Here is a 72,089-nt window from a genome sequence, read left to right as displayed (position 1 = left end):
ACAGGCTGACTTCTGCTAAATGGGTCAAACTGGGCAGAAAGTAAACAAACACATAACATCCTTATAGAATATGATGTAATACTATAGATCAACTTACCTCAGAATATATAAAGCAAATAAACAATTACAGCAATATGATGCAACAAACACAGCAGTACGACTAATCCAAAATACTCAAAGCTTCATAGAACTGAAACAAACATTTATTTTTAGGTCCATTCTGCTGCTGATACATACTTTAGGTTTCTGAATGTTAAACTTGTTGCTGCCTTTCATAGTGTGTAACTTGAAGGCCCTGAGTACTTTCTCCCACACTGAAAACACTGGAATGATAAAATTATTTGAACATTACCTAATAAGACTGATTCAGGACAGACAATTAGTTATGTTAAACTTTCCTAGCAGTCCTTCACAAACAGGGAACAGTCTGTCTATTCTCTCCATCTGTCAGCTGCTGCTGGCTCTTCCTCCTCCTCTTCCTCACACACTGCTGAGTTTGTCCTGGTGGTTCATCAGGGGTGCAAAGCCTCACAGATGATGTGCAGCAGTGGGTCCCTCAGTCTGTCCTCACTCTGGACACTTGCAGTTGTCAGGCATGGAAATCAAATGTGTGATAATCTGCAGGATTCAAACACAAGTGTAACTTATAAATACATGTTCATACTTTTATTCCACAATCAGAGAGAAAGAAACAGAGAGAGAGTGCAGGACAGACAGACAGGTGACAGTCTCAGGTGTACACACTGCTACACAACAGCACCAGAGAAGGAGGATTTAGTGTTTGTGTTATTACGAGTGCTAAACAAGAAGAGTTCCCAGATGGTGCAGTGGACACATATGTGACTGCTGTGATTAAAGCATCTTTCTTTCAGCTTAACGAGTGAACCGTCAGCTCGTTCAAACACACGTTAAAGTCAGTTTGGCTCGACACCACCGAACAGAGGCAGCAATATAACATAGCTAACATTAACAGTGCAGTGAATCCTGCTTGTGCCGTGATATTCAGGACTGCAAACCGAGCAGCACCACTGACTTTCAGCTTGTTGTGTTTGTGGATATATGACTGACTTTAATTATCCATAAATCATCACATTCTCTGTAAGATTAAGGTCGACTATATATATATGTAGAGGCTTTAAAACCAAGTTAACGCTGAAAGTACAAACATCACTAATGTCACACAACTTTGCCGACATGTGGCCAACAGCAATGTTTTAATGTTCTTTATTGGCGACTGTCAAGCCTTTGAGTCGCCGAGCAGCTGAATAGGGGAATAATGTTGACGCGCCCGCTGTTTAAAACGTAAGTCAAAGTTCCAGATTAAAAAACTTCTTTATTTGTTATCAAATCCTTAAAATACGTAGAAAAACAGTGATCAAAATAAACATTCTAAGTAGGGCTGCTCGATTATGGCAAAAATGATAATCACGATTATTTTCACTGAAATTGAGATCTCGATTATTTGACGATATTTATTTAACAATAACAATGTGTTGAATAATGACTTTAAAGATTGTCAAAAAATAATATAAAATAGTGTGCAAATACTGATAACAGTGCAAATGTTTGCAATATAAAAATAAATGAAAAATGTAAACATCTATGTTTAGTGAACTTTGCAGTGTTGCTCTGTGGTGCAGCTACGACACTGTAGCAAAGTGTACACACTATGTCTACTTGATCCACGTCTGATCCAACCCATAATGTTTCCACACCACTGAAGTTATTTTTTACCTCTCTTTTCAACCAACGGCAGTCACTCTCCTCTCCAAATAACTTCTGCTTAGCTTTCCGAGCTTCCCTCGGGTCCTGTTAATTGTTGTGACACGTGTTCGAAATGCAGAGAGGTGCGCTCGATTTGCCACGCGTATGGAATCAGAACGATGCCACCTTGAAACGAAACCGAAAAAAATATTAAAACCGAAAAAAATATTGTAACTGAAATAAATGTACTGAAAAATCTTGTATTGAAACCGAAAAAAAAATTGATAGTGAAAAACAATTAATTGAAACTGTAATTTTTTTGTTTTCGCTTACATTTTTTTTTTTTCAGTTTCATCCATTTTTTTTCGGTTTCAAACCATTTTTTGGTTTCAATCCATTTTTTTTCGGTTTCAATCCATTTTTCGGTTTCAAACCATTTTTCGGTTTCAAACCATTTTTCCGTTTCAATCCATTTTTCGGTTTCAAACCATTTTTCGGTTTCAATCCATTTTTCAGTTTCAATCCATTTTTTTTTGGTTTCAAACCATTTTTCAGTTTATATCCGTTTTTTTTTTCGGTTTCAAACCATTTTTCGGTTTCAATCCATTTTTCGGTTTCAAACCATTTTTCGGTTTCAAACCATTTTTCGGTTTCAATCCATTTTTCGGTTTCAAACCATTTTTCGGTTTCAAACCATTTTTCAGTTTCAATCCATTTTTTTCGGTTTCAAACCATTTTTCGGTTTCATCCATTTTTCGGTTTCAATCCATTTTTCAGTTTCAATCCATTTTTCGGTTTCAATCCATTTTTCAGTTTCAATCCATTTTTCGGTTTCAATCCATTTTTTTTGGGTTTCAAACCATTTTTCGGTTTCAATCCATTTTTCGGTTTCAATCCATTTTTCAGTTTCAATCTGCTGGCACTGTTTTGGCGTCCGGGGGCGCGCTGGGGGGGGCGGGGATTCCGGCCCGCATGTATTTGCATACATTATAGAGGCCACTAGTGCTGACCAAGCTGCCATCTTTCTCTCTTCCCGTCTTTCAATGGCTGCTTCAATTTCAGCTTGACCCTCCAAACCGCAAGTAAGCAATCATTTTTTGTCATCTTTCCTTGCTGTCCCACTGGACTGGACATTAGTTTAGTTTTTTTTTAGCTACATCTGGTGAAGTTGTGGTAAAATGCTGGTATTAGCCTATTCGTCGTAGCAAGCTAGCCTGAAGCTAATATTTGCTAAATTTAGGGACACCCGTGTCTCTTTAGGAGTTGGAGGCCGGTGTTTTAGGAACGGCACAAGATCTCATCAACAGGCAGTGTTGGGCAGTAATACATGCACCGGCGTTACGTATTTAAAATACAAAATATGAGTAAATGTATCCGCTACAGTTACCGTTCAATAGGTGATATTGAGAATACAGTTAGTTTGTTGAAATAAATGGATTACATGGCGGTATTTTCCTGTTTCATATGTTAGGCTATGGTCTCTCTATTTTTGGTAATTCCACGCCGGTGGAAACCCAAACAAAACACGCAATAAGAGCCTCTAAAAATTATTATACAAAAATGATTTAATATGAAGGCAATAGCAGAGTGTTACAGGCATCGCCCTAAACAATGTAGCCTGATGGGCAGTGTAGTCGGTGCTGCAGGGAGAATGGACTGCCATACCCGTTATGTGTCTGTGAGCGAGGGAGGGAGAAAAAGGAAAAGTACGAGCTGTCACGGAGCAGAAACGGGAGCTGGAAGCATGTAAATATAATAATAACCACTGCAGCCAAAAAGAGTGCCTGACAAGCCCAGCTGTAAGTAAGCTATTAAGACTCGACTGTACACTGTGTTCGTGTTTTCCTCCGAAACAATAAGTTCTGTTGGAGCAGCCTTTCAACGCCTCTCTCTGTCTCTGCTAGCAAAGTTGACCCAGACAACAAAGTAAAGCTAGTTTTCAGCTACTAGCCCGACACGAACCCGACGTATTAGCCAGAGGTCCCTTTACTACGGTTCGGAGCCGCTGACCTGTTTTATATATGCGCGGAATAGTTTTCTATACGAGATCGCTGCAAAAAGTGCAGCCTTACCTAATGTCCACCTGTTACTCATTTGTATTAAGATTTAAACATCTGGTTGGTGTTGGTATGGCGAGTAGCCTTCAGTAATAGTAATAAATCACACAGCAATAGTTCATTCATGTAGTTGTAAAGTATTCAGAATACATTACTTCTATAATCTTTGGTGAAATACATTTAAAAATTAACCTTCCCAACACTGTCAGCAGGTTAGCACCTCATACCACAGTGCAGCAAAGCAGTCTCATGAGCGCTGGGAAGGACAAGCCCAGAGCCCAAAACAGACAGTGCAGGAGATGACAAGGTTAGTAATTGTATGGTGAAAATTATACTTCTAGTTATCTTGATTGGCAAAAGAAAAGTAAATACAAAATCTGCTTCTCACATATAGGCCATTTCCAAGATTTTTTTTTTCAAAACTTCAATTTCTTTCATTACAGCTGTCCTGTGCCAGATGTTCTGTTGACCCACAGTGAGAGGCATCATTTCAGAAACACCAGGAAGACTGAAACTCATCGCCGGGCTCGTGATCTTCACCAGCAGCTCCCTCACAAGAAGGATAAACCCAGCATTTCATGAACACTGATGGAGACCTTTGCTTTGTGTAATGTTAGAAGTACTCAGATAATCCTCAGAGGGTCTGGACTTTTACATAATATAATAGCTTTAAGTCCTGTAGAAAGTTAAATATATGTTGTGCTCTCTGGTTACTCTGGTATGAATGACTCTGAATTACTTTATGATAAATAACACACTATTGACAAAAAACAGTGAAAGAATTCCAGATCACAAGTTTTTAGTTCAAATACAAGTAACAACCTTTGACTTTAATCAGGTTTTATTTAATTGTGTCAGAGAAAACATCATGTGCTCTTCATGTAGCCGAGTACATTCAGTGTTTAAAACAGAAGTTGTGCAGGTCTGAGATCAGCAGTTTTCTGAAACACCAAACTGAGCTACTGTTAATGCTGATGTATAGTGACACAGTTACAGGGGTGATTAATCCTTTTGACTTTTTGTCTTTAAATTTATCAATAAAACAGCTGCAGCTTTCACTGACAGCACATGTGGTACTTTAACCTTTGTACTGTTTTCTTCAGTTAATTTTGGAGTTACTACAAAGATTGAAGATATAGGATGATCTGTCTGCTGTCACTGGGTGGTGCTGAGGTCTGAATCTGAGGACGGCTCCTGTAATCACAAACAGAACAGAATCATCACAAACTGAAATATAAAGTTGATCTCAAATCTGAAATAGAGCTGATCCTTCTCTGTCCTCACACACTCAGGATCTGAAGTTGTTCAGTCCTACAGTTCTGCCAACAGCTGTTTAATTTTTATTTGTTTTAAAGGTCTTATATACTAACACATTTTCTAATATGTTTACCTTTGAGTTGTTGATGCTTTATAAATGGACATCTGCAAAGATGAGATGATGGAGTAGGTTTCAGTCGAGGTTCAGTCTGCTGCTGCATCCTGGTCACAACATACAGAGGTGTTATCAGCTCAGTATTGAACAAGAAATATTAATGTTTCAAATTATTTGTCCTAAAGGATGCAAGCTGTACAGAGTACTGCACATGTGACTTTGTGAACATAACTCATTAAAAATAATTCGGACAGTTTTTTAACCTGAATATTTTTTCAGGTTAAAAAACTGAAGGTTTTTAAAAGTTGGCGTTAATGTCCTTCCACATGTGGAAAGCGACAGAAAACATGCTGCTGTTTGCACAAATTTAATAATCAGCTCTGCACAGGAGCAGAAGCAGAGTCCAGCCTGTTGCTCTTACAGTATAATACTCATAATAAAAGTACAGTAACCGTGGTTAGTCACTGAGCAGCCCGGTGCGTTTCTCTTGATTTCTTTAGTCAGGGTAAATTCATTCACCTGCACGGGTTTGCTAAACGAACTTTACAAAACAAGTTTCCCCGACAGCCGAGTGCTCATCTTAGCTAGCTAGGTAGCTAGCTAAGGACCTAAATTACGGATTAATTTACAAACACATTTAACTTACCAAAAATAATGCGGTGGGGCCTCAGGTCCTCCTGTCCGGTAGTCCAATTTACTGAAGAAAACCTCAGGCTGTCACTTTGAAATAGTCGGTAATGTAAACGCTGGACCTCTCAGCATCTGCCATTCCCGAACAGACACGCGCAAGTTTGTCCGTGACGGCAGTCGCGTCATCAGTGTTTTCTCCAGTCATTGGTCAGCATTATAATATATGCAAATACATGCGGGTCGGAATCCCCGCCCCCCCAGCGCGCCCCCGGACGCCAAAACAGTGCCAGCGGAGTGAAACTGAAAAATGGATTGAAACCGACAAATGGATTGAAACCAAAAAATGGATTGAAACCAAAAAGTGGATTGAAACCAAAAAATGGATGAAACCAAAAAGTGGATTGAAACCGACAAATGGATTGAAACCAAAAAGTGGATTGAAACCAAAAAGTGGATTGAAACCAAAAAATGGATGAAACCAAAAAGTGGATTGAAACCAAAAAGTGGATTGAAACTGAAAAATGGATTGAAACTGAAAAAAATGGATTGAAACCAAAAAGTGGATTGAAACCGAAAAAAAATGGATTGAAATCGAAAAATGGATTGAAACCGAAAAAAATGGAAATTTTTTCGGTTTCAATCCATTTTTCGGTTTCGTTTCAAGGTGGCATCGTTCTGATTCCATACACACGGAGCTGCGCGAGAGTAAAGCACGAGGGAGGGGCTAATAATTGGCTCAGTCATTTTTAATGATCGTTGAAAGCCCAGATTGTAATCGAGATTAAAATTAGATTAATTGAGCAGCCCTAATTCTAAACTTGAGCGGTCAGCAAAAGTCGACTTCCCCCATCACCCACTCATTCACAAAAATTCCCTCGGGACGTGAACAGGTGATATAGCAATCACTATTACTATTACCGACACCACGTGACCCACAGCTACGCCTATCCACAACATTCCGGCCCCTAATTATTACATTTTTACAGTAATAATTACACATCCGACACCATAACTCACGACACACACTTCATCACATCACAGACACCCAGTGAGACAACATAATATACTCAAAAGTCCACCAAAGTGATTTTCTAATTTCTTCTCTTCTTTTCTTCTGTCTGCACATGGTCAGCCAGTCATAGGCCAGAGGTTACCAGCACTTAGCCTAAATATAGTCAGTCTGTGATGTACATCTCATAACATTAAAGTCAATTCAAAGTTAGTTATGTCACACTTTGTCAAAAATGTCATCGTCATGGGTCAGAGGCCTCCTGAAGAAGGCATATCTTTGTGACGGGTCTGCACACATGGCTGGTTGGGGTCTTAATCCAGACCTGACACACAAGCCCCTTTTCATCTGGTGCAGCTCCGGTGACTCTCCCAATGATCCAGGAACCACAAGGTGCAGAATCATCCACTATAAGGACCACATCTCCAGGAACAAAGTTGCGTTTAATCCTTCCCCATTTCTGGCGCTGCTGAAGTTGTGGCAAGTACTCTTTAGTCCATCTTTTCCAAAACAGATCAGATATATATTGAACTTGCCTCCATCGTTTACGTGCGTAGAGATCATCCCTCTGGAACAGGCCAGGTGGTAAAGACGGGTTGGACTTGAGAAGAAGGAGATGGTTTGGTGTTAATGCTTCCAAATCATTTGGATCGGTGGATTCCAGCGTAATGGGTCTACTGTTGAGGATTGACTCCACTTCACAAAGAGCAGTTTGGAGCCCTTCCTCGTCCAAATGCTGTGTCTGCAGAGTGGAATTAAGGACCTTTCTGACAGAACGAATCAACCGCTCCCATGCTCCGCCATGATGTGATCCAGTTGGAGAATTAAAGATCCATTTCACTCCCATCAAAGACAGAGCATTAGAGATCTTTTCCTGATTCCACTGTTCCATAGCTCGTCTCAACTCGCGCTCTGCGCCCACAAAGTTGGTCCCATTGTCCGAGCACAGTTCTTGTACCTGACCTCGTCTTGCGATGAAACGTCGTAAGGCGTTAATAAAAGAGTCAGTGTCAAGAGATGAGGCAACCTCAATATGTACTGCTCTAATTGCCAAACAAGTAAAAATAACACCATACCGCTTCACAAGACTTCTCCCACGCTTCACTTCAAATGGACCAAAATAGTCCACTCCAACAAAGCTAAATGGGGGTTTCTCAGGGGTCACTCTGCTTTCAGGCAACTCAGCCATCTGCTGCTGGCCTGCAGCTCCATGAAACCTTCTGCAGTTCACACACCTTGACATGATGCTTCGAATCAAAGTACCAGCACCAGGAATCCAGTATTTTTGATGCAGCTTTGAGAGTATGTGGTTTCTTCCACCATGACCCACCTCTTTATGAATATGCAAGTCAAAGTTCCAGATTTAAAAACTTCTTTATTTGTTATCAAATCCTTAAAATACGTAGAAAAACAATGATCAAAATAAACATTCTAAGCTTGAGCGGTCAGCAAAAGTCGACTTCCCCCATCCATTCACAAAAATTCCCTCGGGACGTGAACAGGTGATATAGCAATCACTATTACTATTACCGACACCACGTGACCCACAGCTACGCCTATCCACAACATTCTTCGTTATTAAACATTTGCACATAAATAAGTGACATCATATTCAGTACTTAATTTTGACAGTTCACTCTTTGGCCGCTCCCTTCTGCCGTATTTTGCGGCAAAATTATCCACACCCACTGTCGCGCTATGAATTGTGGGATATATGGGACCACAAAGCGTGCACCGGACCACACTTGATATTTGGGGAAATCGACGGTGCATTTGGAGTACGCATTTGAAGTACACTTCGAATTGGGACAGCCGTCGTCGCGTGGCGGTGACGTAATCGCACTTAAAATGCGTACTTCAAGCGTGCAGACCCTGAATTGGGACACAGCCAAGGGCTGCTCGAAATGCGGCCCTCAAATGCGTCCTTCATTTCCCTGAATTTTAAGGATGTGGCGGTGTAGACTTCGTGGCCCAACATATCCCAGAATAGCGCGGCGGTGGGTGTGGATAAGAAAAACGGCTGATGAGGGGCGCCCGAAGAGTAAACTTTAAGTACTGAATATTATGTCACTTATTTATGTGCAAATGTTTAATAACGAAGAACATTAAAACATTACTGTTGGCCACATGTCGGCAAAGTTATGTGACATTAGTGACGTTTGTACTAACTTGGTTTTAAAGCCTTTACTTTAAAATATACGCCGTTCAATAGCTGAGCTTAATCTTACCGAGAATGATCAAAGCTCATGTAGAAACAAACAAACAAATGAACAAAAGATTTTCTCCTTCATTTCTGTCAAACAAAGCTGTATGAAACGTTTCCAGCTGTTAGTATCATGGTTGCTAGGCAACCTGGGCAGCACGACGGAGGCTAGACCGTCCCATTTCACAAGCTTTGCACTTCCGGCCTTAGCGGTCTTTGAGTACGCGGCCCTTGTGGACCGTTAAGGCTGTGTACTTTAAGGCTGCAGACCCTGAATTGGGATACAGCCCTTGTCTGTGGAGTCAGCGCTTACAAGGTGAACCAGTTTCGCAATTATAAATCTCTGGAGGGACACATCCAATTCACCAAGGATGGGTACAAGATTTGTGAGTACGCCGTCATTCAAACAAAGGTAAGTGTTTGATTTTCCCCCAAACATTTAAAGTAGTGCAGCATAAATTCATTCATGAGGGGGAAATTACAGTGAGAACATGTGGAGGCTGTTAGAGGGATAACATAGTGAGTTCAGTGCATTGATGTGACATTGTCCTGAAGGATTTAGTTATTCTTTACGGTTAAAGAAATTGCAATTATTTATTCATATTTGTTATAAATAATTCTAATTATACATCTTGTTTCCGTGTTTGTGTCCTGTGTCACTAAAAATATATTTTATTTTAGTTTTATACATTGATTAATGACCTGCAGAATCTCCTTATCATATTAAGTGATTCATAATTGTCACTTTATGCTTTCTCCATCTTGACAGTGATGACATCCTTGCATTACATACTTTAGGTTCATTTTCTGCAGGCAGGTTTCTGAGAGAGAACAGGCAGATTTACACTATAACCTGAAGCGTTCTATAGATGGATACATAAAGAAATGAAAAATTACATGTATGTGCTAACTTTCTAAACACTTTGTTACATTTATGATAAAGTAGATTAAACACATTTATGTCGGCCTTGGCTCATAGTTCTTGTCTTTAAATGAACTTTGTCTGTGTGTGTTTCAGGTCCTGCACTCTCAAAGACTGAATGAACCAGCATTGCAGCCATGGGTCACTGTGAGCATCACAGGGAAGGTTGAAGCCGCCCACTGCACCTGTAAGGCCGGAGTCGTGGAGACCTGCAGCCATGTCGCAGCTCTTCTGTTTAATGTAGAAGCAACAGTTTTGATCTGTGGCACAAGGACTGTTACAGATGAACCTGCATACTGGGTTTTGCTGGGTAATGTGACCAAGATACAGCCAGAGGTTGGCCATAAGATAGACTTCTCCTCTCCTCCTTCTCCTCTGCCCAAAAAAGGCTCTTGATCAAAACATAAACAGACCATCCGTAGTGAGAGGTAAAAGGAGCCGTCCTCAAAAAAAAAAAATTCCACCTGCTACTCTGGAGGAGTTGTCACCGTTACTGGATACACTGCTGGAAAAGAGTAAAGCTGAGGGTTGTGGGAATGAATGTTTTATCTAGGGGTCTAGATTTATGCCTGTAGTGCACTGCCATGTAAATAATTTGCATTTACTGAATATGTATTGACTGAGTCCCACTGTTCAAAAGTTGAATAAAGAAAGAAACTAATTTTTGCCTCTTTTTTTAAAATTAAAACCACTTTATAGAACATCACATCAGTTACAATGTAGAATCCATGTCGTTTAAAGGTTACAAATGGCGAAATGTTTACACAAAATCATGACGGCGTTTCCATATCACCCACTACTAACACTACTTAATTTACTGTATCTTCTGAAAAATTACCGCTATTTATACAGCACATGACTTAAGAATATTTAACAGGAGCAAGTTTCATTTCCCCCTGGTTTTACTACCACACTGTTCACCAAACGCAGCAAACCTTCACCATCTTATCCAGAAGGGTCACCTCTTCACCCTCACATGGAAGAAGTAATCTGATTGGCATGGTGGTTTGTTTGAAGAAGGTCCCTTGTGTAGCGCTGGAACTCAGTCACGATGTTTCATCCATTTCATAGGCTGGTTTGCTGCAATAATGCCAACTCTATAAATAGAAGGTAGTTCTGCAAAATCACTCATTAGGATGTTTGTTCTAATTTGCTATGAGCTCAGAGCGCATCGAAAATAAAACTAATAGGCTATAAAGAGTGATATGAACATATTTAGAACTTACCGGAATGAAAATGGAGCACACCAACAGATATTTGGAGATGGAAGAGAACTGCATATCAGCTCGTCTCACAGCTGCTATCCAGGCTGGACGCCTTCTTTTGGTAACATCGATACACGAGCTGCCTCATGTTGCTTCCAGGTTGGGAAAGAATAAAAAGATAAAACATTCTCAAGCTTATTCTCTTGCCGGTCGTGCGATTGAACATTACAGCCGACCACACAGCAAGTACGAACCATGGCTGATGTGTGTGCTTTCGCTCCTCTTTCGCTTGAGCTTTGTTTGGCCCAGGAAGATGGCGCCTCAACCAAAAATCCTGGCCACGCCCTCTCTCGTGACATTACGCTCCAAAGCCCCATATTAGCCTATTATACATATAACTGTTAAGTGTGTTTACACACATACACACACACATCGTCCCCAGATCTGGCTCTGATTCATCTGCTCTTCGTTTACTGGCCAAATGTCAGAATGTGAACAGGTTTAAAGCAATGAAGACATCCTGGGCTGCAGTTGAATTTAATCTTTATTATTTTTACTGCTGTTTAAGCATAAAAAAACTGATTTATATGCCACAAATCACCACAGGCAGGGTTATTAAAACTCTCAAATGTTCAGCAGGGCGATTTACAGCATTTCTATCTCAAGTACATCAGGGTTATTTATTTATTCCCCTCCCACATTTAACCCCTTAAAAACCAAAACAACAGTACAGCAGGGCGAACACTGGTTCGGGCAGACTCATCGGATTACTGTGGTCAAAGCAAACTTGTGAAAGTCTTTATTTTTTCTTTTACATGTTTGGATTGTTGGTCCTGTTTGAAACCATACTAAAACAAAAGCTTCTATAGCCACTTGCTGAATAACAATATTCGGCGGAAGAGTAGTCGGTAGACTTTGTGGAACAGTTAAACTCACAATGATACTTATTTTCCGGTGTAAATAACTTCTTTGGGGCAGTTGGCGTGATTCCGTATCACTCTTTCTCCTACTGCAAGTTTTCATCAATCTTCCCTTTAAATCTCATTCAGCTCCAAAATGTTTGAGCCATTCTTTGCACGTTTGTTAAGAACTGTTATTCTGCTGAATCAGGTTCAACCAATGACTGCGAGCTGCAGAGTTCCCGAAGCAACAAGGAAGACCAAACCATATATATTTATTTTAAATTGCACAATACATTACTAGTACCTTAAAAATCCATTGCCCAGAAGTGTGATAATATTAAAATACAGAAAAAAAAATTAAAAGTAATGTAAAATGAAACATCATGGCTCTCGTCACTAAGTATTTAAGTCAATACCTTATATAATATCAAAATATGCAATTGAAATTTATTTTTAAATATTTTTTAAGTGATTAAAATCGTGTCCAGAGTTTTTGTCAACACCGTCAGATTTTTTTAAAAGTACAAAAAAATCAGGAATTATTGTAGGCAGCTTACACTCTGAGGACCCCTTTACCACTTCCTGTTTGATACACATGCCATGAGGTCACTGCTGTGATAATCTTTTTATTTTTATTTCATTTATTGCACACCTTTCTGATAAAACTCTGTGTCACAACCATAGTGCGTCAACACCAAAGTCGATGAAATGCAAGATTTAATATTTTTTTTGTAAAAACAGCCTCATTTAGGTAGATTGTAGAGGCCATTAGCAACTGATAAAAAACAAGATGGCTTCTGTCAGATAAACATGTGTTATGAGAGAAAGTCGGGTATTTTGTCAACGCCATCAGATATCAACACCATCAGGATTTTTGTCTGACGGTGTTGACCCTTTTTCTAATGGTGTTGACAAATGCCACAAAAGTGTGCTATTCATCAGTTATATTAAGTTATTTTTATTAATATTTCAGTTATATTACTTCCTGTGTATTTTACTGATATTTCTGCTTTACAAATGTGTTAAATATTATCGAATTTGCCTTATCTTGAATCTCACTGTTTATGTATACATTATTAATCCTGTAGGAAAATGCTTAGTCCTCTGCATTTGACCCATTCACTCAGTGATGCAGTGGGCAGCTACCAATCCAGGATAGCCGCTGTTCGTTGGATTTGAACGCCCAACCTTCCGATCATGTGGCATCTACTGAGCTAGCTGTGCCCGAGAGCTGTTCTTTAAGTGATGATGTATGAATCCTGCTTCCGGGCCCAAACTACTCTGTGTTTATTAAGCCTGTTGTGCTACTAAAATGTTTTAATGCTTTTTATCTTGTTCTATTACATCTGAACAAGCCCCTAAAAACAGTCAGTGATCACCGTCAGCCTAACCATCAGAAACCCTCACATTAACTTTTATCAAGTGGAAAAAAGTTAGCGTTCATTCTCCAGCTTCACTGTGTTTATGTTATGCTAACATAGCTGTGTCGCTAGCAATCACGCAGCACATCACTATATACCAGCTAGCCCAACTTCAGTAACCTGACAAATGTCACTGCTGTTTAGTTTTCTGTCTCCATTTATGTTGGAATGTAGGTGGAAACCAGCGAGCTAATTTCTAACTCACTGATCATTTTATTAAAGATGAAAGAATTTAGACAGTTTGTAACTCTCAGTGATGCTGCGGGGTTCCTTTGACTTTGGGATCTGCAGCGGAGTTTCAACCTGGAAACAGCTAATGACATCAAACTTAATGGCCGGATAGCATTTCTATTGCTTAATGCATAATTGTGTTGTGAATATTCATCCTTAATCTGTGAAAAAGCATCAGGTTCAGAAAAACTATAGTAATTACAAAATGGTACATTTCAGGCTAGAATAGCAAAGGGGAAGCTGTCAGAGGAACGAAAGAGAAGGAACTGGGAGTGTCAAAAAAGAAGGAGAGAAAAAATTAACAGCCAGCCTGAGTTGAAGAAAGAGTTTCTCATAAAGGGAAAGATGGAGAAATAGAGTGAAAGAGGGAAAAATAAAGAACACCAGTGATCTGAAAGGAAGAGAAAAAAGGCAGAAGAGAAGGTTTTGGAAACAAGCACAGAGACAAAAGGAGAGAAAGTCCAGAAGGGTCTAAACGCACAACCACAGAGAACTTTAGGAATCAAGGAGCAGGCGGCTACTTGCTGGTGAACTATTAAGATGTAGAACTTGACATGTGCAAAAACAGAATTGTTATGAAGTGTCTTGTGATATTACATAAGTTGTTAAACTTTAATGGTCATTTTGAAAGAAATAATATCTTGTTTTCTATTAGAGCGTCACCATCGTTAGATTTGTCTCACCAGCACCTTGTCAACTCCATAATATGGAGTTTTTGGGGTTTTTTTCTCTTTTGGAGAACCATATATTTTCCTCCCTCATGATCTTCCAATAAAAATACGTAATTTTCTCAATAAATGTGTAATTTGCATGCTGCTAAATATGACTGTTTCTTATACAGATTAAATACAAGCTTCTGAAAATATGTATGACTGTAATTCTAATAATAAAAAGCCAAAACAATCTTACTTTTAAACATGGTATAATTAGTTTGAAAACATATGTGCATAAACAGTAGAACAGAGAAGCTGCTAATAGTCAAAATAGCTGAAACAACTTAATTTAAAATATATATTTTTGCATTTCTTTGTGTCTGACGGTGTTGACAAAAACCTTGCACTTCTCCAGCAAAAACATAAATTATTAAAAAATATGTTATATCTGGGAGATTGTACCAAAACATGGTGAGACAGCCAAAACTTTGTGTAACAATTATATGTAAATATGTTTTTGAAAAATCAAAAAATATATTTTAGAAAATTAAAACCCGTTTTGTCCCTAATCTCAGGAATCACTGAAATACAAATTTATTTGTACAAGCTGTAAAGGTTTTTCCATTACTTTGAGTCTTTTAGGCCTTTTATTAGCAGGAAAAGTTGTAAAACGTAGAGAAAAAGTTGAAGGTCCAAAGTCTACGCCTTCCTTAATAAATTGCAAAGCAATCAAGTGGGTCAGCTTGGAGTCTTTGCCGGGCTGATTCCAGCCATGGGCTTTATGTTTGGTATAGATGCACCTGCTCTAAATCCAAGAACTGTACCATTGTTTAGGCATTCTTGGACTTCTCTTTGCATCACAAGGTCTGCTGAATCTGTTGCTGCGTTTTACAAAGCCACCAGTTTTCATTTTCACAGGACAGTAGGCTTCCTAAACAGCAGCAGAAACAAAGTTCACATGGAAGTCTCTTTTATGTTCTCGGCATTAGTCCCGTCGTGGCTCTCCGGCTGAACTTCAGGCCCCCCGGGCTCAGGCTTGTCCTCTTTGAGCTTTTTCACCTTACTGTCTTTGAGTATATCTGAGATGAGACGTTCATAAAACCACTCCATATCCTGAGGGTCCTCTGGCCAAGTGAGGTACTCTTTCCTCTGGACAAAAGCTCTGACTGCATTGCACTTCATCAGCTGGTAGTGAGCCACCTTTGGATGCAATGTAGGAGTTTTAAGTCAAAAACTGAAACATGTTTGGGATGAATTCAGTAAGAATCAACATCACCAGTTTTCTGCTTTGTGGAAAGCAAAAAAAAAAGTGGTAAATGGCCTGTATTTGTATAGCGCTTTACTTGGTCCCTGAGGACTCCAAAGCGCTTTACACGTTCAGTCATCCACCCATCCACACACTGGTGATGGCAGCTACACTGTAGCCACAGCCGCCCTGGGGCGCACTGACAGAGGCGAGGTTAATTGAAATCTGCATGCAGTCCGACACCTACCAGGTTTGTACAGGACTTTCAGTTATCTGCTAACCTGTTGTCACACACAGTTCTCAGACCTAAAGCATGACTTTGGTTACCATTTAAATCTGCTGTAATTTATATTTTTACATTGAAAACTGGTCACATAACTTTTATATGTGAGTGTGGCAGCTCGCACTGATTTACTCATGCACTCAGTGATATAAATCATCATTTAGTTGCAAAAAATATATTGTATTTCACTCAGGAGTTGGAAATTAGAGCTACAGCTTAGTGAACACTGAATAGATTTTACAGGTGACCAAAACTAACTCAGCTATTAGAATAACGCTTTTTTACACGATAAAAACATACAAACACTTAGTGGATAATATATTATTGCTGTTGTTATGTTAACAGCTCATACTCACCTTCCCTACCACCAACATAATTAAGACATTCGTCAGTTCCTCCAGCATCCGGCCTTGGGCTAAAGTAAACGCTTCCAAGCACCAGCCATCTGCAAAGAGAAACAACTGTGGTAATTTTGCTCATGTTTAAATGATCTAATGAACTTACATTTTTTTTAAAATAAGGAAGTATTTAACCCACATGCGATTATTTTACTGTAATGAAGAAAGTGAAAATAAAAGCCTTATTAGCTATGGCACTACTTAGCATGCTAGCAGTTTAAATTAAGAAATGCAACACGTCTGTTGTTTTATATACAGGAAGAAGAGACAGCAGTGCTGCTTCCATTTCTATTTGTTTACAACATGAGTTACAATGACTAGTGGTTAGCTTACCATCAGTACAACGTCAGCCATGTATACATTACAATAGATGGTTAGCTTAGCATTAATAATCATTCTTTCTGCTGCTCCTCTCAGGGCTCGCCGTAGCAGATTGCCTACCTCCATCTTTCCCGAGCATCCTTCATGTTAAACCAGTATGGCTGGGCATCGTCACTGATTTCTATAACTGATTCGATTCAATCCCAGATTCTGTTTCATTCATTATTTCACTCATTTTTTGACTCAGACAGTCAGAAATACTATAATTATGATCATTTATCAATACACTGGAAGCAAAACTGCAAAATAAGAGGGACTTCATGACAATGTTCTTCAAACGTAGCGTAGTTTTGATGTTCTTTTGCTGCTGGATCAGTGAATTTTGGACAGAGAGTGACGAAACCTGCAGCTTCAGAATCTGTCACACACCGCCTTTCGGCGGCGTGTCCACATATGGGTGGGTGGATGGCGGGTGAACGGGGGGAATCTGCGCTTTGTGCTTTACACCTTTTCCCGTTTACCTGCTCTTTAATCATTTGCATTTTTAACTGTTTGGCAGATGTTTAAATTGTTTTGAGAAGCTTTAACTTGAGATTCTGGCATATCTGGCAAAATGCGTTTATATTTAAAAATTGATTCAGGATTTAATGAATCGATATCGCTTTAGTCAAACTAAATTCGATTTGAATCGGGAAGTCCATTTAATTATTACACTTATGTTTTAGGTGACACATATTTTTATATAAGAGAAAGGTTAACCGAGCAAATACAGAAATGCAGTTTTTAAATAATTTCATTTGTTAAAGGTAAAATCTTTTAAAAACCTATCCAAACCTGCCTGGCTCTATGCAGAAAAAGTGTCTGCCCCTAAATCTAATAATTGGTTGTACCACCTTTGGCTGCAGTCAAGCATTTGTGATAATTAGCAATGAGACTTTTTTTACACGGCTGTGGAGGAATTTTGTCCCACTCTTTTTTATAGAACTGTTTTAATTCAGCTACATTGTTGGGGGGTAGGGGTAGGGAACTCCAGACCTCCTGCAGGTTTTAGATGTGTCCTTGATCCAACACAGCTGATTTAAATGTTAAACTACCTCCTCAACATGTCTTGAAGTTCTCCAGAGGTCTGGTAATGAACTAATAATTTGATTCAGGTGTGGAGACCCAGGGTGAGATCTAAATCCTGCAGGACACCGGCCCTCGAGGACCAACGTTCCCTACCCCGTTGCAGGGTTTTCCTGCTGTAACGGCCTATTTAAGGGCATAGCAAAGCATCTTAATCAGAGTCCAGTACCTTTAAGGAAATCCTTAGAGACAATGCACAAAGTCTTCCTGCTGCTCCAGATGGCATCTCTGATGTTTGAAAGGTGATCCTCACCTGGCAGGAAGTCTCGGGCCTCGAAACAACAGTGAAAAAGATTCTCTTCTGAAAACTGGTTATCCAGCTTCTTTAGTAAAGCAGCCTCCACCCACCGGTAGTCCCTGTTGCTAAAACAGATAAACGCATCATACCTCATCTCATCCACAAGAGGCATCAGTTTGGGGCCCTTGAGAACCCTGCTGATGATCTTTTTGTAGATGATGAATATTTGTCCTCGGAGACGAGCGTAAATGATTCCAGTAAGAAGGACAGTAATGATGAGTGAGGCAGAGAAAAGGAAGACAGCAAACTTTAGACCTCGGACTGCCTGTTCGGGATCCGTCTCACATGGTTCGATGATTGTGGAGTAATTCAGCAGAGGAAGGCCCTGGAAAGCAGCTGGAAACTCGCATCTTAAGTCTTCAATTGGGCTCAAAAACGTGACATTAGTCGTGTTCAGCCACTCCAGGAAGTTCCCCAGATTGCAGTCACAGTGAAAGCGAGTTGCTGACAGACTGAGAATGCTGAGAGACTGAAATGTCATAGGGTCGGGGGAGGCTAGGAAGTTGTTTGAAATATGGAGCCATTTCAGGCTGATGGGAAAAACATCTGGCTGCAAAAAGGTCAAGGCATTGTACGAAAGGTCCATCTCTATGATTGAGCTGAGACCCCTGAAAATCCCATTTGGGAGGGTCGTGAGTGAATTAAGGCTTATATTTAAACCGATCAGATTTTCAAGATGGTCAAACAAGTCGAGGCACTGCCCCTGTGCCCAAATTATCTGCAGGGAACTATCATGAAGATCTAGCACTTTCAAACTGTTATTAAGAGGTTCAAACACATAGTTTAGTTTGCACCACTTGATGATGTTGTCACCATAGAATAAAACCCGAAGTCTCGGGAAATAAGTTAAAATGAAAAATACATCCTCCATATTTGTTAATCTATTTTCTGAAATATCGACATGGATACTGTTCATGGCCAAGTCATAAATTCCACTGCGAGATTTCAACTTATTATCTCTCAAAAACAGATATTCTAAATATGGTAGTGGTGCAGGAAAACCCAGTTCTCGCAGTGAGTTTGATGCCAGATCTAAATACTGTAAGTTAGGGAGACCGCTGAATGCTTTGTATCCCAAAACACCAATGTGGTTTTGGGACAAGTCCAGTATCCTAAGTTCTCTCAGATTGGTGAATGTGTGAGAATGTATTTCTCCTAAAAGGTTGGATGACAAGTTGAGTATTAGTAAATGATCCTGAAGACCATCAAAAGCATTTCTGTTAATCTGATTGATTCTGTTTAGTGAAATATCGATCTTCTTTGCATCTCTTAGATGAATGAACACGGCACTCTGCAAAGCAAATATGCGGTTGTTAGCGACATCCAAAATTTTCACTGCACTGTTTTTCAGGCCTTCAAATGTGTTTTTATCTGGATCTGGGAAGTTCTCATGTGAAAACCCTTTGCCGAAGATTCCAGAGTATTTAAGATGAGAAATCGGAGTCCCTTCTATTGCTTTGAAAAACTGCCTTGTTTCGTTCACATGTAGTCCACTGGAGGTTAAATCGAGAACATTGAAGGCTAGCTCTTTGAAAGGGTTCCCACAGTTTCCCCATTCATCATTGTGGTATAACTTGTTGGAGTCCAAGCTCAGGAGCTCAAACCTTTTACCCCTGAAACTTACAAGATCTTCTTCACATATGTTTTCGATCTTATTTAGTTTGAGTTTCAGCTGCGTGAACTTTCTGAATCTTGAAAAGAACAGACCTGGCCGCAGTCTCGTTATGTTGTTGAACGAGAGATCAAGGACTTCCAAGGACAAAAGTGGTTCCAGATAGCTTTCTGATAGTATGGAGTCTGTCAGACTACAATAATACAAAGACAGGTTTTGTAAATTGAACAGTCCTGCAAATGCCCTCGGCTGCAGTTTGAGGCCCAGATTAGAGCCGAGCATCAATTCTGTTAACTTTCTCTGCCTGAGGAAAGCGTTGTTCCATATGACGAGTGTTTGATCCTGACTTTCAAGATTTAATACTTGCAACTCCTTAAAGTCTCTGAGCGAGGTGCTGTTAATCTCACTGATGTGGTTACTCTGCAGATAGAGGTGGGTGATGTTGTGGGGCAGAGCAGGAACCCAGTAGTGGTTCTGAAAGCCACACCAGGCTCTTTGTCCCCTCAAACGGCATGTTTGGTAGGATACTGTTACCTGCAGATGGGAGGGTTACATAACAAAAATCAAGCGATGAAGTCAGCAAAATTACATGTGAAATTATTTAGTTAGAAAAAAAAATCTAAGTCAAAGCTTCATTTTCATGATTAGTAGCCCCCCCCCCCCAAATGTCTTTATGTTTAACTTCCATGTAGGGCTGCCACAACCGATTATTTTGATTGTCGACTAGTCACCGATTATTTTTGCGATTAGTCGACTAATCAGATCATCATCCATTGGACGTAAAATGTTCAGCTTATTGCACCAGCAGCATCTGCTCTTATATAACTATCATTAGCTTACAGCTTTAAGTGTTTAAAGCTAAAAATAAAGACAAGATGATAGTTTATTAAATTTTAATGAAATCTACAGATTGTTTAGGTGAAATTTAATAAACTCAGCCGTCTGCTCTTTGCTATCTAAAATATAACACACTGTAAAATGTAATTAGTTCACAGAACTCAAAAAAAAAAAAAAGTAAATTCGTTGCCTCAAAAAAATTGAGTAAAGTTTTACTTAAGATGATTAAGTTAAGGCAACTTATTCACTTAGAGTACAGAGTAAATACCTATGTAGTTTCCAGAACTCAAAAAAAATATGCAAACTCGTTGCCTCACAAAAACTAAGTAAAGCTTACTTAAGATGACTGTTAGGGCAACTTATTAATTGCAAGTCTGCAGTATTAAGAATAACTTGATATTTCTGACTGTACAATACTAATTGTTTACCTACTGACAAACATTTCAAGTTCAACTAAATGAAAAAACAATTTGTGGTAACCTGAATATGATTCAAAATAATTAACAACACTTTTTGTAATGATGTTAAAATCAGCCCAACTTTTATTTTCAAACACAACAAAGTGTAACAGCCAACATACTGGACACTGTTCTGCTGAACAACAAACAATTATATTGCCATCACTGTTATAATCTTACAATGAAACAAAGTCTCAGATGTAATTACTCTGAAAATAAGTTTAGGCCTACCACAAGTTTGTTTTGTACTTACATTACTTATATAATCAAAATAAAATATTTGTTGTTCTGTCACAAGTGCAGTCTCTGATTTAAACAACACATTTGTTTTTCATTCCAACACAGGAGCTGGAATGTTGTAATATTTTAAGGATGCTTGTTTCCAGTCCAGGCATTACTGCCTGAATGACTGTCATGGATCGAGGTGATCCAAATGTAGGTGCAGAAGAAAGTCTTTAACTTCCCTTCAGTACAGTGGCAGTAGATGTGGGTTGGAGATGCAATGGGCTTGAACCTGCAGGCGACCATCTTCACTGACCACACCATCTGTGACGGAGGACTCATCTCTCCTGTTGTCCTGCAAGAAAACAATCATATTTTTTGGAACATGAACTTAATTGCTTTCTTAAAACATTTTTTTCTGCATTTGGTATAAAACAGACTCCAATTTACACAATCTCAGGCTCCCTCCCCACCGGAGAGGTGACATTCAATGTCCCACTTGTCAGTCTGGATAGCCCTGACCCCCACCCGACACACAATAATGTCATGAAAGCATCATTTTAAAAAGGGCTATGCAAACATGGCCAATAACTTTCATTGTAATGATGTGCAAAATGATTTGGGCACAAAACAAATTTTGCTGTTAGAAAACTTGCAGACTTCACTATATACAGTGTAGACCCTCTAAACTAAGTTTGGGGGATGTGATCTTTCCAGAAATGCAGACCAAACTGTTGTTTGTTTACTTACACAGCATGTCTTGTAGAATTAACTGGAGTCACCAGCAACAGCATCGCGCAGTCATATCTCAAGTCTAATAACAGAAGACAGGAAAAGATCAGTAAAGAAACAACTTCCCCAAACCAAAGCACAAATAAAACAATAAGTAAAACAGGCTGATCTAAAGTATGATTAAAGTTCAGCCTGATTAATATAAATGTCACTGACAGTTGCTAATATATTGGAAAACCAAAATACTTACTGATGTCTTTCTGTCCAACAGCAGGAGTGCTGGTCCCGAGCCTCAAAGACAGTAAGAAGCAAGCAGAGGGAGAAAAAACAGAACATTTTTCAGAAACTGATTTGATCCTTAATGGCTGTGCAGTCATAATAACTTACAACACAGAGGGTCAATGTAGACCCCATACAACCAAATTAGACTAACATAGTATTAAAAACACCATCTACTACTGTGTCTGAATGTGTGGTATTGGCACTGTCAGTTTAGGCATAAAGAGACGTGTTTAAAAAAAGACCACCTAATTTAAATATCATCATTACATGCTTGTTAAAAGTTAACTTCCAATATATAAAGTTTCTTATAAGCAATATGATCAGATCTAACATATGGCAGGGTTTATATGTAACATAATGTTTCTTATGATTCAACTGTGTAATTTAACTTAATTCTTTAGAAGGACAACCTATAATACTTTATTCTCAAGTATAAAGCCAACCTAGACTTTAACCATCTAACAGGCCACTAATCTGGATTATAGCTTTCACAACAAAACTTGTTTTTAAACACATTTTTAACAAAACAAATACTATTGTTAATATTATTATTTAAAATGTAATTAAACAGAAAAGTGGTTAAATATAAAAGCAGTTTGCTTATGTTGTTAAATAAAGGCTAGATTTGACATTAATAGATGCCACAGATGTTCAAAAGCTGCCACAAAGTATGAAAAAAAAAAAAAAAAATAGACGTCTCCGAAAATGTCAGAGCATTTTTTGCAAATATGTGATGTCTTGAAAAATCGAGCAGATACTTGAACTTTACACAGCTACATTCTCGCCTGAAAATATCTTAAAAGTTTATTTTGTGACCCAGAAAAAGTTGTTTTTTAGCCGCGCTCCTCCGCCATTGCAGCACTTACAAGTACGCACAGGCTCCGACAACCGGCCTACAAATGCGATCCTCCTTTTCCCCAGACTACCCTTTCTGGGTCACAAAATAACCTTTTAAGATATTTTCAGGCGAAAATGTAGCTGTGTAAAGCTCAAATATCTACTTAATTTATCAAAATATCACATATTTGCAAAAGTGCTTCCACGTTTTCGGAGAGCTCTGTTATCCACCAGCGCGATAGCTGACCGGGAGGTCAAGGCTCGATAGAGTCCGCGAGCACAGCTAACTGCCGGCATATTGTTTTCAACCCTGCGGTCTTTTGCTACTCAGGTTAAACATGATATAAATAATTAGTTAGTTAGTTAGTTATGGCTATGGATTGAAAATACCCCCCACACCCCACCCCTAACGGCTGCACCTCCCGAAGAATTTTGTCTGGGCTCTTATCTCACTTTTTTATTTCAAACAATCAACAGAAAATTTCACAGACATAGTTTTATGTAAGGTTTTTAAGGCTGTGTTAATTTTTAAGTAACATGAGCCCAGCGGAAGCAGCAACGCTAGGCTAACACTAACTAGCTAGCAAGATTATAAACCTGGTGCTAAACTAAGAGAAGCCACAAAATCAGTTTGAATAAGAGTAAACATTTACTCACCAAGTCAGTGTATCAGGTAAAGATCCACAGCAATGACAATAATAATATCTTGAGCTGAAGCTTCTCCAGGTTTGCTCAACATATTCCATAACAAATGCACCATGAACATGCGGACTGATCCATGCTAGGGAGGAGGACGGTAGTGACGGGGCATTTTCAAAACACATCTTTCATCCTTCCGCACTGAGAAGCAAAACTTCCAGCTTACTTAGTTTTTCTAAGTTAAGACAACTCAAATAAATTGAGTTTATCAGCATTTTTGCATAAAAAGTACTTGTAACTTATTTAAATCGAGTTCTAATAACAAATTGATAAAATTTGAGTTCAGCCTATTTAATATTTTTCATTAAACACAATATTAGATTTTACAGTGCAGGACATCGGAGTATATTCTTGAGCATCTCACACTTCTGATAATCAGTTGTCTGCTTGACGTTTATTTAGCTGTGTAAAAACTTTAATCTCAGCCAAACCGATTTACTCAGGAACAAATAAAATACTAAAAAAAGCCAAACAATAACATTTTTAAGTTATCTAAGTGACTCATATATCATGTTTAACCTGAGTAGCGAAAGACGGCGGTGGGTTTGAAAACGATTTGCCGGGAGTCCGGTGTTCTCACGGCTCTAGTGAGCCTTGAACCCCGGCTAGCTATCGAGCTAGTGGGTAACAGACGTCTCCGAAAACGTCGGAGCGCTTTTGAAAATATGTGGTGTCTTGATAAACTGAGCAGATATTTGAGGTTTACACAGCTACCTTCTCGCCTGAAAATATGTTAAACGTGTATTTTGTGACCCAGAAAGAATAATAAGAGTAATATTAAAACTAACTAGCTGCCGCCATTGCTGGAAACTGAGCAGGGCCGCGCTATGAATAGATATGTGCACGTTAGCATATGCTACTTCCGGTGCGGAAACTCCTGTGGGGAGCTTTGTTTCCGGTGTCCTATTCGCGCCTGGTTTACGGTCCAAAACAAGTTAAGCAAATGATTGAATCAAGCGGCGATTTACATTTCTATAGATGTCTTGGGCATTTACCCAATATATCTGTAAATGATGTTCATCGACTTGTCGATATTTTTCCCCGGCGCCTCAGAGCAAAAGAGAAAAGGGATTCAAATGTTATATTTCTCAGCTGTCCCTCGTTTATCGCGGGTGTTATGTTCTAAAAATAACCAGCGATAGGTGAAATCAAGTAGCCAATTTTATTGTTTGACGGTGCAAAACGTTTCGTGGACATCGTGGACATACAACACTGCACTTCAGAGTCACACTGCTAACGATCGATGCAGCGATTCTGTACTGTACAGGAGAGACGTCACGGAGGAGATCGTCTGCAGCGATCAGGACGCAGGACACAATGTGACGTAAAAAAAAGCATGCAAACTTGCACTAAAAATCTGCGAAACAGCGAGGTGAAAGGTGAACCACGTTATAGCGAGGGACCGCTGTAATTTTGAAGGTAAGTCACAACATACCCTTCGTAAATACTAATGTATAGAAACCGTTACCAGCAATCGTTCATTTTTGTGTGGCTTTTTTCACGGTTTGTTAACATGCTGTGTAGGTGTGTACTTTACTAGCTGATATCGACATAACGGGGGAAACATCTGGTTTGACTATTCTTCACCTGTAGTTTGAATGCTGAACATTTGCCTGTTTAAATCATAAGACCAGTCACTATACAGAGATGTGCTTCTGAATGTGGACGATGTGTCTTCTGCTGCAGTGATGCAGTTCTGCTTGTGTTGAGTGATGTAAACAACTGATCGATCTAAACTCTTTAAACGTCAAAATTGATCATTAGATTTTTTATGACACAACAGTAGTGAGTGTTCCCACCTTCTGCTCTTTGTAACTTAACGCAATCTTTCCGTTTTCGAGTTTTTGGCACATGATTTTGGAGGATATCTTCGCAGTAGCGATTGACCGCAAAGAAAAGCTACCGGAAATGTACAACCCCACATCCGGTCTCAAACCAGGAAGTTAGCATTTTCTCGTGCACAGGGTCTATTCTGGGACAGAGCTTCTTCTTCTTCGGGGTTTAACGGCAGCTGGCATCCTTGTACATGCAGTGCTGCCATCTTCTGTTTCAGTCCGTTATTACACTCTTAAATCCTACTACTTATTCCTGCGTCTTTTGGGATCTTACAAAGCTTCAAACGACGCGTCGACTATTAAATTCGTTGTCGACGATTTTGATAGTCGACTAATCGTGGCAGCCCCACTTCCATGGAAGCAGACTTACCTGGTCTTCAGCAACAGTTATCCAGGCCCTCTGAAAGGCTGATAGAGTGTTTCTCTGGCTACTGTTTCACTCATTTTCAGTATGGTACTTACACCTTTACATGTTTGTTTTTGTCATTTGTAACGCCACTTAACACTGGCCTAAAGACAAAAAGGTGCCTAACCCAAGGGCTGAACATGTGTCGTCTCTATTTAGCAAAGAACCCATTTGAAATTGTATTTTAGGCACTTTTATACCAGCAACCTGTAGCAAACACATCATTTGTTCCAATTTCTGAAGTTAAATGCATCAAAAATGCCAAAGTAACAGGTTTGACTAGCAAAAAAATATTTTCCCATCATGGTTGACAGTGTGTCCTGCACAAACTTGACAAATGAAGGGGAAAAGAAGAAACCCCACTTCAAAAATCCCACAATGACCTGACAGAACCTGAGACATGCATCTGAGCCTTCAGTTGACCCATCTACTGTTCACTGAAGCCTCATCAGAAATGGTCTCAGTGGAAAGGTCAGATTTTAGACCCACCATGAATTTGGATAGTGAACGGTGTCCATTTTCTGCATGACAGTTATCCCAAACACACTGCTAGTGCCAATGCAGTAAAAACATACATGGATAGAAAAACACAGCAGAACACCATCAGTCATGGTTGACCTCCCCAGAGCTCAGACCTCAACATTGTTGAAGCAATGTGGGATGATCTTGTCAGAGAAGAGAACAAAAGAAGAAACATCCAAAGAAAAGTTTTGAATGTCATTCAAGAAGCCTGGAGAACTGTTCCTGAAGACTGCTTAAAAAATCCAAAACGACTCTAACTAAATAGATGAATGGATTTGAGATTAGTCATTATATTCTGTGGTCCTCTGTTATGTTTGAAACCAATCAGCTGAAAGAAGTCAGTATTATAAACATACCTTTAGGCACAAACCAGTGCAAATCAACTGAAGGACCAGCATCCACATTCTGTCCTCAATCTGTACAGACACAAACAGCAAAGCTTTGATTAGGTAATTGTGTTTCATTGTTGTAGCTGAACAAATATGTGAAATATTCAATAAAGTGAGAACATAAACACGCAGGTTGATGGTTCACTCACACAAGTGTTTAACGCAGCAATTCATATCTGATGTCAACTCGGACTACAAAGCTCCTTTGACTAGCTGGCGTGTTTGCCTTGAGCTAATATGGACCGGACAGCAGAATGTGTCATATTGCAGTGATTGATCCTGGTGCTACACCTGCCACTCCCGATATAAGTTCATTATATTAACGTTTGTGCCTGTCAAATGTTTAAACCTTTAGTTTTAGTTTTTTTTCTGTCTCAATTCAATCCAAAAGTTGCCTTTATCTATCGCTGGGAGTACATTTTTGTTCAAGTTAAGTACAACAGAGCCTGTGAAGCCTGGCTGAAACATTTGAGCCCTAAACAAAAAATGGGCCTGGTAGTTTCTGTACAGCCATTCCTGTAACTGTGAAAGTTCCCAGAAGCAAAGCACACAAAATGTCCCAGTGCAGTGTCCCACCAGAAGAGGAACCGAAGAAGGAAGAAGGTGCCAAAAGGCAGAGACAGCACAAAAACTGCTGTGCATCCAGTTTAGTTACCTACTAACTTAGTTGTGGTGAAACCCAGCTAACAGTTACTGGCTGCACCCAGTGCTAGCGGAGACTCAGCAACGTGTTTATTCCTCAGTCCTGCATTAGAATCTGCAAACCCTTCAGACACACAGGGGTTTACGCAGGGGCGTAGATTTCGTTTTGGCATTGGTGGGGACGAATGATTCAGGTTTTTTTCCTTTTTGTCTTTGCTTCTTGATAACAAAAGGAGAAATGTACTTGCCTACATATGCTATTCTACATGCTTTTAAACCATTTAAAATTACAATTGATAGTTTTATATGTGAGTTATATAATGCTAAATTACAATTAAACAAATGACTAAGTATTTTAGACTTTAGTTTACTTCAGCCATATTCAATATAAATCAGGTATCATACAAAAATAAAAATAACTTCAAATTCAGCAGGGCTGGACTGGGACAAAATATCTGCATTTTGACTAGTGACCGGCCCACCATGGTATTATAGGAAAAGTCATAAATCCTTTAAAGCCTTTATAATAAGCTTAAACCTACACCACCTTCCCTATTCTGGTATTCTGAACAGTAACACCTAATTTATAATTACATATACCTATAACTAAAAGGGTTGCCAACTCCCAGCAAAAAAAGAAAAGAAAAAAGTAGGGAACCACTCCCCCACCCTCGGCCTCAAGATGCTTAACTAACAAAACCGATTTAAATTTAATGCACGTAGAAAACAAATGCACAGAAATCTATTATTTTTCTCCAGTAATTAAATAGATTCAACAGCTTTCTTCAACAGAATTGCAGACTGCACAGATGGTACCTTAACAAAGTAAAGAATACTATAACTTACTAGGGTATATACTAACTAGACTTAATATTTACTGAATACAATAATGGATTTCTATACATTTTACATCAGATGAAAACGTTGGTTGAAAGATTCAGATAATTATTTGTTAAAAGCGAGACATTTTAAATGAGAATAAGAAAGAAAAGTATTTCTTTGTGCCCCCCTCTCCCTGTTAATGCCCTACCTGGCCCCCTGGCAACACTTTGCTAGACCCGCCCCTGCACAGTTACAAGCTGTCAGCTACTTAGAAAAGGATCCTGGTGTTATTTGTCTCTCAGAAACAGTTCATAACTTCAACTCATTCATGTCACCTAAAAGGTAAACCTGTTTCTCCATCACCTGTTCAGCTCTGATGATTCAGTAAGGACATCTCCTGGTTTCACCTTCATGTTTCCCTCTCACCACATATCCAAACCGACATCATGACCAGCAGCTTTACAGCTGTGGCTCCAGCAAACATCAGCTGATACTAGAAAGTAATATTAAATAAATGCTAACAACAGCTGATCAAGCTTAAACGTGCTGCTGTTGTTTAATGCGACCTCCGCTGGTTTCCTCTTTCTGGCGCAGAGAGAAAAGCCGATCAGCTGATCATTGATCAGTTTCATGATTGAATTAGCAACTTTCTAGCTGAAGTAGTACGGGACAAATCGCGTTCCTTTTCACCTCAACTTTAAAGTTTGACCTCCTCGGCTGTAATTGGTCCAGCCCAGAGTCGATCATGACCAACTGGCCAATCCACCACTGTTCATTTATACCGTTAAAAAAAGAAAAGGAAGAAAACCCCATTGGCCCATAAAAACGAAAAATCACTAGCGGCCCACTGGGCAAATGCCCGGTATGCCCGATGGCCAGTCCAGCCCTGAAATACAGTCATGACAATAAACGAATATGAGTTCAAGGACTTAACAACTTTACTTCAGTTACACCAACATCTCTGATACATTAGCACTAAGGGAACACTGAATGACCTGGTGGTTTATGTCCATCTAAGATTACCACAAAGTAAAAGATCTCTCAGCAACATTATGCAACATTTTAGCCACACTATTGCCCCGATCAGATCAGTGAGCTGGGATTTTCTATTCTAAGCATGAGCTACTGTTACAGCAACAGACATTAATCCTACTGGTGTCCCACACAACAACTCAATGTCCACTATGTGAAGGAGCCAAACACATGCCTGCTCCTCTCGTTAACTGAGATAAACTGCTGGCATATTGGTTTTACATCTATACTGTCCAGTCTCTCCTGGTGGACATACAGCAGCATTGTTTAATCTCATTTGAGTCATTGTTGACTTTAGCCATGTTTTTAAACTTCTGAGAGCACTGAAGCTTCTGTCAGCCTCAACTGAGGATACTGGGATGACTAAAAGCAGCCTGACAATTGTCATGATAATAAATACTAGTTAATCTATAGCACCAAATCATCAGTCAGTCACCTGTGACCTCGCCTCTTCACCTCTGTCCGAGCTACAACATGGCAGAGCTGATAAATAAGTGAGACACTCCACATACATGCAGTCACACATGTGATTCAAATACAGTCATGAACCAACAAGTCATCATCCAATTTCACCTGTGATCTTGTGTCACCATTGCTCTCTGAGCTTTGTGTTGGTTCTTCTGTCACCTGACAAACAAGACATACATGACAATAAGAATAAAATGTGCAGCTGCTTCAGTGTTTCTGTCACTTTGTGCAGATCTTGACTCATCAGTAATGTTTGTAGGCTGAGTGCATTTTTACAACAATTTGTGCAAACTGCATTACAAGGTGGAATATTTGCATATCATGACTACCTCATGATATATTGTCTCAAAAATGAACCCTATGAATATATCAGTGCCATTAGGATGAAATTATTGTTTCACCAACATTTAACGTTAGACATATAATTCTAACAGCCTCTGTAAACTAATATCCTGGCTGCTCGAGGCTGCTGTTTTCTCTGACAGCTTCAATCAAAATTAGAAATGCTGCTCTGAGACTGAGAGAACTAATAGTGCTGCCTGTTGTGCAGTTAGTTTCCAAAACACGTTATTCATGGTTACATACAATTTTAGACTGATGTGGGCCAAAGCCTAGCATAGCCTGTAACGTTATTGTGACGGACACATTTTATGAGTGAACTTGGCTTTAAGTGACTGACAGGTTTCTTTGAAAAACACTTTCTTATATCCAGGTTCTTCCTCTTTGCTGCCGTCCTCCTCTCCTCCTCCTCCTCGCAGCGCAGGCTTGCCGCTGCTAAAACTAAACAGAGCTCCCTGAAAGGCTCAGCCAATCACATTGGTCATATTTGTCACATGATGTAGGACTCCAGTAGAGGACGTAATTTAACTCTTTCTGCACCGCTGGGTGAATCAGACGCTGACAGATCGGGTTTTTCTTTCTATCGGGTTGTTTTTCTTTACTCGAAGAGATCAAATTATTGGTGGGGACACGTCCCTTCTGTCCATGCCAAATCTACGCCCTTGGGTTTACGACTTAACGAAAGCACAATAAATAATAAGAATCAACAACTCTTAATTTGTATTGTCCATACGTTAGAAGTTGATTATACACTAAATCATTTCTGTGCATGTAAGATAACCTTGCAGTTGCGTTAAGGTGAAAACATGGTAGGAGTTTGGACATCAGCGTAATCCTGTGCACAAATACCAAGTTTGGAAATATTTAACCCCCTGGTGACGCCCCTGGGTTTAGCAAGGTGGCAAGCACGAACGAGATTTGACATTTTGTTTGTTGATAATAAAGCTGTAGTCTGTAAAATTTCAGTATCTTCATTTCAGCACAGCCTACTAAAGGTTTGAACCTTTTACGTTTCATTACTTGTTAGCCGTTTACCTGCAGGTGGACCCGATCTGTGAATCACTTCGGAGTTGTTGTCGGTTTGTTTACAGTCAGAGCTCTCATTACACTGACGGGCTTATTGAACAGTACGACTATTTTTTTTAACAACGTTGTCTGGTTGATTCCGAGTCGGAAACGATAAACAACTTTCGGAAACACAAACACACTTTTTAACCTTCTCCTTAGACGGTCGGGGAGGCGGGCGAGGCGGTACCGAGCTTTCTCCTCACAAATTAGCGTGATAATAAAGTGAAAATCTTACGTGTACCGGACGAAGCGACAAACCTGCAGACCTGCACCACCTCGCTCTGTCTGGACTGAGAGTTGATCTTCTCCAGTCTGACAAAACGACAATTTCGCAATTTCCCAAGTGAACAAATCTCTCCTTCCTTTGTAAACTCTGCCTTCTTTTACGCAACACTGTTATGCTCTGTTCTGGTTATATTAGTATGTAACATGTATGTATTTAAATATAAAAGGCTACTGATCACACTTACTGTGAAAAATCTCAGCCAGTTTATGTTAAAATTTATGTCATTTTGAATGCAGAAAAGTACCACCAGAGTACCACCCCGAGCCCCGTCAAAGCTACCAAGCAGAGTGTCTGCCATACTGTAATATTGGCTTTCCTTCTCCTTTATTTACATCCTTGTCTGCCCACTCATGATACAGCATGTATATGTAGTCAGTTATGGCCACAAACTCGCCTTTGCTTACCAAATTGCATTTACTACAGCAGTAAATCTGAGCAAACATTTGTCCTAGAGCAACACTGTAGGGTCTTTGTCTTACAGTATAAAGTGATTTCCTGACTGTAAAGTGGTGCGCAGATGACCAGAGCCCTCTCAGCACAAGGCTGACACGACTTTCCCCATATAGGAAATAAAACGTTAAAATAAAAACAGATTAAGACAGATTACTATACCAAACAGATAAAAGTGCATTTACTGAATTGGTTTTGTCTGCTCTTGTTTTTCAAAGACAACGAGGAACAAAGTACGATCTGATCCTTGTGTTCATTTTCTATATACTGTTAATCCCCAGACTGTTGTCAGTCTGACAACACTCAAAATTCAAAATCATCCTCAGTGCACACCTTTTTCTCCTCTGTGCTCAAGGTGCTCTCAGTTGTTTAAGTAGAGGAGAAAAGTTGGACATATTTCACAACCATTAAATGTCCAAGAAACCTCTGAAAATGAGGTCACAGTTACTTCCCGAGCAAAAACTTCTGCTTTTGCTCACAGACCCTAAATTTCAGCAAATAACACAATAATATGGCAAAACTGTAAAGTGACACAAGAAGCTAGGGGAAGTGCCACATGTGAGTGCCACATGTTCCATCTGAGCTTTGAGGAAAATAAACTCAGCTTTTCCTTGGATGTTCGTAGTTTTTCCAGTTCATACAGAACTTCAGCAGTCGGGTTTGTCACTGTGTTGTTCCTCCATCTCATTGAGCCTGCTCAGGATTTATTCAGAGGAAATGAGGAACAAAAAGACATTTTAATAGGTCAGGGGTTTGTGCTGCTCTTGTTGACTTTTAAGCTAAAAAAAAAAAAAAAAAAAAAAACCAAAAAAAAAAATCAAATGAATAATATTTTTTTAAAAAAATGAATGTAACAGCCCTACACACCAGCACTGTGCTTATTTTATATGTTAATCATAATATATTTATAATGGAATAACATGAGCTCAACAGTGTCACAAAAGTACAAACATTCGGTACTTAAGTAGAAGTACAAATACTACTGTTAAAAGTTGAGGTACTGATTGAAATTCTTTACTCGGGTAAAAGTAAAAAAGTACAGGCTCTGAAATGTACTCAAGAAAGTATAAAGTAGCTCTTTGGAGGATGTTTCTATTTCTCTGTGCTATATTAACGTGATGATAAAATAATATCAGTAGATTGGAATACAAACTTTAGTCTAACTTTTTTTATTCTAATTATGCTCAGCTTGAATCAGAAGAAAAAGAAGGAAAATAAACATTTAGCCCACATGGTAGAGGGTGGAAAATGTGTACAGTCAGAGGTTAAAGTGGATTCAGCAGATGTGGGAACATTAAAATTGGCTGCAATGGCTCAGTGTGGGGGAAAAGACTCATAACTCACAATAATTTCTATTGCTTATTGTCTATTGTGTACAGGCTGTGAGCAGCTGACCTGCTGCTCTTTTGGAGGTACACAACTTCAACCAGATGTCTCATGAGTTGTCCGTCCGCTACACTGTTTATGCTGTCTTTTTTCTAGATGGTATAAAGTTGGAATTTAGTCGGATGATCTCAGTATCATCAGCTGAAGTCATATGAATCTCCGCTAAATTTGATGTAAGCTAACTGTGAGCATGAAACCACGGCCACTGTGCACCAATCTATGTCACGGCTGCCGAGGCGAGCCGTGTGGTGTAGAAGAGAGAAAGGACCCAAAACGCAGGCAGTAGCTGATAAGGCTAGTGATGTATTATTCACACAGTGGTGAGGTGGCAAAACAGGCACAGAGGGAAGACAAAACTAAAGACCTAAACTGGAAAAGCTAAATGACAAACCTGAGAGGGTACCGGAGTGGGGGAGAGGCAGAGAGACACGGACGAGGGACAGGACACCGTGGAACACAGACGAACCGGCAACAGGCAGGAGAACACACAGGGCTTAAATACACACAGCAGTGATCAGGGGATGAGAGACAGGAGGGCAACACACCTGGGAGAAATCAGGGCTGACGGGACAGGGGAAACATAAACTGAACACACTCACATGAGACAGAGACCTTCAGAATAAAACAGGAAACTCACAGACACAGAACTGGACAAGACGCTGAACTAAACAGACTGATTCACAAACAGACGGTATGACACCATAGACAGACAAAGACACAGACGCAGACTCATAAACAGGCATAATGACATCAAGGACAGACGGGGGGGGAACATGGAAGGAGGACCAGGACAGGCACAGAACAGGAACCTAACAAAATGGCGAATAATAATGAAATACCTAATCAGAATAACAAAAGCATAAAGAAACAAAACACTGAGACGGCAGACTCAGGACCATGACAGTACCCCCCCTCAAGGGCTGGCCCCAGACAGCCCAACAGAAACACAAAAACGCCCAAAAAACAGAAAACAACCCGACCAGGGCAGGAGGCGGGGGTCCAGGACGGAGGGACCAAGTCCGAAAACAAGAAAGCCACCAGAAACAGTGGAGCAGAGAAAGCAGATCAAAAACTGTTCAGGAGGCCGACCCGGAGGACGGCAACACAGGAGTCCATAACAGTTCATCTCCGGAGGCCGACCACGCGGAAGGCAGCGGCGGCGGCGACAGAGCAGATCCGGAGGCCGGCCACGCGGAAGGCAGTGGCGGCGGCGACAGAGCAGATCCGGAGGCCGGCCACGCCGAAAGCAGTGGTGACGGCAACACAAGTCCAGAAGCCGGCTGCGCGGAAGGCAGCGGCGGCGTTCAGGAGGTCGTCCATAGTGGCAACGACGCTCGACAAGCACCCTGGCAGATGACCGACGATGGTGAGGCGGCAGTTGGGAAGCTGCAGGTGGCGTGGCCCCCGCAGCACCAGGCGAGGCCGAAGCTGACGAGGAGGCTGGACCAGGCGAGGCTACAGCTGAGGCGGAGGCTGGACCAGGTGACGGCGTGGGTGAAGCTGCTGCTGCAGGCAGCATGGATGAAGCTGGTGGTGGAGCAGCTGGTGGCTGGATGAGCTCCTCGGGCTCCCCAGCGAAAACAGTCTCAGAACCAGTGGGCACCGGGGCCCCTGGCACACACAGGGCTGAACCAGCAGGCGCACGGGCCTCTGGAAAACACATAGCAGGCTGCAGCTGCACAGAGCATTGACTCTGCTCAGGCAGCGACAGCCGGGTGCAGTCCTCAGCTGGCTTCTTAACCTCCAGGGGTCCAGAGTCTGCTGGGGGCTGAAACCCAGTCTCTGGGGAGGCCCTGGAGTGCATCACAGTCTCAGAACTGGTCAGCTGTTGAGGGATGATTACATTATTTATTGGTTTGTCTCTCTGCTTACAATGGACGGATGAAAAACAATTCCCTTCGGATAGAGTAGATTCAGCTTGTTGTACTGGAGGAACGGGTGACACAGGACGCAGGGCTAGTGGCTGCTGAACAGGAGGCTGAACCGATGATAGGGCTAATGATTCCTCTGCCAACTGAGCTACAGACTGGGCTATGGATTGTAACATGGTTTGTAGTAAGTCAGGCTGTGACTGTAATTGAGCTATGGATAGTGAGGCTGAATGTGGTGGAGGTGGCGAATGAGCTTCTGGCCGGGCGGCTCTGAAGTGGCTGCTCCTGCTGTGGGGTGGATCGACTGGGTGGAATGAAGATGATTCCCAGTGCTTTGTAAAAAGCCTGGGCTGGTGTGAGCTGGCCACTGGGGGGCTGCTTGTACATGAAACAGTCATTTTCACTGACCCCGAGAGCTTGCTTGGCGAGCGAAGGATGACGGCGGCGTGACCGCCGTTTTGCCCGGAAGGAGGGAGAAGCCGACTGATTGGGTGGCATTTTGTCCGGCTGAGAGTCCTCTGGTGGTCTGGGGGGAGAATCCTCCGGTAAGCCAGGCAGGCCAGCTGTCGCAGTTGGGGGGGGTGAAGGTGAAGCGTGTTGAGGAGGAAGTCCTGTAGGAGTGGGTGAAGTGAATCCAGCAGCCAGGGGTGATTGGAAACTAGCCACTGAAGTCGGGCCTCCAGAGCATGACGAAATTCCTCCCCCTCATGCTCTAGCCACAGATTAATCCATCTTGAAACTGAATCAATTAATTCCTCCCGAAGCTCCTCAGAGGGTGCAAATGCCGCTGGGTCCACGTTTGGCCGGTTCGTACTGTCACAGCTGCCGAGGCGAGCCGTGTGGTGTAGAAGGGAGAAAGGACCCAAAAAGCAGGCAGTAGCTGATAAGGCTAGTGATGTATTATTTACACAGTGGTGAGGTGGCAAAACAGGCACAGAGGGAAGACAAAACTAAAGACCTAAACTGGAAAAGCTAAATGACAAACCTGAGAGGGTACCTGAGAGGGTACCTGAGTGGCAGAGAGGCAGAGACGGGGGACAGGACACCGGGGGACAGGACACCGGGGGACAGGACACCGGGGGACAGGACACCGGGGGACAGGACACCGTGGAACACAGACAAACCGGCAACAGGCAGGAGAACACACAGGGCTTAAATACACACAGCAGTGATCAGGGGATGAGAGACAGGAGGGAAACACACCTGGGAGAAATCAGGGCTGACGGGACAGGGGAAACATAAACTGAACACACTCACATGAGACAGAGACCTTCAGAATAAAACAGGAAACTCACAGACACAGAACTGGACAAGACGCTGAACTAAACAGACTGATTCACAAACAGACGGTATGACACCATAGACAGACAAAGACACAGACGCAGACTCATAAACAGGCATAATGACATCAAGGACAGACGGGGGGAACATGGAAGGAGGACCAGGACAGGCACAGAACAGGAACCTAACAAAATGGCAAATAATAATGAAATACCTAATCAGAATAACAAAAGCATAAAGAAACATAAAACACTGAGACGGCAGACTCAGGACCATGACAATCTAACCTGTTTATCCTGCACTAATCTGCAGAGGATTTTCTTGCAGTCTTTAAATGCCACAGCAATCTGCCTCAGTTTGATTTGCAGCAGTTTTCACAATATGAAAAAAAGATAATGTCACATGTACAGACCCAATATCTGATTTAGAAACGTGAGGACGTGTAAGCTTAAAATTCCAGTTTATTAAATCCCATTGAGCAGTCTTTACCTTTAAATCTAACCTCTTCTTTCTCTTGCTTACGTCTTTCTCCATCTCTGAGTGAAGTTAACTCTCTTTCCTCTCGCTGGGAAAAACAGCAGCTGGACCTTTAGCTAGCAACACACTGAAAAAAAAACTGTCCAACTTTTAACCACTGACTTTGGCATCTGTTTTTATGTGACATTATGACGCTAACAGTAATGTATTAAAGCAAAAGTAATGAGCCTGTTTTTAAAATGTAAGACGTAAGCACAGATATTGGTTTAAAAACGTTGGGAGTAAAAGTAAAAAGTAGTGCATGTTCTAAGGCCCCTGTCAGTCAGTCCTTAGAATCGTCATCTCTCCATCCTCCTATGCAGCCTCCCTGTGTGTGACTCATCACTGGAAACACTATGCTGGGTCCTTCCTGAGGCTGTAAGTCACCATTTTCTCCACATGATGGCGCAGTCAAGCTGTGCGTGAAAACAAGGAAGGCCATTGCCCTTCTTTTCACCACTGCCAAGACAAACGTCTTAACCAATCAATAAGATATTCCAGTAATTTTTGTCAGTTTATTTTTGTATTTTTGGTAAAACCCAACAGTAAATGTTTATGTTTTATATCATTTACTTATAAGGTGGCGAGTTTCAAATTTTTCTCCCTCCACATCATGTAGATGTTGTTCATATAAATAATCACACATCTCTGTATGATTAAAGGACCGTGTCAATCATTCATTATCTAAGACATAAGCACACAGACACCACACATCAGCACTGAGTGTATTACGTGATGAAGAACTGCTTTGGGAGATTTTGCTAAATAAAATATTCACCACTTACTTTTCATCATGGTGGCATATTTACAAGTGTGATATACTGCCTAAATATTTATGCATCTTTATCTGACATTAACTCTTAATGTAGTCCCTAAAAACACTAAGCTTGACTTCACAAGTTAATCCTTCTGATGTTATAATACTGATACTGGAAACATGAGTATGTTGAGTGGTTGCTAGATCTAGTGTTCTTGTTGGGAAACTAACTGATTAATGCTTTTGTAAAGTTTATTAGGAAAATATGACAATGAGCGCTTTCATCAGTGAGTTCATTTAAATAGGCCAAACACGTATTTCAGGAAAGAATGGTGAAATTCTTTTTATTTGTACACTTCCTTAGAAAAATTCATGTGGGGTTGCATTCAATTCTCAAGAACACAATTTATCACAGTTGCTCAAATTTCCACTGAAATGACCGTTCTCATCTCTCCCCTCCTTCTGTGGCACTCTTCTTTATCTGCCTCTTAGATTGTTCCCATTCGATATTGATATCAAGTGTGAGCTCACTCTTGCTGGCTTATAGTGAAGGTATTTCCGGTCATTATATTTAGTAAATGACGTCTGTGCTGTAGATATGTTTAACTTCTGCTTCCTGAAGCCAGCTTTGTGCAAAATCTGTTTACAGTAAGATCAAACAAGATCTGCAAACTATTTCCAACAAGGCAAAAGTGTTTAAGGTTTTGCCAACAAAGTGAGCGATTTAGTGGTGGGTTTAGGGTGCTGTGCATTCAAAGGGTGACATGCTGTTTTCTATGGATTCAGAAAAAAGGTTAAAAGGGAAAAAGAAGCCCCAGACATTTACATTTTCAAAAACATTTATTAATATTTTAGAATTTGAAGTCCTTTGTCATCACATGGCATCTGTACCTGAATGGTAAATAAAATGAAGGGCATGTCCTTCCACAGAAAAAACTGTTTGTAACATGTAATATTTCTGCAGTGCTGTGGACACTTTCCCTTTTCCTTCTACTGTTAATGCAATCTACAAAGTTCCGGTAAACCGCTCACTGTACATTCACGTGTCATGCTTAAACCGTCTCTGCTTGGCTCAGCTTTCACCTTTCACTTGATGGAAGCCGTGATCCTCGCCCTCCTCAGCTTTGAGCGCAATGCTGTTCGTCCTCTTCGCCCTGCGTCTGATGGCGCGATCCGCCAGAAAGACCACGAGAACGATAAAAACCGCAGTGAAAATTATTATTCCCACCAGACCCCCCGGTGGCACCCCCGAGGGCTGCCTGGTTGGATCTGGATATGGTACCGATACGGTAGTGGGAGTGTCTGGTGCTGATGTCCCTTCAGAGCTGTCGTCATCGCTTTCTACGCACTTGTATCCGTCGACTAGCACATATCCCAGAGAGCAGAAGCACACGTAGCTCCCGAATGTGTTCTTACATTTCTGTTCGCAGTAAAGGTCACTGCATTCGTCCATGTCTATGCACACGGTACTGTCCACTCTCTCCTCGGCTACGTAGCCGTCGGGACAGTAACACTGGAACTTATTGTTCGGGTCACACTCCGCGGGGCATTCCTCCTTCCCGCAGAACAGTTTGCACTTATTCGCTGACTTCGGGTCCACTCGGTATCCATCATAACACGAACACTTGTAGCTACCGTGGGTGTTGTGACACTCATGCTCACACGGACCAGACACGCACTCGTTCACGTCGACGCACTGGCCGTTGCGCGTGGAGTATCCCGCCTTGCAGATGCATTCGAACCCGCCGGGTTTGTTGACGCACACAGAGTTCTCCCCGGGACACTGCCGCGGGTCGTTGCAGTCATTGAAGTCCACGCACGACCTGCCGTCATCCGCCAGCTGAAAGCCACGATCACACATGCACGCGTAGGAGTCTCCGTTCATGTAGCAGATCTGCTCGCAGCTCAGCGCCAGACACGGGTCTCCCACGAGCTGCTGCTCGCAGGTCACTTTATTCGCAGGATTAAGGGTTTTTCCTGGTGGGCAGTAGCACGAAGGCATCTTGTTAGGACTCTCCGTGCATTTATACTCACACCCGCCTTCGTCCATCTCGCAGTTCCAGGGCGCCGGCTGCCACATCTCTGCGTAGCACAGATATTTGGTCTCAGATGGCATCCGGAGAGCGGTGCTTCCAGGAGGCGCAGACAGCAAGTCTCTGACCACAAACCCATACGGAGTGGTGTACATGACAGTCTCTCCCGGTGACTCTTCTTGACTTTGGCACATGCCAACGCTGGTGTACTCACAGAGAAACCCGGCGGCCTGATCCTGGCACGGTTTCTGGCTCCATCTGAAGTCCAATTCTGGGGAAACTGAGACGCAGCGCTGAGAAGAGCAGTTCATGTTAAAGTCTGGCAGCCAGTTTGAGAAGTCACTCTCGTCGTCTTTAGTCACCCACTCGTAGCCCCTCAGCCTGGCAACGGGGTCTGGGCAGCGGAGTGGTCGATGTAAACCGATCCAGAAGCTCCCCTTAAAGTTTCCCAGCAGAACAGAAAGAACATCGTGTGCTACAGATGAGCGCACGGTCATTAGTTGCCCCTCTTGATCTCTACATTCATTTTGCGCTCTGCTGAAATCGCTCGGGTCTCTGAACACAGCAAAACACTGGTTATTGATGCAGTACCCCCCACTCGGGGCTATACTGCCGACTCTGTTCACCAGCGAGAGCAGCAGCAGGACCGCCAACTGCAGGACAGGATTCATGTTTGACCCTCGGCTGTCTTCCTTTAAGTTTATGTGCGTCCCGTCAGATTATGGGCCTGTTTGTGTGAAGAACCCTTTAGCTGGCATTTATAACCCATCAACTCCATGTCAGTGTCCCGACAGAGGAAGGAAGTCGCTCTTAATCAGCCGGCTGCTCCTCACTTTGTCCCTCAGCCCTCTGAGCGGGCTAGACCACATCCCCACAATTACGCACGGCTTTTACGCACGTACGCAGCGAAGCCGTGTGCACGCAAGGGGTGGGGGTTGGCGGAGGTCATCAAACGGACCCCTCCCCTCTGTTTGCAATAAACCCCTCCCATCTCTCTCTATGTAGCATGTCTGTTATCGAGCAGCATTTCTGGGGTCAGATGTTTTAACCCCGCTTCCCTCAGGTTCTACAGTTTTTACATGTTTTTTTGGGCATTCAAGTATTACTATCTCACAACAAGGTAGAATAAGAACGAAATTAACGGCTGTAAAGTGTTGACTTTCATGTAAGACAAGAGATAAGCCTTTTAAAAGCAGAATTCCATGCATTTTTGCTTGCCTCTGTTGTTGTGTGCTCTATGATGCCCTCAGAGCAGGCCCAAGTTGTTATGGAGCCCTGCGCATAGTTTGATTTGAAGCTTTTCCGTCAGCTTGACCAAAGAGGATATATCAAATGCAATTTAACACAAACCTAAAAATCATTTTCTTATATAAAAAGGATAGAAAAGAAAATTTGAAAGACCAACTATTTGTAGGGAAAAGAGCTCTTCACTTTTCAGAGATGGAATAAAAACAACAAATATGTCATATTAAAAGCAAATGCATTTGTTAGTGATAAACATATCTCACAGGCTAATCCATATTAATCTGTAGGAAACACTCACCCGTTGTTCTGTCGTCATGGGGGAGCATCACGGGCGGCTTTGTTGTTGTTTGTTGCTTCCAAATATTCTGACAGTGCTCCTGGGGACACGTGATGGAATGAGTTGAGTTTATTTTAAAAACTTATAGCAAACTGTAACTTTTGCAAGGGAACAAGACCCAAAGCCGGTCTTACTAAATGAAACAGCTAACTGAAGTGTAACAATTTTGGACTATAACTGCAAAGAAATCAGAGGTTCTGTTTCATAAAGACACAATGCAGGTTACATAGCACGTCAGTGGGATATGCTGAGGATCAGAGGGCATCCCTCTGAGTATGTGATTAGCACAGTCCGTCGGGTCAGGAATCCACGGTTACATTTCATTCCAGAAAAAGCAGCCAAATCAGTAACAACTTATCCTTATAGTATAACTTTAGCTAATGCAGCGTTTTTACATTACAGGATGAAAGCATCAGGACTATGTAGGAACATGACTCACACATGAACATCACATATGTTCTCTGGTCTGCTTGTTTGAGTCTTATCTTTAATAAGGTCATAAAATACAGTAATTGTTGATGGAAACATACCTTTATCCCCCTGCATTTGTTCCCTTCGTGTTATCTTTTGCTTTTCACACCCAGAGGCGTACATCTTTTTTTTTTCCACTGCTAACACTGACAATGTGTCTGAGTGTGACCCCAGCTCTGACACAGACAGCAGAAATGGTAAAACCAGAGAAATGATAACACATTTATCAAAATATTTCACTTTGGTTTGCATGATCACTGATTTAGCACATGCAAAACAAGTGCACATTTATCAGCCCCTCTTGTGTGACTTTAAAGGACTCTTGAGTTCCCCAAAGAGTCCTGTGGCCTTTGGACCAGTGCGAATGTTTACTGTTACGTCTTATTAGTATTTTAAGTATTTTATTTATTGAATTTTATTGTTTTATTTATATTTTGATATTGCTAGGGATGATGCAATGATCGGGGACCATTCTTAATTTCGTTGTACCTGTGACAATGACAATAAAGTTTCTGATTCTGATTCTGATTCTGATTTTGATTCTGAAAGTTAACAATTTAATAGCAATTTAAACAGTGTTACACCAGGTTTGTCTAAAAAAATAAAATATAAGGAAAGAAAAAAGGGTAATATTGACTCCAACAATAGCAAAGACAGTAACAAGTGAAAGCTAACAGTTGCACAGAGTGGTATTTTATATACAAAACCATAGCAGCACAGATTTACATTCATGATCAGTCCAGATTGCTCTGTTACACAGCAAAGACCATAACATTCAACCTCGTATGATGCGAGCATTAGGATTGCACAGACATGACAAAATGTTTGTTTCTGATATACAAAGAGTCTCCATTAGAATGCTATTTCTTCTCTCTTTTATTCAAGGGAATTCAAGGGAATTTTTTTATGGACATTCCTCATGTCCATAAAAAAATAAACATAAAAATCAAAGTTTTACATTCAGGGAAATCATACATAAAGAGAATTTGGCGATTCACTCTAAAATGTCTTATGTTTGGGGCCAATTTTGTGAGCAAACGTCAGTCACGGTAAGTCGTTAAGGCTACAAAGAGCAAAACTTCAAAACTGGAGAGTGACCGCAAGGTTTAACTTCTCAAATACAAAAGCATTTTCTTGAGGACCAATAAGATGGATCGCCTTGTAACAGCATGGCTGTTATGAGCTTGTTTGGAATGGGACTCTAGCTATAGATAAACTTTTCAGTACCATTACTGTCAGATTTCTTCCATCATAGTATCATTTATACATTACTGCAAACTGTCGGTAATTTATAGAGTTCCGTCTGTGCCAAAAGGATGTCTGAATATATCCGATGAAGCATTTGTTTCTGCTTTTCAACTTTGAATCAAATCCTGAATTAATCTGTGCCACACTATTTTAACAAACAGACTGTGCGTGATGATTTTTCACATGACATCTTCTTCCATTTTTTGCAGTTCCATCTAATATTTAATTGAAAACTATTTTTTGTATATTTTTCTGGATTTTGTTTGAGCAGTTTTTGAAAAATGAATTCTTATTCTGGATATTATTACATACAATTCAAAAATATGTTTTCTTTACAAATAACTAGAAGAAAGACATAACGCTCAAGCAGCACATCGGGCCCACATGCTGAACAATGCAGGAGAGCAAAATTAAAGGTGCTGTGAGGGTTAACTCAAACAGCCTGCACACGAAAACAATTTTGCTCAAAGTAGACAAGAAATAAATGACTCCACGCTTGTCAGCATAATTTTGGCACAAATGACACCCCATAAACTGAGCAGAATGTGTTTTAGTGGAATACAAACCATAGGCCAGTAACTGTGCTCCCATGTAGAAAACATTCAGATGAATATCTTAATGTGCAGCGTCTATACTCTAAATTTACAGTGTGCCATTTATTGCAGTGCTGGGCTATGAAGCCTCTCCGCGGAGAAACCAGTGCGTTTGACTTGAAATGAAGGCTCAGCTGTGCGACTTCACAGGTTCAGTTCAAGTTTCTGGGTGTCATTTTTAATCTGCTTGTCGAAGGACAGCCTCTTGTAGGTCTCCGTGGTCACCTGCTGCAGATAGAAGATATCTATATCTGGTCGTTTGAGGGGTGGGAGTTCAAGACTGCCGCAACGTTTAAAGATGTTCCGCAGCAGGAAAACCAGCAGCCCGCCAACCAGCACGATGAACACGGCGATGCCCAGGACGCTGCCGGTTTTGATGTAGGGGGGCAGTGAAGCCGGGTGAGCGCTGGTCGGCTCGCCGGTTGATGTGACGCTCAGAGAGGGAGAGCCTGAGCCATCGTCTTCTTCCTCCTGCTCCTCGGACAGGCTCACGCACTTGCCATTGTCCAGCAGCTGGAAGCCTTCGCGGCAGCGACACCTGTAACCACCGAAGAAGTTTTCACAGACGTGGTCACACATACGCTGAGCCTCGCATTCGTCTATATCTGTGCAAAAGTCTGTGCCGTTCACGTTGTCTTTAACGTAGCCATCGAGGCATTCGCAGCCTCCCGATGAGATGCATCTGCAGTCCCTCTCGGTGCAGTTCAGCGTACACTTGGTGGGGTCTGACGGTGACACCATGTAGTCGCGCCGGCACACACACCGGTACTCCCCGTTGACTTTATCGCAGTCGTGCTCGCAGGATTTACAGATCGTTAGATTTAGGCACTCGCCCTCCTCCAAAACGAAGCCGTGAAATCTGCACCTGCACTCATGGCCCTCGCGCGTACTCACACACATCTGATCAGCTGTGCATGCCTTACATTCATCCGCTTCCACGGAGCTCTTCCCCCCCTGGCCCAAGTCGTGGCCTTTGTTGCACTTGCACTGGAAGCTGTCACCCTCCCGCTGGGATCCTTGCGCGCACTCTGTGCACGGGCCCGTGGAGCAAGAGACGTTATTACGATGGAGGACGAGCCCGGTGGGACAGACGCAGCCGGATACTGAAGAATCGCACTCGTGCTCGCAGCCTCCACCCATCACCTCACATGTCCACGGAGCTTTCAGCCACTTGTAGTAGCACAAGTGCTTCGAGTCTGGATATTTACCACCGAGCTTTCGTTCTTCAGCCGTAGTTCCCAGTGGAAAAACCTCCGAATAACCGAACTTAAAGGTCTCTAAGGTGTAGTTCACAGCTGTGCCTGGCGACGCATTCAATGGACTGCAATACTCGGTCATCTGGCAGAAAAATCCGTCCAGCTTTTGGTCTTGACACGGAACCCTCACCACTGTGGCGCCCTGTCCCTCCATCATGGAGACCACGGGGCAGTTCGGACCCGTCTCGTCGCTGCTCTGGAGCCAGTATTTACCGCTGAGTCTGGTTAGAGTCGTTAAATCACCAAGTTCTTCCTTGGAGTTGAACTGATATAAGCTTCCAGAATATTTCTCACACGTTTCTTTGGCGCCTCGAAGATCCACGGGAACGTCGAAAGCACAAAATGCATTCTTGGAACAACGTACGAGCGGAGACAGGAGAGCTTCCTGCAGCCCGCAGAGGAAAAGCAGAGAGAAAAGCATTCTTGGAATCATGGTGCCGATCTTAAAAAGGCCTCCGATTGTGACTCCGGTGGCGTGAACGTCTGTGTTTGACGATCTGAAGCTGATACAGCGGCTGAAAGCTGAGCATAGTCCCCATTTATAAAAGCGTCGACCTGTTTTTTCTCTTCTCCTTTTTTTTTCCTCCCCTCAGGTCCAGGCGAGGAAGGAAGTTCAGTCGGGTCCGTCTGATTGCTCAGCCCCCACGCTCTCCAAAAGGCTTGCCCATCAAAACACGCGCTCACGAACTTTGAATAAGATGAATTAAACCCCGCACTCCTCCTCCCACCGGTGACTCTTCTCTCTCTCGATTTGTACAAAAAGTTTAAATCTCTGAGACGACTCGAAAATCTGCCCCTCAGAAACGGACATCACATGTTGTATTTGCGATTACGCGTGTTGAATTTAACGTAGAATGCCATGTTTGTATTTTAAATGATTGTGTGATATCTAAATAAGAATTCTTTAGGTGGAGGCAGTTAAAGTAAGTACCAAGGCAAAAAACAAGAGAAAAGTTCGAAATAGAGAGATCCTGGGCTCAGCACCAGCCTTTACAAATCAATAAAATAAAATAAAATAAAATAAAATAAGCGTCTTAGAAAGGCTGATTGCAAATTGTTCTTAAATATTTTAACACGATATATTTGAAGAAATCTAAACGAACCGATGGAATTAAGGCTTATAATCAACATGAGTCATTCAAACGCTATTTACTCAGGATAAATAGAGATTTATTAGTGTAAATAATAAACAGTATTGTTATTCAAATCTTAATTATTATATTTTACTTTACTTTTCTGCTTCTGCGTCATCGCAGACCCCATCAGCAGCTGGTCTTCCAACACAGAAGGCTCATACAGTGTAGCACAGAAAAAAATAGTGACTTGGTGGTTGTACATGTAGCTGTTAAAGAAGCAGATATTTCCTACAGGAACAGGGCCAGAGCCAAAGGTGGTCGTGACCACCTCAGACTGAAACGTAGCCACCCCCACATTATCTGATTTTTTTCAGTAACAGACATTCAGCTGTCAGAATTTGGTTCGTCTGAGAGAAGGATCAATCAATCAATCAATCAATCAATCAATCAATCAATCAATCAATCAATCAATCAATCAAATCTGTATTTCCAACATATAAGTAACAAGTTTTAATACACATAAAAAACAAATGAATATTAACTCAAAGAAGGCCATCACATTCACATGAAAAAAAAAAAGTTGACAGTTTTCCAATGAAAAAGCATTAGCCTTATCTACCTCAGTTTAATAAATATTTATAAATATGTAAAAAAAAAAACAACACATACACATAATTGATATTTCTTTATAAACTGATCTTTAACTATTTTATAATAATAATAATGGATTGGATTTATAAAGCACTTTTCAGGGCCCTCAAAGCGCTTTACAATTCCACTATTCATTCACTCACTGGTGGAGGCAGCTACAGTTGTAGCCACAGCTGCCCTGGGGCGCACTGACAGAGGCGAGGCTGCCATATCGCGCCATCGGCCCCTCTGACCATCACCAGTAGGCAGTAGGTGAAGTGTCTTGCCCAAGGACACAACGACCGAGACTGTCCGAGCCGGGGCTCGAACGGGCAACCTTCTGGTTACAAGACGAGCACCCAACTCTTTGAGCCACAATCGCCACGATATTTAATGGTAAATATCCAAACTTACAGCTTTTTATAAGATGTTATTATATACAATAACCCAATAACCCAATTTAATGTACAGCAAGACCCTACCTCATCATGACAGTTTTTATTTATATAATTTTTATAAACTGATTTACATTTGTACATCACGACCATGTTTTTGGTTCAGATATACCCTTTCGCTAACACTAACTGCACCAGCTTGCCTTTTAAACTGGTTCTGGGCTCTGAAGGCTCCTTTCCGCTGCTCCCCCATTTGCAGGCGGTTGCCACAGCAGATGGACCCACACGCTGGTGCAGATTTTTAAGCAGGATAGCCTTCCTGACACAACTCTTCCAGGGATTTGTGTCTCATGCAATACCAGGGATATTTTATGTGATAGGCACACGTGTTAACCACTGCATTAAAAAACAGTCCTTTTCTAGCCTGATTCTGTGAAGTCTGTTTTGGAAAGGGGAAGGATTTAAAAAAAAAATACATGACAGGTGATTGGATGGATGAAAAAAATGGTTATCATCATCTACCACAGGGTAACCAGTCAGCTCAATGACCCATGAGGAGAGAAGAAGAAAAAACAGTTATGATGTGAGGAGCTTTAAAGGGCGTAGAGGTGTCAGCATAGCTGGCTGTGTAGTCAAACATGTCATTACAAAGTTCTTGCTCCCTGTAAGGAAAGATTGCATATACTGATTGGTCCAAACTCGATGTTCCAGGCTGAAGTCTGGAGAAATCGATTCTCTCATGACTGAGATCTCAGGAAGCTTGTGATAAGCTCCTCCAGTAAATTGTCTCATTCTAAATACCTTAGAAACGTTAGATACTATCCGCAAAGCCAGAACATCTTACTATTCATCACCGATTGAAGAAAATCAGAACAACCCCAGGTTTCTCTTCAGCTCTGTAGCCAGGCTGACAAACAGTCAGAGCTCTGTTGAGCCAACCATCCCTTTAACGTTAACTAGTAATGACTTCATGAACTTCTTCACAAATAAAATTTTTATCATTAGAGAAAAAATTACCAATAATCATCCCACAGATGTAATATTATCTACAGCTACTCTTAGTACCATTGATGTTAAGTTAGACTCTTTTTCTCCAATTGATCTTTCTGAGTTAACTTCAATAATTACTTCCTCCAAACCATCAACGTGTCTTTTAGACCCCATTCCTACAAAACTGCTCAAAGAAGTCCTGCCATTAATTAATGCTTCAATCTTAAATATGATCAACCTATCTCTAATAATCAGCTATGTACCACAGGCCTTCAAGCTGGCTGTAGTTAAACCTTTACTCAAAAAGCATCTCTAGACCCAGCAGTCTTAGCTAATTATAGGCCAATCTCCAACCTTCCTTTCATATCAAACATCCTTGAAAGAGTAGTTGTCAAACAGCTAACAGATCATCTGCAGAGGAATGGTTTATTTGAAGAGTTTCAGTCAGGTTTCAGAGCTCATCACAGCACAGAAACAGCTTTAGTGAAGGTTACAAATGATCTTCTTATGGCCTCTGACAGTGGACTCATCTCTGTGCTTGTCCTGCTAGACCTCAGTGCAGCGTTCGATACTGTCGACCATAATATCCTATTAGAGCGATTAGAACATGCTGTAGGTATTACAGGTACTGCGCTGCAGTGGTTTGTATCATATCTATCTAATAGACTCCAGTTTGTGCATGTAAATGGAGAGTCCTCTTCACACACTGAGGTTAATTATGGAGTTCCACAGGGTTCAGTGCTAGGACCAATTCTGTTTACACTATTCATGCTTCCCTTAGGCAGCATCATTAGAAGACATAGCATACATTTACACTGCTATGCAGATGACACCCAGCTCTATCTGTCCATGAAGCCAGATAACACACACCAATGAGTTAAACTGCAGGAATGTCTTAAAGACATAAAGACCTGGATGGCCGCTAACTTTCTGCTTCTTAATTCAGATCAAACTGAGGTTATTGTACTCGGCCCTGAAAATCTTAGAAATATGGTATCTAAGCAGATTCTTACTCTGGATGGCATTACCTTGGCCTCCAGTAACACTGAGGAACCTTGGAGTCATTTTTGACCAGGACATGACCTTCAACGCACATATTAAACAAATATGTAAGACTGCTTTCTTCCATTTATGCAACATCTCTAAAGTTAGAAATATCCTGTCTCAGAGTGACGCTGAAAAACTAGTTCATGCATTTGTTACTTCCAGGCTGGACGACTGTAATTCATTATTATCAGGAAGTCCTAAAAACTCCCTGAAAAGCCTTCAGCTAATCCAAAATGCTGCAGCAAGAGTCCTGACAGGGACTAGAAAGAGAGAGCAGATTTCTCCTGTTTTGGCTTCCTGTTAAATCCAGAATTCAAAATCCTGCTCCTCACATACAAGGTCTTAAATAATCAGGCCCCATCTTATCTTAATGACCTTGTAGTACCATATCACCCTATTAGAGCACTTCGCTCTCGCTCTGCAGGCCTACTTGTTGTTCCTAGAGTATTTAAAAGTAGAATGGGAGGCAGAGCCTTCAGTTTTCAGGCCCCTCTTCTGTGGAACCAGCTTCCAGTTTGGATTCAGGAGACAGACACCATCTCTACTTTTAAGATTAGGCTTCAAACTTTCCTTTTTGCTAAAGCATATAGTTAGGGCTGGACCAGGTGACCCTGAATCCTTCCTTAGTTATGCTGCAATAGGTGTAGACTGCCGGGGATTCCCATGATGCATCGAGTTTTTCTTTTTCACCTTTCTCACTCACTATGTGTTAATTATGGAAGCGCGTTTCCGCCACTAAATAAAAACAAAACAGCTAGTATCCATAACTCGAAATTTTGAGTTACTTTTCTCAAAATTTCGAGTTAGCTCTGCCAATCAAAAATATACGTGAATGAGGTCGCTTTCTTGTTACCCGGAAGCATATGGCGCAGAGGAACGCGCTCTCAAAAACGGATCCCAACAAATTGGCGCTTTCGCGAGTACGTTTGCTGATAGTAACACCATGTGATTCAGCTAATAACACAGGGATTTCATCATTTGTGAAGCCAGGCTGAAAACGCTCAGCAATCTGTGCATTCACGACTGGATGTAATACCGGTAGCTTAGCTGTAGCATTTGTAGCTGAGGGCTTCAGCTTCCGGGTAACGAGGAAATGACGTCATTCACGTAGATTACTGATTGGCAGCGCTAACTCGAAATTTCGAGTTACTTTTCTCAAAATTTTGAGTTAATAAATCGAAATTTCGAGTTAATATGTCAAAATTTCGAGAAAGTAACTCGGAATTTCGAGAAAATAACTCGAGTTATGGATCCTTTTTTTTTTTTTTTTAGTGGCGGAAACGGGCTTCCATAGTTAATAGACCTCTCTGCATTGAATCATATCTGTTATTAATCTCTGTCTCTCTTCCACAGCATGTCTTTATCCTGTCTTCCTTCTCTCACCCCAACCAATCACAGCAGATGGCCCCGCCCCTCCCTGAGCCTGGTTCTGTCGGAGGTTTCTTCCTGTTAAAAGGGAGTTTTTCCTTCCCACTGTCGCCAAAGTGCTTGCTCATAGGGGTCATATGATTGTTGGGTTTTTCTCTGTATGTGTTATTGTAGGGTCTACCTTACAATATAAAGCACCTTGAGGCAACTGCTGTTGTGATTTAGCGCTGTATAAATAAAATTGAATTGAATTCAATTGAATACTCTTAAAAAAAACCTTCCAGGAGAGACACTGACTCATGCACCTCGAAGCCAGGAGAACACCCTTAGGTTCAAGAATAGCCTCAGAGGCTGAGACGCAATTGTCTTATTTATGGTCAGAATAAATCAGTCATCAGTCGTAAGCTGGTATTCCCTCAGATAGGCAGGCTTTTCCTTAGAGTGGATGGTGCTTGCAGAGGAAATAGGAACAGTAGGGTTGAATAAACTTCCCATACTGCGACAGGATGCAGAAACAAAATGTGACTGCATTACATAAATGCGCTATGTTGTTGGTTGAGCTGCTTGGTTTCTAGGTGGAGTATCAGTCACAGGGATTAGAAGCATATCTGAATGATGCCCCCACTGAAGCGATGGAGAGTGATTTAGCTGACGCAAATATGGATGATATATATATCAGTGCAGGACAGTTTAGAGTTATGAGGAAATCAATGTGGAAACATGAGCTCTGACTTATCGTTCTGACAGCAGGAGTATATGACACATTATAAAACTATGTGCAATCCACAGAGGTTGTAAGCATAATGCTATTTCAGCGGCTCCTTATTTCCCCATGTGGAAGGGGTGTGGTGGGATGGGTGGAGGGGACGTGACCAAACTTCTTTGTTCACACCATAGGAAAAAAAATTAAAACCTGTGGAGTATTTTCATTGAAGTTCTGGACATTTAATTCACAGATGCTGACCTTTGCCAGCAGTGGGCAGCAGGCATTTAGTCCAACAAGAGGTAGGCGCTCCGTCAGCTTGGAAAAACCAGGGAACTCAGCCCTGTTGATAGCTGATATGGCCCGAAACCTGTTTTGTTTTGTCTCAATCAAAGGGAGCGCTTGGCTTTGATTTTGTTTTCTCAGTCTGACCATTTCAGTTTGTCCTTGTTGACCAATGTCCTGCTCACAGGTCGGTGTTTTCCATATTCTATGTAATTGACATATATTAAATCCCATATAATTACAATCACGATACAGCTCCATCTCAATATATCTCCCATAATAATGGTGTTATCAGGATGATTCTGTGATGCACTGGAAGAAAATCATTGACAGATCATGATAACCAATTGGTTATGATACAACAAATCATTTTTAAGTATTTTGTGGATATTTTGTTGACTCCATTTACATGTAGGGGATTTTCACATACTTCTCTGAAGAGGTATGTGCCACCGTGCCTAGACCTCTTGCCCCTCCTTTGCCCCCCATGTAAAGTCTCTTAGATCCGCCACTGCACTACACAGTATTGAGTCAATACTTTAGCTCCACCTTTACCAGCTGCAACATTAAAGGGACGTTCATCAGTGTATCCAGGGTCTAATAAATAAAACTTTGATTCCCTCATTGCAAAAGTTCAAGACATTTCTGTCTGAAATTGTTGGAGATTAGCATTCATGCACTTCTAGATGCATCCATCCAGTAATATAAGAAACTGTACTGCTGAATGGTGTGTGGTACTAAAGTTTTCATTAAGTAATTGAGTATTTCTGCTCTGTCTGATTATTACTTTTCTGCTAAGTAAAGGATGTGAGCACTTCTTCCATTGCTGCTCTGCCCAGTAGTCTACTTAAAACTAGCTAGAGCAGTTTGGCCTTAACTGCACCGTGAAGGCCTTGTTTGTTTCCTGATGGCAGCGACAGACTTTCTGCTCCCCACTGCCGGTCAAATGTCCAGGTCAGCTTCTTCATCCTGTTGGAGGAGTGCAGGAAAACAAGCCATAATGTGATGGAATATTACAAAGTGTGTGGGAAAGCAATATGCAGTCAACTTAATATTCATCATGGTGCTGCTTTCTAGCCTCTACTCTTGTGTTGTTTTATAGCAGGCGACCTGTTACACTTATAATTATTGTATCCTCAGACAGATCCATTATATAAACAGCGTTGATGCTGTCTCTCTTGATGACCTCATTAATCTCGCTAAACAGACATCACAGTGGTCTCCAGTACCCCCACTGTATAAAAGAACAAGTCCTTAAACCACAGCATACTTTCTGTCCAATTAAAGACCTCGGGTTAAACTTTCCCTGTCTTTAGAGACACTGAGAGAAATAAAATCATCACACGGCCTGTTGAAACCATCTGCTTCAACTCGACGCAGCTCAGAACCGGTGAGGCTAACCCATAAACAGCATCCGGGCTGATCCAAGTCTGGACAGACAACTGTGTGGAATAGTTTCCAGTTTTTGTAGACAGAGAATGTGTTCCATTAATACCCCAAACCCTTCCTCACCAGAATCTAAACTCAGTGTGACCCTACCATAACTGTATGTAACGGTATACACCTACCCACAGACGCCTTGATATTATAACTTAAATTCAGTCTCCACAGTCTCTAGACTACCTGCAGTCTACCTAGAGCTTCGGAGGCGGATGTGAAGTTAGGGAAGCCCAACATGGTTGGATACGATGTGTATTTGAGGTTTGATGTGTCGGTATTTCAGGAAAATAGTAAATAGTAAAAAAAAATAGTAAAAAAACCCACAGACAGGTACCTGTCAGGTAAACCTGTGCTCATCCTGTAAATCCTGCTCACTAGGAGGAGTCGTTACCTCCCAGAAGGTGGTAGCACATGAGAACTAGAAAAGTGCCTGGTACTTCTTCTTCTTCTTCTTCTTGTCCTTAGCGGGCGACCAGCGGCGGTGGTCTGCCGCGCAACCAGTACGCTGCTGTAGGTGCCGCAGGTTCTCTTGCTTGACCAACGATTATCTTCCACGCTTTTCGATCTAAGGCGATGGTTCTTGCCTGCTCGAGGTCAAGTCGAAGGGCCTTCAAATCATCCTGGATTTGTTTCATCCATGTCTTCTTTGATGCATTTCGATGCACCCTCCAATCAGTGGGGCGGGTCAACCAGAGTAGGCCATGGGGGTAGCGGCTCGGGTCCATTCGACAAATGTGGCCAAACCAACGGAGTCGGCGGCGCTGGATTAGGTCGCCGATCGTCGGTTGGCTGCCGCAGCTGGTGAGGATGGTGTCATTCGAATGACGGTCGCGAAGGGAAACGCCGAGAATGCATCTAAGGCAACGCATTTGGAAAACTTCGAGCTTGCTCAGGTCGTGTTTGAGCATTGTCCATGTCTCCGCGCCGTAAAGTAGAATGGGCAGGATCAGGGTTCGGTAAAGGCGGATCTTTGTCACCAATGAGATGTTGTTCTTCTTCCAGACGCACCAGCGCAGGGAAGCGAATGCTGCCGCCTCCTGCCCAATTCTGGAGCGTATCTCCACTGATGATGCCACTTTCTACTCCAAACTGTATGGCCTCAAGGTTAATGCCGAGAAGACCAAAGTCCTGACCACCGACGGCTCACCAACGATCGTCCACCTCGACGGTGTGCAGATCAAACAAGTGCCTGGTACAGAGGGTCATACATAGGTACAGGCACTAATGGGTACGAAAATGCCTGAGGGGGTGAGAGGGTGATGGGGGCGAGGGCTGGGGTGAAAAAAACAGTCCCTGGATACTACGAGCTCAGTGTCTGTGCAGTTTTTCCTTTTAAGGGAATAGTGTTGTATTTTGCAAATGAACAGTATGTAGGAGAAGGTAATGAATCACAGGAACTGATTTGCAAACAACTGGACATGAAAAACTTAAACTAATAATCCAGTTTAATATTACAGTGTATTTCCAACTAACTAGGCTAGTTAGTTAAAGAAACATTAGTTAGTTATTTCTAAATATGTAATGTATTTTGGAGTCAGTGGAAAAGAGGTGAAATGGAAAAGTGAGGTTAGAGGTCAAATATGCTCATGATATTTGGATGCAAACTATAATGTGATATTTAAGATCCACATACATCATTCCCCCTTACGTCTGCGTGCTGTCAATGCAAATAACGGCAACAAGAAACATAGTTTTAAATAGCTCTACCAAGATATTATATTATCTTAAGGTCAAAGTGATAATACCTAAGGTATTAGGATTAATCTGCTGACACTGAATGAGAGGTCACAGGTCAAATATGATATGATATTTTAAATCTTGATTCAGTGCTTTCTATGTTGACACACCACACGTGTAAAGCACCAGTCAATCATCAAACTGGCCTTAAAGACCTCAAGTGGGTATGAAGTAAATCTTAATGGATTTTATCAAAACTCATTCTTTGAGTTCTTCTGGAATTCGGGTGTGAAATTTATGGTTTTCGGGGTTGTTATGGTTAAATCGGTTTCCCTGGGTCTTTCCCGTGTTGTAGTTGTGCGTCTTATTTTGAAAGAAATATTTACGTGTTACCATAGCGACCAGAGAGCATTAAGGGGCAGAGAGGAGGATGTTACTCTCAATGTTGTTGGTGCATTTCAGGAGGACGCTGCTAATAAAGTTGCACAGTGAATTCGTGTTTATCATTATATTAACAAAATACCACAGTTTTTGTCTTGGTCGTATCATTTTATTTTGTTGTATTTATCCTCCACACCTTCAAATGAAAATATTGTCTGATATTAAACCGTCCATGGGGCAAAAATGTTTGGGGACCACTGCTTTAGACCCATACTTTCAGAAATTGCAAGGTATTTCTTACAGATATTTCTTACATGCATTTATAAATGACTGCTTAGTTTATGAGAAGCTTAAAAGTGCCGTCCTCCAAGCCTATGAACTTGTACCTGAAGCCTATAGGCAGCATTTTAGAGGTTTGGAGTTGGCGCAGGGTCAGTCCTACCTTGACTTTGCTAGGGAGAAGGCAAAGCTTTTTGATAGGTGGTGTTCTGCAAGCCAGGTTAACAATATGGGGTCGTTACGTGAGCTTGTGCTGGTGAAGGATTTCAAGAACGCGGGCCTGAGTGTATTGCTCTTTATTTAAGTGAACAAAGGGCTATCACTTTACAGCAGGCTGCCACGCTGGCAGATGAGTTTACCCTAACTCATAAAACAAATGCTGCAGAATGTGACATCCTTTCTCACCATAATACATCTTGGAGAGGTAAGAGTGGGCCAGCTAACAAGGCTGAAAAAGTTGTGGTTTCGAGACCCAAGAGGAAGCTTTGTTTCTTCTGCCACAAACCTGGACACCTTGCTGCTAACTGTTTGAAGCTGAAACTCAAACAGAAAGTGCACTTAAAGCAAAAAGGGCCTGCTTTGAGAAAAGTCAGTCGTGGTTCTCAAACTGACAAAGTTGTCAGGCCCAGCAAAGGACCACACTTGGGGCATAGTTGTTTAAGGGGCTCCTGTGGTCAGTGTAAGGGGTCAACTAACCCTGAGCTGCCGCTGGTTGACCATTTCTCAGGTCATTTCTCAGGTCCTATTTATTTATACGGAATAAATAAAGGTTTACAGTCCTAACAATATATGTAAAGGGCAGAGCAGCTCATAATAAGAGTGCAATCATTTCAGTGTGATGCAAAAATTAAAAATGTTCAGATAAAGTAGCTAAGAACCAAACCAGTTTCTAAATGAAATGAGCAAGAGGTCATAAAACCTACTTTTTCTCTCCAACTTTGGATCAGAGTACACACTAAAAGTGCAGGACAAAAAACTTAATAAAGTTTTTTGTCCTGCACTTTTATCACACCTGAGTGGCAGTGGATGTCAACTTTATTAATGAGACTCGACTCAAACCCTGTGTCTGCCTTCAAAGCTCATCTTTTTGTCCAGTGATCACACACACTACAGCAGCTGCCCTCATCTTAACATCAGCACACTGCTTTCCAGACTTTCATCCCCAACTCAGTAGGTGTGAGTGGGCAGCGGGTGGCTGCTCGCTCATATCGCAGAGGAAAAGGAAACTGTTTCCATGTCCGGGATGAAGATGAAAGGAAGGAGTGCTGAGGTTAGTTCACCCACACCTACATGCATGCAATCTTATCTAAACATAAGGACATAGTCACTTACTGTGTGTGTGTGTGAGAGACAGTGAATGTGTATATTTGTGTACACACACATGCCACTTTCATTTATCTGTCGTCCTGTTCCAGCCACACCCAGGGCTTAGTCAGTACCCCGAGGAACTGACTAAGCTCTGCTATGTGATGGTCTGCCCCGCGGAGCACACATGCAGATGCCCATGACCACCCAGAGGACTTTTCCTGTTCTCCAGAGAGTGGCTAGACTTTCTGTAAACACCACACACACATTGAGAGGACAAACTGATCCTTTATAATCAAAAACTGAAATATTTTAGCATACATCTGCTGTTTAAGTAGAAGTAAATTCTGTCTGTCAGGAACTGGGTGGAGAGGAGGACAGAAGAAGTCATACAGTGTCAGCAGAGTCTCGATCAAAGCAGTTCACATTTATTTCTCTCTTTTATTTCTTTCGTCACATTTATTTAACCTTATTTATCTCTTATTGGACAGTTTGTCTTGTGTGAAAAAAGCTTTTGGGTTTCCTCCATATTTGTAAATCTCAGCCTGATCGTTTTTGCTCACAACACCTCAAAAGTAAAAACTGTTTTTTCATGAATATTTTGCTATAATAATTTAGCAGCAGTGACTGCATTTTAAAAATGCCCTTTAAGTAAGTAAGTAGATAAAGCTGATTTATGTAGCTCTTTTCACAGACACAAAGCCAGGAAAGTAAAAACTAATAATTACAAAAGATATAAAACAAAAATAAACCACAATAGTTGCAATACAAAACCTCGTTAAAACAGAATAAGGAGTAGATAACATAAAAATACATAAATAAAGAAGGTCAACAGAAGACCTGGTTGAGCACAAATGTTTTGAACTGCTTTTTGAAGGAGTCGACTGAAAGGAAATGTCACAATCTGAAAGCAGGGACTCAAGCGCAGAACAGGTTGACGTCTCAGAGCACCGTTTATTTACACACCAGTGCGATAATATATACAGTGACGGGGAAAAATCCAGGGTTCCAAGGGATTAGGGGAAGGCTCTCTCTCTCACGCTCGCTCACGTCCTCACATCCAACTCACACACGTTCGTACAGTTGGGAGGTCACAGGTCCGGGAAGGTAAACTGGAACAAGAAAGGGAAAAATCACTCACAAGTCACGAAGGTAGGGCGTAAAGGTACAAGACCACGGGAGCTGGGAAGAGAGACTAACGTTAGTAGCACAATCATCCAGCGATGAGAAGATCTGTGGCTCAGCCTCAAATAGTAGTCGGGAAATCAGCTGATTGCCAACAGGTGTGTGAGCCAAGGGCGGGAGCCAGCAGTGAGCTCCGCCCAGGCAGAGAGGTAGGGGAGAGAGAGAGAGAGAAAGCAAAAACACAGTGTAGCCTTGTGAGGCCGGCTGGGCAGGCACGGGGACCATGACAGTAAAACTATTCCAAAACACTGGTGCCACAGACTGAAAGGCTTCAATCATGAGCCTGTGAAGGAAGACTGCGGGCAGCTGTGTATTTAACAAGAAGTTGAGATGTATGTTCTGGATCTTGAAAATCCAGTGAACTAGTAGACTGGTTTGTCAGGGAGTCAGCATGTTAGCCAGATTACTGTATGTAAAGATTTTGTTGAGAAAAATGAATGCAGGCTTTGAAGCACTTTGAGTGCTCAGGTACAAAAGCACTATACACGAAGCAGCCGGCTTACCCTTTACTCAGAGCATCAGTAAAGCTCTGTGGCAAACTATGGCCAGTTGTGGGCATCTGGCTGCACAGGAAAGACAACAGACTTTTCATCTGTTTTCTCCTGAACTAAAGCAACATTTGGACCTCTGTATTGTGTATTTTTCAGTGTGTAACTGTTTGTTTACCATATGCATTTAAATAATGAGCCCCAGGTATGCTTGTGCACAATCTGACACATTCCTCCCAATAGTTTTAAAGTATTTCCTGGATCAGCTGGTGCCAATGATGCATTGAGATATTAAGTAAAAGATAAACAGGCACAGAACTCTAACAACATGTTCAAAACATTAGCAAACGTTTTTACTTTTTAATTTTTAATATAAATAAATAATCAGGCCCCATCTTATCTTAATGACCTTGTAGTACCATATCACCCTATTAGAGCACTTCGCTCTCACACTGCAGGCCTACTTGTTGTTCCTAGAGTATTTAAAAGTAGAATGGGAGGCAGAGCCTTCAGTTTTCAGGCCCCTCTTCTGTGGAACCAGCTTCCAGTTTGGATTCAGGAGACAGACACTATCTCTACTTTCAAGATTAGGCTTCAAACTTTCCTTTTTGCTAAAGCATATAGTTAAGGCTGGACCAGGTGACCCTGAATCCTCCCTTAGTCATGCTGCAATAGACGTAGGCTGCCGGGGATTCCCATGATGCACTGGGAGTTTCTTCTTCACTCACTATGTGTTAACAGACCTCTCTGCACTGAATCATCCTTGTTATTAATCTCTGTCTCTCTTCCACAGCATGTCTTTATCCTGTCTTCCTCCCCTCCCCTAACCAATCGCAGCAGATGGCCCCGCCCCTCCCTGAGCCTGGTTCTGCCGGAGGTTTCTTCCTGTTAAAAGGGAATTTTTCCTTCCCACTGTCGCCAAAGTGCTTGCTCATAGGGGGTCATATGATTGTTGGGTTTTTCTCTGTAACTATTATTCTAGGCTCTACCTTACAATATAAAGCACCTTGAGGCGACTGTGTTGTGATTTGGCGCTGTGTAAATAAAATTTAATTGAATTGAACTGATATGCGTAATGCGTTTTGCTGGGTAACAGTAACCACAAACAAAAACTGTGTTTGGTCAAAAGCTGCACTTTGACATTTTGGTTAAAATCAATTGTTGTGTTTCAAAAACTGGAAATCTCCTTGAACATCACTGCTGCCCTCACAGGAAATGACTTATTTAAAAAAGAGGAAAACCCATTTCCACTGCTGTCACAGTCTGAGGTATATTGTTGGCATTATTGTGACATAATATGACAAATAATGAGGCTTTTTTCACCTCTTGTGCGCTGCTGTGACAACAAATACAAACACATTTTTTTAAAAATAAGATGAGACAGACCAGAAAACCACAAAGTGGGAAACAGCCCGCTTAAAAATATTGGGAAAAAAATGATTTAACATCCCCAGCGGTAGACTACATCATGAAAATGTTCACACAAAGCAGCAGAACATGGTGATCCTGTCCTGAGCTTCAAGCATTTGGACCAAATTTCAAACCAGCCAGTCTCAGCTGGTAGGGATGCGTCTTGCTTTGCTTCTCGAGCCCTCGCTGACCTGTGAGGAACTTGCAGAGAGGATATTGTGTTTCACCATCTGAGCTACACAGATAAATATGCACAGCATAAATCATGCAAAAAATATTTCAGCATCATCATCATGGACATCATCTTTGTTTTAATTCCAGATTTTTTCCCTTTTTGTTGGAGAAAGTCTCTGGTTCTTGTAATACTGACTCTACCAAAAGTTAGGCAAGACAGTTACATATTGTATCTAGCTTGAGATTTCCTGAATTAATCACGCTGGAGATTTTTGTGATGAGCTTTAGAGAAAATCCGTCAGAACTGGACAGGAATACCTTTTATGAAAATGATCTTCGCATCTTCCCGTGTAGCTCAGATCAGCTTTACTACCTCACACAAGTCTCATATTGTTTTACACCAGACTAAAACAGTAATTCCCAGAACCTTGTATACACACATGCTGCCTAACGAATCAATTAAAATCAAACATTTTACGTTTATTTGACGATCTTTAATTTCTTAATCTTGAATTGGACTGTTAGGTTGAAACTGCTAAATGTTGTCATTGTATTACTTAAATTTGTAAGCCTTGGTTCAAACTGTATGATCAAAGACATTCTTCTGTTTCTGTCCTTATTTAGTGAGGATGTTTACTTCTTGCCATTCATGGCCTCACCTGTGTTTGTGCATAGTAGACTGTTAGAGGGTTAAGCCATATACAAGGTGAGGGGAGATGACCCTTTTGTGAGCAGGAAGTCACATAAATGCACCCACATCCACACACACTCACTCATGTGCACATACATAGACGCACACAGATACACACACATACAAACACACACTCAGTGCCTTAGTTTTATGACGCACCATAGGGGGATTTTACAGTGGGTGTTTGTGTAAAGGGGGGTGCTGGTTCTTTGGAGTGGTCTGAGACCGAGGGCAGAGGTGCTGCTGAGTGACTCCCCCTGCTAGCAAGTAAAAACCGGTTAAAGTGTTCATCTTGCTTTGTTCATGGGAATAAGTCTGAACTTGCGGGCCTGCTGAAGCACAGACCCAACATGGTCCTTTGCTCATACAGCCACTGCTGATTTAGCTCGTTAGCTTCTTTAAAAAGTCTCTGATTAGGTTTGTTGTTGCAGTCACTTTCCTGATGGTCCCCCTGCAGTTCGCTATGGCAGCAAACTTCCACACTATCAAATAGTTGTGCCTCAGAGTGTGCACACAACTGTTTGCCTGTGAAGCTGTCGACACATTGTTCACAAAGGAAACATGCTGTGTCTGAATTCAGGGGAAGGATGCTCATAAGGACCAGTGTTGGTCAAGTTACTTGAAAAAAGTAATCAGTTACTAATTACTGATTACTTCCCCAAAAAGTAATCCTTATTTTCAAACGTAATTAGTTACTTAGTTACTTTTTAAAAACACGATTTGCAACCTGAATAGGTGAGAAAGCGATAGATCTTTCAGCCCAATTCTGCCTAATCCATCATATAAAATGTAATCAAATGGAAAAGTCTCTTTTTAAAATTTGTTTTATTAGTTTTAATCTTTTAACTTTATGCATCAAGCAAAAATTAAATTATATGCACCATTCTCTGACTGGAAGAAATTTGTTTAACATTTAAACCTATTTTCTGCACATTCCAGCACATAAAATAAAATATTTTTTTGTGTTTACACTCACTCTTCAAATAGATGCAAGTAAAACACAGCAGAAAATAAATAAAATCAAAGACTTAGTGGTCCTGTTGCTCTATTTTCACCTGTATAGCAGGCAGATGTTTGCCCTGGTGCAGGTGCGCGGCAGCGGTCAGTCGAAGAATCCGCGAGTTTCTCTGTGAATTTCCCATCACGTGGTAGCTACTCGGTGCTTGCTCGGAAGTTAAGGGTTTTTTTCGCTATAAAAAGAAAGCTTTCTTCACACGCAGTGAACAGCGAACGCTAATGTTTTTGTCACTTTTTACGGAATCAAACTGAAAGTGAGGTCAGTACTTCCACGCTTTAAACGCTGCACGCTCATACTCTCTCCCGCACTCGATATATTATCATTGTTGATCTGCACACAGCTGTTGTCACGAACGTCGCACTTGCTTACGTCACTGTCATGAGACATTCTCGCAAAAAAATCACAGTTTTAGTAACGTGGACAGCCCCCTTTTTTCTCAGTAGAAACTTTACTGAACAAACAATGAGTATACAACATAACAGATGGGCTGTGGACAACCTTTTAGCCTTCAAGTCCAACTCCGCCCTTACTTGCGTGTTTTTCTGGTCGCTAGCGCCACAGTGCGAAAACTTTAAAATGGACCCAGAAGTGTCGCTCCGTTTTTTTGTACATTTGTAATTCTCCAGGAGCTAGAAAAACTTTATCGTCATCACCGGCATGTTTTGTACCTTAGGCTCTTCAGAGACAAACATATGGAGCTAAAATAATTTCCTTTAATCTACACGCATTTAGGATTTACTTAGCTAATTACATGGATAATTGAATCATTGCTTGTGTTGTGCCAAAAAGTGTTTGCCTGCCAAAACTGATTTCCAATGTTTCCGCGTGTAATATGTGTAATATCTTTATGTATGTTGGTAAATAGACTTCGGTCAACAGGGTTTACAAAGGAGTTATGTAATTTAAAAATCACCTGTTTTTCAAGTGTCTTTATAACTCTCTGTTATTGTACCTACATTATAACCAATCTGATCCTTTTTGTCCACTTAAAGTATGTTTACAGAATTGTTGATATATTTGTTGCACTGTCTGCTGTCCTCTTGGCCAGATTACTCGTAAAAAATACATTTTCCATGTCAACAACATTTTTTTTGAACTGGATAAATAAAGGATATTTAAAAGTCACTGCCAAAAACAGCTTCTACCTTGGGTAGAACGTTACACAACGCACAGGCAAGGTACTCTTTGTGTGTATGAAACGTCATATGTTAATGAACCTATGCATATTCATGTAACCACAATAAAAGGAGTGCTATGGGGAACCTGGCTGAGAGTCTGACGGAGGTCAAGTGGGTGGAACGACACTTGGCTCCAGGCAGGTCTCCCTCATGCATGAGTAACACAAAGAACTTTGCCTACTCGTGTCTTGCTTTTTGCTGTGTAGTAAATTGTTTTGAACGAACCTATGCTACGAACCTATCAATTTTTTTTACTTTACTTTGCCCAAAACGCCAGAATCTCAGGTTAAACCTCCCAAAATTTCAACGACCACCAAACAGCTAAAACTGTAAATGAGAGCAGGTACACGGATTCTGCACAAAGACGCGGAACCGCCGACGGATCAGAATCAGTGAGATGTCGCCTTTCTCACCCGACGGCACGGACACGGTCGGGGCTGAAAGCCAACAGCTCGCTGATTCTCATGTTTCGGGGGGTCCGCGCTTTGTGTTTACATCCTTTTTGCGCTAGATTCAGAAGCTGCAGGTTTTATCTCTCTCCAAACAATATTGACTGAACCAGCAGCAAAAGAAGATCCAAACTACGCTTCACCTAAACATCGTCATTAACTCCCTCTTACTTTCGCTGTTTTGCTTCCACCATGATAAAATCACACTTCATGCAGAGCTCGTTGTCTCTGGCCCTTTCTCAATTCTCAAGTACACGAGTACGTACTCGCCGAGAATGCACGGGAGCACGGACTCGCCGAGAACGCGAGCACGGACTCGCGATTTGTACAACTGGAACACCAGCGTACTTGATGATGTCACCGGTCTGGAGTTTTTACTGCCATCCCCTCTTAATTTAACTGTGAGTAATATGTTATGAAGCTTAACTTTAATCACAGCCAAACCGGTTTACTCAGGAACAAATAAAACACTGAAATAAACCAAACATTAACATTTAGAAGTGATCTAAGTGACTTATATATCATGTTTAACCTCAGTAGTGAAATCTCCATTAATAAAAATAGTGTACATGTACATACGTGTACATACCTTAATAAAAACAAGCAGGTGAGATGTTCGAACGCTTTTATTTTTATTGTAGTGGACACTCAATACAATAGACAGCTGCTGGGGTTTGTTTAACCTGAGTAGCGAAAAGACCGCGGGGGGGTTGAAAACGATGTGCTGGGAGTCCGCTGTTCTCGCCGGCTCTAATAATCCTCGACCTCGCTGTCTGCTATGGAGCTGGCGGGTCACAGACGTCTCCGAAAACGTCGGAGCGCGTTTGGAAATATATGATATCTTGATAAATCGAGCAGATATTTGAAGTTTACACAGCTACATTCTCGCTTGAAAATAACTTAAAAGTTTATTTTGTGACCCAGAAAGAGTAATATTTAAAAGCCCCGCTCGTCCGCCATTGCCGCGTTTGAGTTTTGGACGAAATGCATTCTGGGATATTTAGCTGTACCAAGTCCACACAAGTCACCACCGATGCATGCTCGATAAAACGGGCGGCGCGAGAACACATCCGGGACTTTTTCGCGTTCTCGGCTTGATGCGTACTTCGAATTGGAACAGTACTTGGTCTCCGACTGATGACGTATCACGAGTACACAAGAACGCAAGTACGCACAAGTACGCATATTGAGACAGGGCCTCTCTCTCTTCAAGAACGCGGACGTGACTCTGGCAGACGAGCTGAACACTTTCTATGCTCGCTTCGAGGCTGCTGCTAAAGACGCTAGCGGCGCTAATGCTAGCGGCGCTAACGGCTGCAGACAGGAAGATACTGCCAATACCGGAAACGTGCTCATCATCTCCGAGCATGACGTGAGGAGAGCCTTTAAGAGAGTGAACACCAGGAAAGCAGCAGGACCAGACGACATCTCAGGTCGTATCCTCAGAGTCTGCGCATACCAGCTAGCACCTGTGTTCACTGAGATATTCAACAAGATATTCAACTCTTTATCTCAGTTGGTGATCCCCACATGCTTCAAAGAGTCCATCATTTGAGGGTGACCGTGGCTCAGGGGGTTGGGAAGCGCATCTGTAACCGGAAGTTCCCCGGGCTGTCCTGGTCGTTGTGTCCTTGGGCAAGACACTTTACCCTACTGCCTACTGGTGTTGGCAGCCTTGCTTCTGTCAGTCTGCCCCAGCGCAGCTATGGCGACAACTGTAGCTGCCTCCACCAGTGTGTGAATGAATGAATGAATAGTGGCATTGTAAAGCGCTTTGGGTGCCTTCAAAAGCACTATATAAATCCAATCCATTATTGTTCCTGTCCCGAAGAAACCCCACCCTGCTTCTCTCAATGACTATCGCCCTGTAGCCCTCACCTCAGTAGTGATGAAGTGTTTTGAACGCCTGGTCAGAGACTTCATCATTTCTTCACTACCAGACACACTGGACCCACTACAGTTCGCTTACCGTCCAAATCGTTCCACAGACGATGCCATCTCTCATCTCCTCCACACATCACTCACTCACTTGGACACTAGAAGGGGGAATTATGTTAAAATGCTCTTCATAGACTACAGCTCTGCATTTAATACCATAATTCCCTCCACACTCACCACCAAGCTGGAGCACCTGGGACTCAGCTCATCTATGTGTCAGTGGATCTCCAACTTCCTAACTGGCAGACCACAGGCAGTAAGGATGGGCGGACATGTCTCAGCCTCCATCACTCTCAGCACTGGAGCCCCCCAGGGGTGTGTTCTGAGCCCCCTGCTGTACTCTTTGTACACATATGACTGTGTGGCCACTACCAGCTCCACCACCATCATCAAGTTTGCTGACGACACCGTCGTGGTGGGCCTGATCTCTTTAGTTCAGCACTAAACAGGAGAGGAACTACCAGACCCCCGTCATCAACGAGTGCCCAGTGGAGAGAGTGGACAGCTTCAAATACCTCGGAGTTCACATCACGCAGGACCTGTCATGGTCCTGTCACATCAACACCGTGGTGAAAAAGGCCCGTCAGCGTCTCTACCACCTCAGACGCTTGAGAGACTTCCAACTGCCCTCCAAGGTGCTCAGGAACTTTTACTCGTGCACCATAGAGAGCATCCTGACGGGAAACATCTCAACCTGGTTCGGGAACAGCACCATGCAGGACAGACGAGCTCTACAGAGGGTTGTGCGATCAGCTGAGCGCACCATCCGCTCCGAGCTCCCTGACCTGCACTCAATCTACAGCAGGCGGTGCTGGACCAAGGCCAGGAAGATCGTGAAGGACCTCAGCCATCCCAACAACAGACTGTTCTCTCTGTTGAGGTCAGGAAAGCGATTCTGCTCCCTGAAGACCAACACAGAGAGACTGAGGAGGAGCTTCTTCCCGCAGGCGATACGGTCTCTCAATCACACCACCACACAGTACTGACCCACACATATGGTTCTTACACACACACTGGACTTTCTGGACATTTGTTTACACTAGTGGCCACTGCACAACTACACTGCATGGTCATCTAATCAAATCACTCACTTAGTCACTTAAATAAATCACTTTTAAGCATATTTGCACTGCACAAGACACTTAAATATGTGGATTGCACAACCGTGGACATTACATTTCTTTCATTACCATTTATTACTCGTACAGCTGCTCTTATTGTTCTATATTTCTTCATATATTCTTATATATTTTCCATATTGTGTATTTTGTGTATTGTGTATTTTGTTGTACAGTTATTGTATTTTTACCTTTAATTTTTACATTTTATTTTATTCTTTCCTAGTTAAATTTACCATTCATTTTAATTTTCATATTTATTTCCTATCCTATTCATAGTCTTTTATTTTAGGTCACGAGCAGTTGTCTAAGCATTTCACTGCATATAGTACTGTGTATGACTGTGTATGTGACAAATAAAATTTGAATTTGAAGAACAGTTTCTCATCTAAAAATCTCTGTTTTCTGCATTATTCACTTGCTTGTTACGCACAAGTCTACCGTTGTTTACAGCGCTGTCGGACGCTGTTTTTTTCCCTTTTACTTACTTCCGAAAAGAAAACCTAATTTCTGCCGTTCAATACTGAACAAATTTAAACTTTTTAAAACTATGCAAAATTGCAAAACGCTTAGCTGTGTCTCTAATCAAACCTCTGTAACTTTGCTCTGCTTCGGTTCAGCAGCATCAGGTAATGTTGATTAATGGTTTTCTTTCATTTTTGATCTACTGCAGAATATTTTTATAAAATCCCAGGCCAGGAAAGTCACCACAGAAAGTTTTTCTGTTTTATCCTCAGTTACTTTGACACAAAGGCATCTGCTGTGATGCTCGCACTTTTGATAAAGTCTCGCAAGTGTCAGCTTTCTTTTACTGATGCATGATCTGAATTATAATATTTCTGACTCTCTGAGGCAAAATTTCCCCGCTTCGAATCGAACCGTGGATCGAATCAATTCAGGACTTTGTGAATCAAAATCGAATCGATTCTAGAAATCAGTGACGATACCCAGCCCTATTGCGGACCGCTGCTGTACAGCATGAGGGTTAATAGGACTGTACTCATATGAATATGATGTGTAAATTTATTTATTCTTGTACCTCCACGCCATAGCGTCCCAATTCTTCACCCCAGTGAAGAGGTGATCGTTTTCTCCTCGTTTTAATAATTTAAGCCGTTTGGTCTTTGTTCCCCACAACATATCACCAATTCAAAAAAATCTAAATTAGCTGTATGTAAGCGGCAATACATGAAAAACTGCGGGACCCACCATACAAGCTGGTTTACGGTTATTTAAATTAAAAAAAAAAACATGTCTATGCAGATGCCCAAAGCTTAACAACACGACCGCTATAACAATTTAACTTTTGTACAACCAGATTTTCATACAATTACATTTGAAAGTGTTTTTCTCTCCCGCTTCGACCACCTTCGTTATCAGAAACAAATCTCCTGTATGACCCGCAATGAATCCTGGGATATGGTAGGGCACGAAGGATACATCGGACCCATCCTTAAAATTTGGGGAAAAGTAGGACGCATTTGTCGCCACACCTTAGTCGTGTTGCTGTGACGTCGTTGTATCCAAATATGGCAGTTTAAGCATCCTTCCCCTGAATTCGGACACAGACACAGACTGGTTCGTGAGCAGTCATGCTGTAGACTGACTGACTGACTGGTGACCAGTTCAAACCAAGAGCTGCGAAAGTCAGCTGATTCAGTGCATCTCTAATTCAAATTCATTTCCAGTAATAATATCAAACAATGAATAGACTTGAGGTGAACAGAGATACACCTTTACTTAATTTTGCACTCTTTTTTAAAGATGAATTTTTCCACCATTAAATTAAGGTGCAAAATTCTCACAACAGGTCATTAGGTGCAAACCACAAGACCAGAAATAAAAATAAGTCGTTAAAACAGACTTTCACTAGCTGGGCCCACGTCCTCATTTTAGGTTTGACAGCGTTTTAGTAGGTAAAGGTGAATGCTGGGACATGAATTGAGCTGCAGTTTGGGGAAGGCCTCGAAGGGGACTGGTGACGGCTCCCGGGCCTGGCAGATCCCCGTGGACTAAATAGAAATGAAGAAGTTAAAGAATTGAGAACAAGGAGGGAGGGACGGTGGGGCACGTAAATGAGAATGAACAGTTTGCAGAACTGGGGGAACCTATACCGATGACAACCGGAAGGAGCGTTTTTAGAGGTGTGGTCCCGCTCCTGAAATTCCGATACATAATCTCCAAATAAACTGTATTTAAGGGCTGGAAGTAGCCCCTGTGACCCACTGCTGTCTTGGAGCCTCAGGCTGAGAGAGCTGAGCAAGGGTACGTACTCAGTAGACCTACATGGGGTGTGTAGGTCCGCTACCTTGCTTCATCGTGTCTTTTGACTCTAATAGGAACCACATGTCATAAAGAGAACATCGTGTTATATTCAATAAGACCAGAGCCACAGATTGAAATAATAAACTCATCAGGAACTTCATTACTCAGCTCATAGATCGGGGGGCTGAGGGGTCATTTTTCCAGAGACATTTTTTTCAACTAAAGGAGTCACCCTGCTGCTGTACATTACAGATTTAAGGCACTTCAGCACTGGGCCCACTTTTAAAATCTGGAAGCTACATCCATGTGTTATATCTATGAAAAAACCTTTCACATGCTGGAGGGTCGACAGCGAGTTCTCTGTGTTTTTGTCCCTGGTAGAAACTGCTTATATAACACACAGTCCTTTGGCCCATTGTCAGCACAAGAATAACGATGAACCCTCAATACCCCCCCTTTCTTTTTCCAAACTAAAAAAAGATTCAAAAATGGAGTTTTCTGTAATGTTTACTGGACAGTGAAACTGTGTGCAGCACCATCTTCCTACGACAGCTGACAGAAAATATGAGAAAGCAGCTTTTAGAAATAAACTAGCCATTGACGCTGTTGTTGCTACTTTACTGTTATCCTAAAACAGCATAGTCTCAAAGCATAGTCTCTCTTTTGTGGAAACCAGCAACTGCTCTCTATTTTCGTCAGTTGATTGGCTTTAAAAGGGCTCTCACTTGTATGAAGCCTTGTTATTGTGTCTTTTTGAGGAAAGCAGGGGAAGTGTTAAATAGAGCAATATGTTCTCGCAGAGACACCAAAGCTGCTGTCCAGGTCCCATCATCACCTCCTTCCAGCAGGAAATCAAGCGAGACATTACATTTTATCATCTGTTTTCATTTATGGGATGGGAAACAGTAGAGCGGTGTGTTCAGACACAATGCTGATTTATTGGCACACATCACTTGTCACTATTTCCTGCTATTGTGTTTTGTGTCAGAAAGAAGCAAAGTAAAAATGGGATTAAACACATGCTCTGTCCAAGATAAAGAAAGATGCACTGTAAATTCTTCCTCTTCTTATATGATTACAGAAACATATCAGCGTTCAAGATAAAGAGTCATCAAGCATGCATTGCTCAAGAGTTGCATGTGATGCAAGCAGCAGTTGCTATAGGGAAAAATATGTATTTTCCAACAGGTTGGCAGCGGTTCCTGAGGATTGCTGGCTGTCCCGTGTGAAATCATTTGCAAAGAATGTGCAGAACAAAAAAACAGTGTTGTTTGGTTGTTAGCACATTGCCAAGATGTCCTGCAGTTTTTCACGTTTCTATGCAAATAATTGCCAACTACTGGCTGAGCAGTTGTAAAACTTGTCACAAAAACGTGTTGCAAGTAAAAGGTATTAGCTTAACCTCTAGTGCCCCAGACCGTGTGCTCAATAGTGCAACTGCGTTGTCTTATCATAACTGAGCTTTCATGACAACAATTTGCATATACTCCAGAATGTTATGAAGAGTGATCAGATGAATTGCAAAGTCCCTCTTTTGAACTTAATCCCAAACAACCCATTTCCACTGCATTTCATGATCAGCATTTCATACCATAAAATGACCTTCATTTCAATAATCTTCTCGTTAACACACGTGAGAATGTCGACGAGCCCCAGGCTGGAGATCATTATGTCACGCTGATTGAATTAGAATAGCAGACTGGAACCGGCAATCCGAAATCATTGTTCTTCCTGTTAACCATGGTTACCTGCAAGAAGACATCACTGCGTTGCATAAAAAGGGCTTCACAGGCAAGGATGTTGTTGCTACTAAGACTGCAGGTAAATGAACCATTTATTGAATCATCAAGAACTTCAAGGAAAGAGGTGCAGTTGTTGCTAAGACTGTTTCAGGGCGCACAAGAAAGTCCAGCAAGGGCCAGGAACGTCTCCTAAACATGATTCAGCTGCAGGATCGGAGTGCCTCCAGTGCAGAGCTTGCTCGGGAAAGGCAGTAGGTAGGTGTGAGTGCATCTGCGAACACAGGGAGGCAAATACTTTTGACACCCCTTTCCCATTGTTTGGGGCATCTGGAAAAAGGATTGTCCGGTGAAGAAAATGTGAGCGCTACCATCAGTCCTGTCTCATGCCAACAGTAAAACATCCTGAGACCATTCATGTGTGGGCCTGCTTCTCATTCAAGGGAGTGGACTCACTCACAATTTTGGCAAAGAACCCAGCCATGAATAAATAATGGCACCAAAACAGCAACTTCTTCCAACCATCCAGTTTGGTGAAGACCAACGCCTTTTCCAGCATGATGGAGCACCATGTCATAAGGCCAGAGGGATACTACACAGCAAAAAGACCAGTGTTAAGTTATTTCCCACAGAGTCATTTTCAACACTTTTTCAGGGTTTATATAGCTCCACACTCTTTAGAGTTAAATCAACATTTTTGAACAAGTTAAAATATTTAACACTCAAAATAGAGTTAAAATAACACTTTAGAGACACTAATAAGTGACTCTACTGAGATACAATTTTTAACCTTCTGGTTAGTGTTGGCTTCACTCCCTTTACTGTCAGGCTTTTTACACTTAAGTGTTAAAATTAAATTCTGAGAAAGAATTACGTTGCACACAATAAATTTGACCAAAAAGGACATTTATTTTGTCTTCAAAAAATTGTGAATGAAGGTACAATGTACTCTGTCTAATCTGAAACATTGTATGACCTTTGCTTATCAAAAGCTATATAAAACTTTAGATCTGACATTTTCACTATGCATCTCTCCTTGGTATGTACAACTCTGAATCCATATAGATGGTTATCAAAACACTCTGTAAACAACTTGTTTCCCATAACATTTTCTTATCTTTAACCAAAAGTAAATAACTTATTTGGTAAAAGACAGACATGTCTTCTTCCACTGCACTGCAAATAACAAGTCCAGATTTATATTGTCTTGGGACAAATTAAACACAAAATGTGCTTTGAAAAGTTCATCAAATGCCCCAAGTGAGTGGCTCGCCTGGCATGGAATGAGATGCTTATCCATGTTGATGTACAAGGTGTCAATCTTGCTCTTCTGACGCCTGACAGCGACCTTGTTGATTCCAGACTGCAGCATGACTGGGGTTGACATAAGGAAACTGAAAATCATTCACAGAAATGATGTCCAAATACAGAAAAAAAGGACTGAAAGATAAAAAGGCTCAGTTTTGACTTTTGTTCAAAAAAGAATGACTTCATATAGGGAAAAATATATATCACATAAGCAGGACACCTTAAACTAGTTTTTTAATTAAGCAGAAAGGCAGAACAAAGTTGGGCTGTATCAAGACACGAGGACTAAACCCAAATTCAACCAGACCAAGAACTGATCCAGAACTAAAACAGGACTGCAACAGTTCAAAATCAGGACTACTGAGGACTTAACCAAGACAGAACCAGAATCAAAACTAGATGATAGTAGCACTAAAAATCATCATAGACCTGCATTTAGCCTTGTTGTGCAAACAAGCCTGCATAACTTAATAAATGTAGAATTTGAAAAATAGCAAACCTAAAAAGAAACAAGGTACAAGATACATGAGTACCTATGATACGGTGATACTTTTGGTAAACAACCATTTGACTAACATGTGTGTCTCACCTGCTCTTGTTCCTCTCTCTCTGTTCCCCTCTCTCTCTCTGTTCCTCTCTC

At 41.5% G+C, this 72,089-nt stretch overlaps 3 protein-coding genes, 1 long non-coding RNA gene and 1 pseudogene across 7 annotated transcripts; all 5 read right to left on the bottom strand.

Moving 5' to 3' along the window:
• Nucleotides 1-3,414: 3,414 nt before the first annotated feature.
• Nucleotides 3,415-5,416, bottom strand: LOC146371336 (uncharacterized). The gene is made up of 2 exons (XR_014802648.1): nt 5,152-5,416; nt 3,415-4,955 (listed from the first exon to the last, which is right to left on the bottom strand). It is a non-coding gene; the product is annotated as an uncharacterized LOC146371336 (long non-coding RNA).
• Nucleotides 5,417-11,633: 6,217 nt separating this feature from the next.
• Nucleotides 11,634-31,500, bottom strand: LOC146371335 (toll-like receptor 5). 4 transcript variants are annotated; one of them, XM_084952306.1, is made up of 6 exons: nt 31,418-31,500; nt 29,881-29,934; nt 26,779-26,838; nt 17,852-20,126; nt 16,195-16,283; nt 11,634-15,509 (listed from the first exon to the last, which is right to left on the bottom strand). In XM_084952306.1, exons 3-6 carry the CDS (start codon nt 26,824-26,826, stop codon nt 15,264-15,266), a joined length of 2,658 nt encoding a protein of 885 aa, XP_084808432.1. In that variant the 5' UTR covers nt 26,827-26,838; nt 29,881-29,934; nt 31,418-31,500; the 3' UTR covers nt 11,634-15,263. The 4 variants fall into 4 exon arrangements, 3 of the variants coding, with proteins under 3 accessions (XP_084808432.1, XP_084808430.1, XP_084808431.1); XR_014802665.1 differs by lacking the exon at nt 29,881-29,934 and having other exon boundaries at nt 15,395-15,509; nt 17,852-17,954; nt 18,070-20,126; nt 31,418-31,483; XM_084952304.1 differs by lacking the exon at nt 29,881-29,934 and having other exon boundaries at nt 31,418-31,483.
• Nucleotides 31,501-38,550: 7,050 nt separating this feature from the next.
• Nucleotides 38,551-41,713, bottom strand: thbd (thrombomodulin). Its single transcript, XM_084952307.1, has one exon. It carries the CDS (start codon nt 40,431-40,433, stop codon nt 38,802-38,804), a length of 1,632 nt encoding a protein of 543 aa, XP_084808433.1. The 5' UTR covers nt 40,434-41,713; the 3' UTR covers nt 38,551-38,801.
• Nucleotides 41,714-41,799: 86 nt separating this feature from the next.
• On the bottom strand, nt 41,800-45,641 carry LOC146371333 (thrombomodulin-like). The gene has a single exon (XM_084952308.1). The coding sequence runs from the start codon at nt 45,343-45,345 to the stop codon at nt 43,801-43,803; it is 1,545 nt and encodes a 514-aa protein (XP_084808434.1). The 5' UTR covers nt 45,346-45,641; the 3' UTR covers nt 41,800-43,800.
• A 25,425-nt stretch (nt 45,642-71,066) lies between these two features.
• LOC146371332 (uncharacterized) overlaps nt 71,067-72,089 on the bottom strand; it is an 8,071-nt pseudogene continuing 7,048 nt past the window's right edge.

Source organism: Perissodus microlepis, chromosome 15 (assembly GCF_051167445.1).
Source record: "Perissodus microlepis isolate ML-2025 ecotype Zambia chromosome 15, ASM5116744v1, whole genome shotgun sequence".
NCBI lineage: Eukaryota > Metazoa > Chordata > Actinopteri > Cichliformes > Cichlidae > Perissodus > Perissodus microlepis.
This window is presented reverse-complemented; position numbering and strand designations above follow the sequence as displayed.

What these genes read in the sequence shown, in the direction of transcription:
- thbd (XM_084952307.1), bottom strand. Translation starts at nt 40,433, where the DNA reads ATGAATCCTGTCCTGCAGTTGGCGGTCCTGCTGCTGCTCTCGCTGGTG.
- LOC146371335 (XM_084952306.1), bottom strand. Translation starts at nt 26,826, where the DNA reads ATGTGGATGCTGGTCCTTCAGTTGATTTGCACTGGTTTGTGCCTAAAG. An exon ending in GCACTGGTTTGTGCCTAAAG is followed by an intron (nt 20,127 to 26,778) that starts GTATGTTTATAA and finishes TCCCATCTGCAG; the next exon opens with GTAACAGTATCCTACCAAAC. An exon ending in CTCTAAGGATTTCCTTAAAG is followed by an intron (nt 16,284 to 17,851) that starts GTACTGGACTCT and finishes TTCTCTTTGCAG; the next exon opens with ATGGCTGGTGCTTGGAAGCG.
- LOC146371333 (XM_084952308.1), bottom strand. Translation starts at nt 45,345, where the DNA reads ATGATTCCAAGAATGCTTTTCTCTCTGCTTTTCCTCTGCGGGCTGCAG.